At 38.4% G+C, this 72,089-nt stretch overlaps 2 long non-coding RNA genes and 1 pseudogene across 2 annotated transcripts; 1 reads left to right on the top strand and 2 right to left on the bottom strand.

Annotated features, from left to right (window-relative positions):
- Positions 1 to 43,035: 43,035 nt before the first annotated feature.
- On the bottom strand, positions 43,036 to 52,692 carry LOC103875693. Its single transcript, XR_634583.4, has 2 exons — positions 52,588 to 52,692; positions 43,036 to 43,614 (listed from the first exon to the last, which is right to left on the bottom strand). It is a non-coding gene; the product is annotated as an uncharacterized LOC103875693 (long non-coding RNA).
- LOC116268854 lies at positions 49,888 to 52,510 on the bottom strand. Its single transcript, XR_004176031.1, has 2 exons — positions 52,464 to 52,510; positions 49,888 to 50,503 (listed from the first exon to the last, which is right to left on the bottom strand). It is a non-coding gene; the product is annotated as an uncharacterized LOC116268854 (long non-coding RNA).
- Positions 52,693 to 58,597: 5,905 nt separating the features above from the next.
- LOC116268853 lies at positions 58,598 to 59,219 on the top strand (annotated as a pseudogene).
- Positions 59,220 to 72,089: the final 12,870 nt, after the last annotated feature.

Below are 72,089 nucleotides of genomic sequence, written 5' to 3'. Positions count from 1 at the left end.
TGACTCAACCAGCTCTCCAGAATGTTTAATTCACTAATATCAGGCCAATCAATAAGCCATAGAGTTGGATCTTAAGGCTACTGTTAGCCTTTCTCTTTTTTTAATAGTTTCTGTTTTTCCAGAACTAGAGAAGGTGATGATGTTAAGGCTGACTTTCTGCAATTCAACCAAGAAGGATAAGAAAAAAAAAAAAGTCTGTTTTTAAAAAGAAGACAAAAGCTAAATTAGCAAATATGAGACATGTTTATTTCACTTCATTCTCTGCCGGAATGTGCATTCGCTGTGGTTCAGATGAATGGTTCTCAAATTAGAATCTCAGGGCCATTGGTGGTCTCATTATGTCCTAGGTGGTCCTGTAGGCCAATTACAAATGTGTTCTAAAGAGTCAGTCTAAACGTGTGTTTTTAGTTTATTTTAATTTACTTGGTGAATTTAAATCAAAATATAAGAATCAATATTTTAAAATTGAAACCTCAGCAATGAGTATTAATGTAAAAAAGCATTGCTTGAGATTTCGTACATGTGTATGGTGGTAGTGTAGGTGGTCTAGCAGGCCTTTGCACTTACTTTGTGCTAGATATTGTGTTAGGTGCTGGAGAATCATTGGTGGTCTCAAGGGGGATAAATTCTTATGTATCAAATTTATAATACATGAATAAATAAAACTATATTTCTGAATCATAAATGACCAACCTAGGTACTGTCACTTTGTAAAGCCCTTCTTGAAATAGCTTTCCTATCTTTATGGTTTGCATCAGACTGGGTTCTTTTAAAAGCAGAACCAAAAACAAAAGCTTGTGATCAGACACTTAATTTGGGATGTGATTCTAGGAAGCAACAGTAGAAGGCAGGAGTAAAGTAGGTCAGGGAAGAAGAAAAGGTTGGCTACCACTATGGGAAAATTGAGTTCAGTCTTGCAAGATTCTCTGAAGGAGTTTTCCAAAACACATTATCTGTATGGATTGCCCAGAGAAAGAAATGGGAAAGCATTTATCAGCTCATGTCCCAAATTGGTCAAAGATAACTCCATTGGGATTTAATCCCCTGCATTTCTGGAGCCCACAGAAGCAAAAATCTCTTTTGATTAAGCCACTGTAATTGAGTTTCTGCTACATCAAGCCAAATGCAATATTAAGTAATACCTACATGTTCTGTACATTTTTTAAAAAATAGTCTTATTAATACATGGTTTACATATCATAAAATTCACCCATTTTAAATATGCAATTCAATGAAGGTTAGCATTAACTACAGAGCTCACAATTTGTCTTCATTTGAATTTTTTCACTTTATTTTGTGTAGCATTTCATAGATATACATATGGTTCCAATTTATTCTTGTTAAACAATTGTGGTGTTTGTAATAGTCATTAGTGTTATATACTAATTATTTCAACTCTACATCAGGACAAAATTCCTCTGCCCCATGAAGTCAGGTGTGCCCACTTAATGAAATGAAATGTGACCATAAGTGACACATGTTTCTTCTAAGGTGGAGCTTTAAAGACTCTGTGTTTTCAATTCAGCACTTGCTGTCTTTCTCTCTGTCCTAGTAATTGGCAGTGTTCCAGATAGTGGTAACTAAATCAGCCTGGGTCCCAGATGAGCCTGACACAGATCACAGCAGCTATCTCAGTCACAATGAATATGTACCATGAATGAAAAATAAATCTTCGTTTATTTAACCACCTGAGAATTTAAGGTTGTTTTCTTATAGCTGCAGAAACTAACCCATCCTGCCCTCCATATCTTCATTTGTTTAACCAACCCCATATTCATTACCATTTTATTTAACTTGAATTTTTTACATAATAAACAATCCTGAAATAAGCATCCTCATATCTTTGTGCGTATTTGAATAATTTTAGAATAAAAGTAGAAATAGAATTGCAGATCAAAGGATATGCATGTTTCATATTCTACCACATATTACAAAATTGCTTCCAAAGATTTTGAATATTCTCTCAGAAGTAGAGTACCTGTATCCTGGTCATCACACTTACGATAGAAAGTATTATTATTTTTACTTCTGCTGATCCGATAGGCAAAATATTTCATTGTGTTTAAACTTTTTTGATTGGTAGTGAGATAGGGCATTTATTTTCATATGATTGTTGGCTATTTGACTGTCTCTTTGGAGGTTAGTAATTTTGCTATGATGGGCTGACTCTGACGTTGTCTTTTTCCTGTTGGGTTGTTTGTCCTTTCTTCTTGATTTTTCAGAGCTCTTACTGTAGTATGAAATTAATCTTTATGTGGTACGTATATTTCCTCCTACTAATTCTGGCTTCTATATGTCTATTGAGTAGAAAACTCGTTAAAAATTATGTAATCAAATCTATCATTTTCTCATATAACTTCTGGGTTTGTATTGGAGAGAAAAGCCTTTTTCCCATATGATTTAGAAAATTATCTTCCAGTTTCTGTTAATACTTCCACAATTTCATTTTTTACAGTTTATACTTTAATTCATCCGATTTTTAAAATTTTATTTGTAATTTTTAATTTGTATGGTTACATAGTACATGTTTATGGGGAACATGAGATATTATGATACAGGCATACGATGAGTAATAATCACATCAAGGTAAGTGGGGTATCCGTAACCTCAATCATATGTTACAAACATTCCAATTATACTCTTCAGTTATTTTTAAACATAGAATAAACTATTGTTGACTGTAGTCACCCTGTTATGCTATCAAATACTAGATCTTATTCATTTTAACTAACTATATTTTTTACTCATTAACCATCTCCACTCCCCCTACCCCCAATACCCTTCCCAGCCTCTGGTAAACATCCTTCTACTCCCTATCTCTATGAGTTCAACTGTCTTAATTTTCAGATCCCACAAATGAGTGGGAACTTGGGAAGTTTATCTTTCTGTGCCTGGCTTATTTCGCTTAACATAATCACCTCTAGTTCCATCCATGTTGTTGCAAATGACAGGGTCTCATTCGTTTTAGGGATGAATTGCACTCCATTGTATATATGTGCCACATTTCCTTTATCAATTTGTCTGTTGATGGACACCTAGCTTGCTTCCAAATCTTGGCTGTTGTGAATAGTGCTACAATAAACGTGGGCGTGCACGGATATCATCTCCTGTGGATAAATATTCAGTGATGGAATTGCTGGATCCTGTGACAGTTCTAGCTAGTGTTTTGAGGAACCTCCAAACCGTTCTCCATAGTGGGTGTACTAATTTACATTCCCATCAACAATGTACAAGGATTCTCTTTTCTCCACATCCTTGCCAGCATTTGTTAATGACTGTCTTTTGGGTAAAAGTCAATTTTACTGGGATAAGAAGATATCTCATTGTTGTCTTGATTTTCATTTCTCTGATGATCACTGATGTTGGGCACCTTTTCATATACCTGTTTGCCGTTTGTATGTCTTCCTTTTAAGAAATGTTTTTCAGATATTTTGTCCATTTTTAAATCAGGTTATTAGATTTTTTTCCCTATTGAGTTGTTTGAGCTCCTTAAATATTCTGGTTACTAATCCCTTGTCAGATGAATAGTTTGCAAATATTTTCCCCCATTCTGTGGGTTGACTCTTCCCTTTGTTAATTGTTTTCTTTGCTGTTAGAAGCTTTTTAGTTTGATATGATCCTATGTGTCCATTTTTGCTTTAGTTGTCTGTGCTTGTGGAGTATTACTCAAGAAATCTTTGCCCAGTCCAATGTCCTGGAGAGTGTCCTCAATTCTTTCTTTTAATAGTTTCATAGTTTGAGGTCTTAAATTTAAGTCTCTATTGCATTTTGATTTGACTTTTGTGTATGGCAAGAGGTAAGGGTCTGGTTTTTTCTTCTGCATATGGATATCCAGTTTTCCCAGTATCATTTATTGAAGGCTGTTCTTTCCTTATTGTATGTTCTTGAAACGCTTGTTGGAAATGTGTGAATTTATTTCTAGGTTCCCTATCTTGTTCTATTGGTCTGTCTGTTTTATGCCAATATCATGGTGTTTTGGTCACTATAGCTCTGTAGTATAATTTGAAGTCAGGTATTGTGATTCCTCCTGCTTTGTTCTTTTTTTCTCAGGATGGCTTTGGGTATTCTGGATCTTTTGTGGTTTCATGTAAGTTTTAGGATTTTTTTTTTCTTTTCTTATCAAGAATATTATCGGTATTTTAATAGAGATTGTGTTGAATCTGTAGACTAATTTGTGTTGTATGGACATTTTAACAATACTGATTCTACTAATCCATGAACATGAAATGTCTTCTCATTTTTTATGTCTACTTCAATTTCGTGTATTAATATTTTGTAGGTTTCATTTTGGAGAACTTTCACTTTTTGGTTATGTTCATTCCTAGATATCCCATTTTATTTGCAGCTATTGTAAATGGAATTGATTTCTTGATTTCTTTTTCAGATTGCTTACTACTGGCATATGAAAGTGCTACTGATTTTGATATGTTGATTTTTGTTTTCTGAAACTTTACTGAATTTGTCAGTTGTAACAATTTTCTTGTGGAGTCTTCAGATTTTTCCAAATGAATTATATAATCTGCAAACAAGGATAATTTGACTTCTTCTTTTCCAATTTGGATGCCTTTTATTTCTTTCTCTTGTCCGATTGCTCTAGCTAGGACTTCCAGTACTATGTTGAGTAACAGTGGTGAAAGTGGGCATCCTTATCTTGTTACATATCTTAGAGAAAAGGCTTTCATTTTTGTCCCCATTCATTATGATACTAGTTGTGGGTCTGCCATACATGGCTTTTACTGGTTGAGATATGTTACTTCTATACCCAATTTTCTGAAGGTTTTTATCATGAAGTAATATTGAATTTTATCAAATGCTTTTTCAGCATCAACTGAAATAATCACACGTCTTTTGTCCTCCATTCTGATTAATTTTGTCCTCCACATTGATTAATTTGCATATATTGAACCATCCTTGCATCCTTAGAATAAACCCCACGTGGTTACAGTGAATGATCTTTTTAATGTGTTGCTGAATTCCGTTTGCTAGTATTCTGTTTAGGATTTTTGCATTAATGCTCATCAGGGATATTGGTCTATAGTTTTCTTTTTTTGGTGTGTCTTTCTCTGTGTCTTTTGCTATCAGAGTAATACTGGCTTCATAAAATCAATTTGGAAATATTCCCTCTTCCTTTATTTTTCAGAATAATTTGAGTAGGATTGATACTACTTCTTCAAATGTTTGGTAAAATTCAGCAGTGGAGCCATTGTGTCCCAGGCTTTTCTTTGCTGGGAGAGTTTTTATTCTGACTTCAATCTCATTACTTAGTATTGGTTTATTCAGATTTGGGATTTATTCCTGATTCAATCTTTGTAGGTTATGTGTGTCTAGGAAGTTAACCACTTTTTCTAGGTTTTCCAACTTATGTACATAAAGTTGCTCATAGTAGTCTCTAATGATTTTTTGAATTTCTGTGGTATCACATGTAAGGTCTCCTTTATCATCTCTGATTTTATTTATTTGAGTCTTCTTTTTTTCTTAGTCTGGCTAAAAATTTGTTGATTTTGTCTATCTTTTAAAAAAAACAACTTTTTGTTTCTTTGATCCTTTGTACTTTTTATTTCAATTTCATTTATTTCTGCTCTGATCTTTATTATTTCCTTTTTTCTGCTAATTTTGGGTTTAGTTTGCTCTTGCTTTCCTACTTCTTTAAAATGCATTGTTAGGTTATTTATATAACGTTTTTTCTAGTTTTGGATATAGGCCTTTATAGCTATAAACTTCCCTCTTAGTACTGCTTTTGCTGCATTCCATAGGTTTTGGTATGTTGTGTTTTCATTGCCATCTGTTTCAAGAAACTTTGTGATTTCCTTCTTAATTTCTTCTTGACCCACTGGTCATTCAAGACCATATTGTTTAATTTCCATGTGTTTTTATGGTTTCCAAAGTTTCTCTTGTTATTTATTTCTAGTTTTATTTCATTGTGGTCAGAGAAGATACTTGATATTATTTCAATATACTTTTTAAGATTTATTTTGTGGCTTCACATCTGGTCGGTCCTTGAGAATGATCCATTTGTTGAGGAGAAGAATATGTATTCTCCAGACGCTGAATTAAATGGTCTGTAAATATCTATTAGGTCCATCTGGTCCATAGTGCGGATAAAATCCAATGTTTCTTTGTTGATTTTCTGTCTGGATGATCTGTCCAATGCTGAAAGTGGGGTGCTGAAGTCTCCAGCTACTATTGTGTTGGGTTCTAACTCTCTCTTTAACTCTAATAATATATATATAATATATTATATATAATATATATCTATATCTCAGTGATCCAGTGCAGTGTACATATATATTTATAGTTGTTATATCCTTTTGCTGAATTGACCTCCTGAGCATTATATAATGACTTTCTTTGTCTCTTCTTACAGTTTTTGTCTTGAATCTGTTTTATTTGATATAACTACAGCTTTTCCTCATTTTTTGTTTCCATTTGCATGGAGTTAAAATTTTTAATGAATTATGTGAGCTCCATAAAATATCAAAGTAGTTTTCAAATGAGATGCCAATTTTCCCTATGAAATTATTTCCCCTGTTGATTCAAAATGTACCTTTATCATAATCAAATTTATTATGTGTAAAAAGTTGATTACTAAACCTTGTTCTATTTCAATGATCACTGTCTCTATTCCTACACCAGTAACCTTTAGTTTAACTGATTGAGACCCCTACAATTTTTCTACTTTTAAACTATTTTCCTATTATTCTTGCAAGTTTAGATAAATTTGAGAAACTATTAATTAAGTTGCATAAAGTATTTCATTGGAGCTTTGAAATTATGTAACATTTATATATTACTTTGGAGTAATTTGAGTTCTTTACAGTATTGAATAATTACATCCAAGAACATGATACGTGCCCTATTTATTTATCTTACTTTATGTTCTTGATAAAGATTTATAGTTTTCTTCATACAGGTCTTGCATGTATCTTGTTCTATTTTTTTAATGGATTATTTTTGACATTTTGTTTCCCCAGGTTACAAGACAGAAATGAGGTCATTAGACTGAGGCAATTGCTATAGTTCAATCGCTTTGGTTTCACTCTGATATTTAATGTTTTAAAAAGGATACTTATTTCTTCCTCTCTACTCAAGCAAAGCATTGTCTTTCACTGTGACAGTTTGGAAGAACCCATTGCATTTGACCTGCAAATTTCCTTTCATCTGATTCAAATTTATGTTCTGTTGCATGAATGATGACAGGGTAGTTGATCCCAATTGGCTCAAATCTCACGAGCCAAATGGTTCTTGAATTCTTATGTGTTTTAAATAATGGCTCCCTCTGAAAATGTTAGTTATTAAATCACAGCACAATTCTTCTTACACAGCAGGATGTCACATTTATATTAAATCCTTGTGGGCGACAGTATAATACATATTACACACGTGGGCCTGTGGGAGCAATTTAAGGCTTAATGTGTACAGAAAAATGGAAGACAAGACTCCTCTTAGGAGAAGTGGAGACTCTGAAATATTTTTCTAAAACCCAGCAAGTGAATTGGAAATGGTGGAACTGCCATCACCAGAGCCCACTCTCCATCATCCTTGTGATACTTAAACTGTTAGGTTTTCACAAAACAGAAATTCCAAACCTACTTTGAATTTCATATTATGGTATAGCATGCTTTTGAAATGTTTACAAATATTTTTATTGATAAAAGGTTTTTTCTTCTATGTTTTAAATGTGTATTTATTTCTGTGTTTTTGAAGTTCTATAAATCTAACTAGAATGTTAAGCTTTGATTGAACTAATCCAACATCTGTGACTTAAAGAAAGTATTTTAGAAGTCCTTATCTTTCTTTACTTTCCACCCATTTTTTCTCTTTGTCTCTTATTGTATTCCTCTTTCTTCCTTTCATGATGCATCTGCAAGGCAAGGAACACCAAGGATTGCTGCCATCACCAGAAGCTGAGAGACAACATGGAACAGATTCTCCCTCAGAGCCTCCAGAACAGTAGGATAATTAATTTCTGTTGTTTAAAGCCATGCATTTTGTTGCATTTTGTTATGGCATCTCTACGAAACTACTACACTCTGCTTAAGAGTATAAACTTTGGTTCTTCTCTCTAGGGTGCAAATTTGGAACCCAAGTTCTGTTCTTCCCTACTCCTCTGCATCCTTGCCTCCCCCAGAGAGGAGGGACATCCATCATCCATCAGCATGTTCTAGGACTAAACATTCTGGATATGTATTATAATGTACTGCAGTGGAGAGCAGCATATACACTAATAGATAGAATACTCAGTGTTCCTTAAATCTAACTTGGTACATTATATTGGCTTTCATAATCTGAACCTGCTTTATCTTCCAAGCCAGAAGCTACCTCTGGAAAAGAATTCAGTCCTTTATATTTCCTCCAAGCCACATCTTCAGTTCCAGGATGAAGTGCCCTGTTCAATACCTCTGCCCCCATTAACTGGATCATGTAGATATTGTGCTTAGAACCCTGTTACAAGTCTCTCTCTCCTTAGGTACCATAGCATAGACAGAAATCCATTAGGCAGGACTTACACCACCGAGCATTTCACAGAAATCCTTTCCTTTGCTGCATTCAGCCCTGCTTACTGTCATGTTTCCCCTTTCCTACCTGCTGGCCTCCTGACTTATCATCTGCCTCCATGTATGATTTCTATTCAAGCCTATACATACATGCGTGTGTGTGAGATATATATATATGTCAAATATATATATGTCACATGTGATATGTATATCACGCAATATATATAACACAAGCAAGTATATATACATATATATGCTTGTATTTATGTATATATACATATATATAATTTGTTTTAGTTTAACCCTGCACCACACATGCCATGCTCATCCTCTGAGTCTTTTTACTGGCCTCACAATCCTATGATCAAGAGTATCTCTCTCCTGGCTCGCTGTAAGATTGAGACCTTCAAATGTCTTATTATATTCAACAGACATAAGATTTGAGGAGAGAGGATGGAGTGCTGCTATTCCACTTGGGCACACATAGTGTCAGGGAGGATTTTCATCACTGGAGCATTTGAATGTTTCATGTACAAGCTTCTTCTAGAACAATTACTTTATGATATGTATAATCCCGTGGGGCACTGTTTGATCTGAGACACAAATGCAGCATTTTTGGTGAAGCCAGTGAAATCTACATTTGTCCCCTGATGGAAGGAGTTAAATTCAGATAGGGTGAGATAATTTCACCAGATGCCATATATTTCTCATGTAAAAACTGAAATTTTAGAAATAATAAAATTAGCAAAAGGGAAAAATTATGGCATTATCTGACATTCTTCACTAGGAGCCATCCAAGGATAAGCAACAGACTTTCTGTCCATAGAGTATTTGACATAAATAAGGACATTTTGATCATTTTGGAATTATTTAGAGGTTGTTTTATGGAGGTATGTTTCCTGTCTCTAGGAACTCAGACTACCAGACTTTTGGTTTTCTTTACTTTGAATTGTAGAGGATACTTCATGGGACAAAGGAAGAAAACCACCAACAAGAAACAATGATCCTGGGTGGAATTCCAGAACTGATCCTCAGACATAATGTCCCCATGCCCAGTACAGTGTGCATTATTTCACTCACACATGTTAACTGACATGAGTGGACCTCCATGGAAGTGCAGGAAGTGCAGGAAGTGGCTCACAAAGAAGCCCAAAGTAGAGAAACAGAGTCTGTGCCACCTGCCTTAGTCTTCCTTAGGGAATGATGAGGTTGACAAAAGATTGTGCCAAGGTTGAGTCTAAATGACTCATTATGCTTCTTTGATCTGCCTCTCACCTTTCCCAAACCTGCTAACTGCCCTGAGGAACTATCTGTGTGATCATTTTCACAGTGGAAAAAGTGAGGGAAGCATTTCTTCCTGAAAGACCGATTCCGTTGCACCCCCCAACTCCACTCTCAACTGTGAAGTTTGGTGGGGGTACTGCTTTCAGTGTAATTTTTTAACCTGTTGGGTGAAGTAGTCTGCAGAGAACAGGTCAAAGTCAACATGAGCTCCAATTCCTCACCTTACCTAAACTAAAGGTGGAAAATGCTGGACTTTCAGCTTCTAGGTCAAATGCAGCCAATTTAAAATTAACACAAATATGAACAGGGTTATTGTTAAGAATATAGGAGTATAACTGCAGTTTTAGTTTATAAATATGTAATAAAGTTATTATATAAATTTAAGTAAGCATTGCCCTCAGGAAGAGGTCCAAACTCATTAGCTAAGCCATAAAAAGGTCCTGCCTGCTTTCTCAACTCAAAGGTAGCTCCTCTGGACCCTCCCATGCTACCCTCCAGCCTAACTAAACCCCTGGCTGTTGGCCAGAAGTATAGCTTCAGCCTTCCTCTTCCTTTGAATGCCCATCTCAAGGCACACCCAACTCTCCACCCACCCTAAGTACTTCTTACTCTCCTTCAGCTTTAGAGCCCTTCTATTCTAAAATGTTCTCCTTGAGCCTCCAAAACACCGAGGGAGGTTCAATACCTGGCCTAACTCCTAACCAAGGACTTGCTTCTTTGTAATTTTCTGTTAACTTGCTGGTTCCTCTCACGAATCTGAAACCTCCGCGAAGGCAGGGACTGAGTACTCATCACCATGATTTCCCCAACATCCTGGAGAGTATCCAGTAACATTAGGTATCAATTAGTATGTTCCAAATGAAGCATCCCTCCCTGTTTGCCTCAAAGCATTCATGTAACTACATCATCAGGAACACTTTCTCCATATAGTATATCTTCTCAGTTCAAGACTGTTGCAACTGGCTGGTGTCTCTGAGTCACTATGTTTAAGACCAAAACACTTGGACTGGAAGCAACAGAGGTGAAAAGAAGGTCAGTTTAAAACTGTGATTTCATTGTCTGTTAAGTGGAGGAAATACTGTATGTATATAATAATATTTCTTTTCCTCACAGAGTCGTGGTGAGGTTAAATGAGATAACTCACATTCAGCATTTCAGTAGACTACCTGGTACAAAGTAAACAACAAATGTTAGTTTAAGGAATGACAGTATAATAGAGTCTTAGAGATCATTTAACACAGTCTCCTCCCACCCAGTGCAGGAAGGGCCTTGGCTGAGGGTTGGGCACCCAGCCTATGTCAGACCACCCAATGGGCTTGAGGCAGCCCCTCCATATGTGGATGGTCCTGGTGAGAAAGTTCTTCCTCTGAGAGGGATGAAATCTGCCTTTTTCACACTTGAAGCCTACTGTTCTCTATAGAGAAATTCAATTTCATTTTCTTTTTGTTTTACTTGATTTGATCTGTATAAGTTAACATAAAATTATTTCCCTTTCTTAAAAAATTAAAGCAGTAAAGCCAAACCCCCCTTTCTCTACTTTGCTTTTATCCATGGATCCCACTTCTTTGTGTGTGTCAACTGGCTAACAGCCAGTCCTCTGTTTCTCTCCCCTGAATCTGCCCTCTCTATTTCAAATCTTCCTTGGCTAAATTCACATTTCCTTTCTCATGTTATATGGCTTCTTTTAGAATACTTTTTACTATACTAATGGCCTTCCTCTGACTATATCCAAATCATCAATGTTAGCCTTTTGCAATGTGTTTTCATTTCTTAGGGGTTTTGCTGAAGTGCCTACCCCTCACTGAAACTGGAAAAGAGTAAAAAATTACCCTTTAATACAATCTTGCAATATGAATCAAAATTTAAAATGCATAAATTATTTGACCCAGAAATTCCACTCATACAGGTACACTAAAATATACATGTAATACACACACATACACATACACATGTTCACGTATTTGCTTGCTAAGTACTTATTCCAAGTGTATATCCAAATGTTGGAATAATATATATCTGGTAAAAAAAAAAATCATGAAGTTGGTATATTTGAGATAATTTGGAAAATTGGCTGAGAGATATTGTTAAAGGGAAAAAAGCAATTTGCAGAGAAGTATGTATAGATGACTCCCATTTATGTAAAAAATGTTAAAGTAGACAGAAAAATAATTATTTATTGTATTGATGTGGTACATATTTAGAAAACTACGTAGAAAACAGTTTTTAATTGTTATATTTGGGAAGAGAGAATGAGGTATGGCAGGATGATGGGAAGAGAGTTGAACATTTTTTTTTCATTTAATACCTTTTTATAGCACTTGAACTTTTTGCTATAAATATGTATTAATTTTATATTGTTAAGTTATTTAACAAGAACATCACCAACATGGCAGAATAGGAAGCTTCTGACTCTGCCTCCACCCAGAGACACACTAAATTAACATTTATCTATGTATCAATTCCCTTTGAGAGAATGTCAGAAATGAGTTGAGAGACCCCTACTCAAGGAGTAAGTGAGAAAATATATACAGTGTGGGTATGAGAAGCTGAAATATACACATCATATAGGTAAGAGAAGCCGAGGCACACTAGGGCGTGGCCCCACAACAGACAAGTACCGTAATATAGGGAAAGGAATCCCCAACACCCAGTTTTCCCCTGAGTAGAGGAAGGTCTAGATCTCACATACAGGGCCCTGACCCCACGTTTCCTTACAGTTTAACTATTAATTCACCAACTGTTAGGGCAGAAGGGATTAAACACAGCCATGTTGCTTTAGACCCTAGGAAATAAAGCAGCAGTTTTATATGGGCATACAAGCTTTTTAAGGGATTCTGTCCCCTTGCAAGCAGTGCCAAAAAGGAGCCTTAAAAACATAGCCCGCTGTCTCCTTCCAGAAGGGATTTTTAAAACAGCCATCTAGTGGCTAACTGAAGATCTGAACTTCTAACTAATTTAAATTGGGGAGTTGAAGAAACAATCATCAACCCACCACCAGCATGGGAGGAAATTGTACTCATACTGAGAGCACTAGATTTTACCACATCCACCTAAGGTACTGCACCACAAATCCCCTAGCTCTGGGAGCAGAAGGGACTGGCATATATAGGTTTCTTCTTAGTGGCTTGCAAGTACCTCCAGGGACTTTATCCTCCTGGAGTTGTGCAGAAAGGGCCTAAAAAAAAAAAAAGAAAAGAAAAACAAGGAAACGTAACTTCCTGTTTATCCCCAGAAAAGCTTTAGGACACACATCAACAGCTCTTCAACAACAACAACAACAACAAAACAGAAAGTATAAAAAAGTACTAAACAGTAATCATAGATCTAGATAAAGCTGCCTTCTGAAGGATAGACCTAAACCTAGTAGCTCTGAGAACAGAAGGACTTATGCATATGTAAGTCTCCCTTAATCCCAGAACAAATAAGTGGTTTGAAATGGGTGCCCAAACACTTCCAGGGGCTACACTCCCTTGGAGCAGTGCAGAAAAGAGGCAGGAGAATTCAGTTCTCATTTTCTTTCTAGAAGGTGCTTATGACACACAGTCCCAGTGGTTTCTTGATGACATGGTTTCTAATGAATTTACAGTGGGAGCTAACAGGGCATACAAACAATAATTTTTAATAGCCAGAGCCAGAGTTCAGCCCTTCATGAGATCTTCCTCGGGCTCACTCCAGAGATAAATCCAGGCCTGTCCAATCTTTTGGGAGTAAATTTGATCATGCACGGAGCACCACAACTTCCATAGCCCCAGTTTAGGGGACTGTCTCTTTGATGACCTAGCTCTAGAATTCCAGGGGGGGCTTTGCAATCCAGAGTGGTCCAAGACAACAGAAACCACAGGTGGATGTATAATGAGCCCATTTCCAGCAGCTGTCCCTCCAGGATCAGAAGGTGCAGCCTGAAAGTGAATACAGATATTTTCCAAAGATCCTCTCCCTGGCTTAGCCCAGAGAAAGTAGGAAATAAACACCTACACCCAGCCTACCCTCACTGTGAAGATAGAAAACAAAACTGGAACTCACATACAACACCCAAAGTCACAACACTCAACCTTTCCAGTTACATCTAAGGAGCATGATGCCTATGATACCAGTTTCAGGTTACTGACAAAATGTGGCACATCCTAAGCCCCAGAGGCCAAAAAAAAAACAGAGATAGCGGTCTGGACAAACACAAAGATTTGGGATGCAACTTAAAATCTCTAGCAGCATCGATTGGTGAATCTTCTTCTCCACAAGTGCAGTATATCGAGAAGGAAAAAGGTAGGTGTCTTATGTAATGTTCAGAAACCAACACAAAGAATCAAGGAAAATAACCAGGGGAATATACTCCAAGCAAAAGATCAAGATAAATATTCAGAAACTGACCCAAATGAAGCAAAGGTTTGGGATTTACTCTGCAAATAATTCAAAAACAATGGTCATAAAGATGCTCACAGAGGTCAAGACAGCAATGCAGGAATAAGGTGAGAACTTCAACAACAACAACAAAAAATAGAAAGTATAAAAAAGTGTTCAACAGTAATCATAGATCTGAAGAATGCTATAACAAAACTGAAAAATTTATTTGGGCGGTCCAAAATGGACTAGATTAAGCAGAAGAATCAGTGAAACTGAAGACAGATCACTGGAAATCTTCCAATCTGAGGAGAAAAAAAGAATAAAAAGGCATGAAGATAGCTTGAGAGACTTACAGGACAACATCAAGCGGAACAACTTATGCATAATTGGCATGCCAGAAAAAGAAGAAAGAGAGAAAGGGGCATGGAACGTATTTTTTAAATGATGACAGAAACTCCCCAAGTCTTAGGAAGGAATTAAAAAGCCAGATCCAGGAAGCCTACGGGACACCAAGTAAGATGAACCCAGAGAGGTCCACACTGCAACATATAATCAAATTGTCAGAAGTTAAAGAAAAAGAGCAGGGGGAAAAGCAAATTGTCACATGTTGAGGAACCCTCATGAGACTATCAGTGGAATTCTCAGCAGAAATCTTTCAAGCCAAAAGGAAGTCGGACAATATATTCAAAATCAAGAAAGAAAAAGAGTGATAACCAAGAATATTACATCCAGCAATAGCAATGTTCTCTTTCAAAAAATGAAGGGGCAACAAAGACTTTCTCAGACAAAAAGAAAGCTGAGTTTATCACCACAAGACCTGCATTACTAAAAATGCTAAAAGAAGTTCTTTCAGCTGAAAAAAGGGGAACACTAGTAACACAATCATGAAAGTAAAACACTCGGCTGGGCACAGTGGCTCACGCCTGTAATTCCAGCACTTTGGGAGGCCAAGGCAGACGGATCACAAAGTCAAGATATCGAGACCATTCTGGCCAACATGGTGAAACTCCGCCTCTACTAAAAATACAAAAATTAGCCGAGCATGGTGGCACACGCCTGTAGTCCCAGCTACTCAGGAGGCTGAGGCAGGAGAATTGCTTGAACCCGGGAAGGGGAGGTTGCAGTGAGCTGAGATTGCGCCACTGCACTCCAGCCTGGTGACGGAGCAAGACTCCATCTAAAAAAAAAAAAAATAGTACAACACTCACGTGTAAAAGCAAATACATTGTCAAATCCAAAACACTCTAATACTATAATAGCAGTGGGTAAATAAATAATATCTCTAGTATAAAGGTCAGAAAACAAAACTATTAAAAACAACCAAAGCTGCAATCATTTGCTTAAAAAGATAAATATTACAACAAGATACAAATGTGAAATTAATTTTAAAAACTGCAAAGGGAGGGATAATAGTAGTAGAGAGTTTGTGCGTGTGTTCAAAATTAAGCTGTCATCAATTTCAATTAACCTGTTGTAAGTATAAGACATTTTATATAGGGCTCAGTTAATCACAAAGCAAAAACTGTAATAGACACACAAAAGTTTGAAAGAAAAGAATGAAAGTATACCATCAAAGAAAGCCATCGAACTACAAAGGAAGAAAGTAAGAAGGGAAAAAAAGATCCACACAAAACAACCAGAAAATTGACAAAATGGAAGGAGTAAGTCCATACCTATCAATAATAACTTTGAATGTAAATGGATTAAATTATCTAATTAAAAGATATAGAATGACTGAGTGAATCAAACAATAAGACCCAACTCTATGCTGCCCACAAGTAACTCATCTTCTTCCGAATGACCAATGTATCTGAGGCTAGATCTTTGTTTCTCTCCACTGTGCATCCATTGAAACTTGTCCTGAGTATGTTTCTAGTATAACATCTATACCACTGATTTTTCATTAGCACATGATTCTCAAGTATAGTCCTCAGCCCCCCAGAATCACAACAGGCCTCTAGATGTACTGAAATGTAACACCATTCTTCTATTTTTAGGTGCATAGTCTTTACTTTTTCAAATAACTTAAGAATATTATTAATAACAGTAACCATAATAATGGCTATACGTATGATGCCTACCATGCAGCAGGCACATTTCTGTAAGTTTTAATCTTCCTAGCAGCCCAATGGCATAGGAATTATTAACATAAATAACTCGAAAGAGGAGTCAGGATTCAAACTCAGACAGCTGGGCCCAAGGGTCTAGAATCTTAATGATTAAACAAAACTCTCTCTCTGAGATATTAAAATTTAGTACAATTCTTATTATAGTATTCTCTAATTCTTCATTATCACCATTTCTTTTATTTGCTAAAAAGTAGGAAAAGTTAGATAATGAGATTGGCAAGCCTTTTGCCTTTTCTATGTAAGTCAAATCTTTTTGAAAACCACAACAGTAGATGGTGAGACGTTTGTAAACAGAGCATGTCTTAAATCCCTACCTCCAGTGCCTAACAGAGGGCCTGCTGCATAGAAGCTCAGAGAAGGAGCAGAGAGGAGGAAATGAGGACGAGAAGTCTTAGAGAGGAGAGAAGGGGAGGAGAAGGAATAAGGAGGCAATATGAGAAAAAGAAAGAAAATTCGAGATGAAAGGGGAAATAATCCTAGCAATCACCACATATTACAGACCAATATTTGTTGATCGATCCAATATCAGTAACAAAATGACCATAAAGGCAATCTCTGCTCAAGAAAAGTAGGTACTTGACGTTTAGATTCTATTTGGCTGTGACCCCAGGGTCCTCTCATTTAACTTGGATGTCTCAAAACACCTTTTTCATTGCCTTTTTAGATGTATTCTGTTCCAATTCACTAAATGAAGGGAATGGAATAGAAGGTAAGAAGATGTTATCCTGCAAGATGTCAATACCTTGGAGTCAGAGTATTTCGAACAAAGTTGGAAATATAATAATTGATTACTACATAGCAAAACTACAAATATAGAGCCATTCCTAATACTGTGCTTTATCCAATATAGCCAAAGTTTTATTACACAAAATAGCAGAGTAAACCAATTTCCTTCTAGACATACATTTTTAAAGGCAAACAAATCACCGCTCCCTTAAAAAAAATAAAAACAATGCCAGGAATCCAGCATTCATGAGCAGCCATAAAATAACAAACCAGTGTGGACAGATTTGTTTAAGTGTTTTCAAGGAAACTAATTTATTCCCAGAGCTTCCAAGAGTTTAGTATAAAAAACAGTGACTACATGTTTTGTGAAAATAAGAAAACATAGCCTTATGGTGTATATAACTATTTTCAAGAGGAAGTTACATGACCTATTGAACTGTGTCTTGGGTTGAGAGTCAGGAACTTCAATTTTGTTCTTTCTCAACCACTGTCTGACTGTGTGGCTTTGGGTAAATTACTTACCCTCTCTGTGTTTCCTAATTTTTTTAAAAAAATGAGACTATACTGACTGCACAGAAGAAGTATTGTGTTCAGTGCATAGTGACAAGAAGAAAGAATCATTCAAACATGAACAAAGAAGGGCTGTGTCTAACCTGAAACACACATTTTTAAGGTAGTTGGAAACAGTTCCTCCATTAGATAAAGATAATTCAAAGAGTAGATTTTTAATGAATTCTAGTTACTCTAAGAGCCATATTTTAAAATAACCCCAGAAAATTCGTAATTCTCTTTTGATATTGAAACTGCCTATTCTTTCACAGAACTTCCACATGAGGATCACCTATTTTTTATGTTCATAAAATTCATAATTCAATTTTGATATTGTAACTGTGTATTTTTTTGCAGCTTCCACGTGAGAATTGCCTATTTTTTTTTTGTTACATTTTCACCATGAGACAGGATGAGAGAGAGAAATTACTTCAGCATCTGTGTCCTCTCTGTTCTCAACCAACCTAGTTAATGTTTGAATGCTGACTGATTTATTTATGACACAGTAAATAGTCAAAAATGACAAAACCTAAGAAATCGTTCAAAATACCCCATGAAAGCCCAACTAGGACAAGCTCACAGTGTTCTCTACATACTTTCTCATATTATCTGCTTAGATGTCTGTTGCTCTATTGACTACAAAATTATCGATAGCAGAGCGTCTGCCTTACCCTTCTTTGTACACACAACACCAACAATGATGTATGGCATACAGAAGATCTTAAATAAATATCTGTTCAGCAAAACTGAAATTTGAGCAGTTAAGTTGGTTTCTTCAGGAGAACTGAATTAGAAATAAATTTCTCAAATGGACAGTTTTCTAACTAACAGAACCAAGAATCACAGAGAACAGCTTCAGAAGCTTCTTTTATCAAATTGCTGGATAAGGGAATGTAATGAGGCATAGCTAATTTAATAATTTCAGTAACCTCCAATAACTTTCCAATACTCACAGATTGTCTAAACTTAGCATAGCATGCAGGGCCCGTGCAGCTCTATTACCATCATCTTTAGATAATAAATTCTCTCCAGCTTCACCTCAACAATGGGAGCTTTGCTCAATGCACACTTCACTCTGACCACACTGCACTCTGTGGCCAACACATTTGCAATCACATCAGGTCTTTGTGCAGTCTAGCAACTTTCATAAGGATTTGTAAAGGAAAATGTATTTATATATGGTAGTCCTTGAAGCTGAAATGTTTTCTCCCTTTTCTTCCCACATGAACTCCTACTCACCTTCAGGTCTATCCTCTATGAAGTTCTACCAAAACTCTCCCACCCCACTACTTTAGTACGTCTTCTACAGGAACACATATCATTTGTTTATGTAACTGATCAAAGGCAGACACTATGTCCTATTCTTTTCTATGACCCCAATTCTAGCATGTATGGCTTTTATTATGTGGTCATACATTTTTGTAGGATGAATTAATGTTTGTGGGTCCAATTCTTCAAATTAATGTTCTCTTGCTAACCACCATTTTCTGAAATCCATATGTACCTGTGCTTTGGAGGTTTGAGCAAATCACGATGACATGGGAAGTAGATTTGATTTGTACTACAATAAGATATCAGAACATCAAAAGCTAGGTTTCGAGGAAAAGCAAATTAGTCATACAGGTTTGGGTGACAACAAACATGGACATATTGAGGCAAGATAAGTAAGATTAGGAGGCCATACTGCCTTGTCCCCTTGTGTGAAGCCCCGTGGGCTCTTTTGCAGTGGGTTCCTTGTGCATCAGCACCTAACTCTTTTGCAAGATAAATAGTCCTACAGGACACCAGCAGACCGCCAGAGGGTTACAAGTTCCTAATACCCAATATGGCTTGGGGAAGAGACAAAAGCCCCTTATTTATAATGTAGCTTCCTCGGTCTCCAGCCGGTCAGCACCAAAAGCCCAAGAAGCTATAAGCTACAAATTCCTGCCTTGGAGAAAACTAAGGGTGTCTCTGGGGTCCTGCATGTGCAGCTAGGCTTGAGTTCTACCTGTTAGTGACATTTTCCTCATTTTAATAGTGAAAAACACACCTCTAGGTGGATATTTTACATGTTAGTGACAAATGCAATTCATGTTAAAGCATGTAAATACTGAGCACATACTCCAACTGCATGTCTACCTTTGCATTCTTGATGTCACCAGTATTTTATGAATAGGTATGAATAGCTTGCATAAAAAGAATCCCTCTTGAGGCACTAGCTGCTGTCACTAGCTTTGAGCCGCCCACTCTGCTTCTCTGAGTGTGCTTTTGCTTTGCAATACACTTCTTTGCCTACTCTTACTTTGAACTTCCTCTCAGATTCTTTTGTGTGGCAAAGTCAAGAACCTGAACCAGTCCACTGACAATGTGATAAAACTGTTTTATAAAATAGAGTAAGTTTATATTGTTAGTTGTTTAAAACAAGTGACCTCTTTCCAGGATGGGACTGCAAATTATAGGGATTAGTGTTTCTGTAGGAAAGTCTTTCCCAGTATTTTTTGGAAAATTTGTTTTTCCAAATTCCAATCCACAGAAAAATCAGTTGATAAACTGAGAAAATGCAGAAAAGCATCCTATTTTTACTGTGAGAATTAGAGTCACATGAGACATTGTTTGTTTGAAGGAACCCAGTAATGAAAAGTTGAATACAAGAGTGAAAATGGATGTCACATGGTGTAGAGGAATAAGGTCAGCATTTCTAGGAACTGAGACAGGGCTACGGTAAGAGGAAGGGAAGCTAGGTTGGGCCTGAAAGGAATTCATTTGTAATTTAAAAGTGTGCTGCCACTTGTGGAGGAAACACCCTGCTTAGGATCATGACACAGTTCCCCTGAAGGACCTTGATAATTAGGTCATTTGATTATAAATAGACACTATCCTAGTTTGTTAGGGTTTGTGAAATAAAAAATAAAAATGGAACACAAAATTGCCAAAGAGAATGAGAAAAGTTCAGTACACCAGCTTTTGGGGAGAAAAATCTTACCCTTTCCTATTCTATAATAGTTCTAGCAAAGAGTAGTTACACATGGCTTCAAGATATCTTTACTGAAAAGGAACTACATGGCATATTTCCTGTAACTATGTCTTCCCTCAATTCTTTTCTTAGCCCAGGTTAATTCATTAGTTAATGATTTTTTTAGCTCTTAGTGTTATTTATTTCTTAGTGGACTTGTGCTGTAATGAATACTGCTTTTATGGAAATAATCTGAGCTTTTTATCTTTTTAATAATATTTTTTAATATCTTTTTAGTAACAAGTAATAGTGTACATTGATTAGACACCTTCTGTATGTCAGACAATAGATTTAGTTTACATGTAGTTCCTTATTTAACGTTTACCGCAATTCAATGGAGTACATATTCTAATTATTTCAATTTTGCAGAATAGGGCAGTGAGCCCCAAGTACACAGCTAGTAAGCTAAGCATCCGCCACTATTCACACTCAAGTTCACCTAATGTCACAATAGTCTCTTATCCACTATACCATATTGCTTCTTGTCACTGCAACTCATTGTTGGTAATCTTGTTTTTCTACAGTAAAATCAAATACATCATGAGATGCTGCTGAAAATGTTTGAGAAACTAGATGCAACCATATCTCTGTCAAGTTCAGTTCTCATGTACACCAAAAAGTCATGCCAACAAATCCACATTGAAAATTTCTCTGGTTCTCTTATCTGCTTGAAAATGATGAATGAAGGTGTTGGAACTAAAATGGAACTTAAATATTATCCAATACAGCACTTCTAGCTGTATCGATGCAATTTTAGCTACCTCAGTATCACCTTGAGACTTGTTCAAACACAGACTGATGGGCTCTAGTTTCCGAATTTCTGATTTAGTATCTCTGGGTGAATCTTAAAATTTTCATATCTATCAAATTCTAGGTGATTTGCTGCTATCAAATGCTGCTGAGTTGAGGCAATGCTTGATTCGAGGACCAATGATGTAAACTTACTTAATTATCAGGTGAGGAAACCTGAGGGGCCTGAGGAGATGAACAGGGTTTTCCAAAAACACTTGATAACTAAAAGGCAGAGGTAAAACAGAATCCAGTATTCTTTCCCCCTCATTTTGTCGATCCTGAAAATAACTGATAATAAAAATAGCGTTGCCTAGAGGAAGTAAGCTCATACACTGTCAGTGGAAGTATGAATTGGCCCAAGGCTTTTTGAAAGCAATTAGGCACAATATATTGGGCACTTTTAAATAGTTACACTGTTGGACTTCATCAGTCCAGTTTTAGCAGACTAGCCTTGCGAATAGTTAGAGTTCAGTAAATTTTTTTGCAGGAAAATATATATTTATATATATGTGTGTGTGTATATATATAAAATATATAAATATATATAAAATATATATATGATACATATAAAATTTATACATTATATACTTTATTTATATATTTATACAATATGTTTGTTGGGGAGGGTGAAGAAACTTGGCACTAAGATTCAGCATTCTTTTCTTCATATGCTTATAGTAAGAAACATACTGCTCATGGCCAGAGCTGCAGAGCTCACCACTCTCCTGTCTCTGTCTACCCTTGCTTTGGTCAGGGGCAACTGCTACCCCCTCATGCTATTACGTTACTCCCTCATGCTATTACATTCTCTTTCAAGTGCCTACAATGTCCTTGGCCATTGGACCAGGAATCCAATGGGGATTCCAGATAGAGTCTCCAGATGTAGAATGAATAATTGACTGTTAATATGCTGGCCACACTCACCAGGAAGGACAAAGAGGCACTAATTCAACCTCCAACCACACTGGCAATGCAGCCTGTATCTCAATGTCTCATCTCACTTTTCACGGACTATGGTCCCTGACCCTGATCCTCCTCTTCAGCATCTGGATATTTTTTAAATATGTTCTTTAAACATAAACAAACCAACAAAAAATCTCATTCTGCAAATAACACCCGAATATTGTCTTTCACTCAGAAGAGTGCCTGTTGAAATTAATAAAAGAGGATTTGCAGCTTTCATTTTCTGTTTTCCAAGTGAATGGCTTTATGTCTAGTTGTTTGGGATGGTGGATGAAGGATCAGGGAAGGGGGTTGTAGAAGGGGAAATGGGGGAGAGATGGAGGTTACAGTTTAATGAAGGAAGATAAGCACAGAAATGGGGAAGCATTCTAATTAATACTTCAAAATAAATTATAGTGCTAAGCAAGTTATACGTATATAGACTCAAGAGTTTAAACAGCGTTAGTGAGTCAAATTAAAGGACAACAGTTTCTCAGAACTCCCCAGGTTTTTCCCCAAAAGTAAGTTGTTCAACCTCTTCAATCTCTAGCTCATCACCTCCAGAGCCGGATGTAGGTTTTGTGGAGCTTGAAGCGCATTCACTCTATGAGAGTCTTAAAGGAACATAATTCAAATGACAGTTTGTGTGTGTGTGTGCGTGTGTGTGTGCGTGTGTGTGTGTGCATGTGTGTGTGTGTGTGTGTGTGTGTGTGTGTATTTCAAGGCCTTGGAAGGGGCCTGGACAAGTAAGGACTCCTGAAGGTTAAGTTTCATTAGTTTCATGGTTTAGGGTGTCATAAGTTTCATAGTTTCAAGGATTAATTTCAGCATTAATCCTGCTTTGCCATCTCCATCCCTCCACATAACCTCAACCCGGTTTGAAAGGTACAAATTCAGCTTGCCCAAGTTAGTCTCTACCTGCCTTTCTCCCCTATGTCTACTGATATTTTTTAGTTATATTTTTAGTTTTGGGGGGGTGTCTTTCTATCTTTAGATAATTTACTGAAGCCTCTATTTCTACTTCTCAAGAAAGTTCGATATAAAATTTAAAAACAAGAGTCCTTACATGCCTTCCCTTTTTCCTCCCAACTCTACTATCTGAAATTACGTGAGCGATATCAGCACTCTGAAATTACCAAACTTGGTAAAGTATACGCTCTTCTCAGAATCTATGATTGTCTTCCATGATATGTCAATGAAATGATTTTAAAAGCTGAAGACACATAAACAGCATTGATAATATTAAGATCATGTAAACATTAAAGACTGCAGAAATACATAGTGTATAAGATGAAACATGGGGGAAGGAATGTAATCCTGTGACACAAAACCTGTACTTTTTGAGAGAAACTATCTCGAACATTAAATTCAAAAAAAAAATTATCTTACCGTATTCCATTATTTGCTCAAAATTATGCCTTTTTAGTTTGCTTTATACTTACATTATAACTTCCTTTTACAGATTCTTGCATAGCATTTCTAATTTTCTTTCTGTCTTCGTTTCATTCTTTCTTTTTGCAGTTGTCAGGATAATACTATGCATGTAGTATCAGCAAGCACACCAAGCTTTCTAAACATGCTTCTTGATTTTCTAGGTTTAGTCTCTGTGCCTTTTTCTATTTTTAATCATTTACATACATGACTGTATGTAAACATATAGTAATCTCACTTTCTTCTTGAAGACATCCTACTTAGAACCCTCTGGCTGCCTATTCTGATTTTGAGTGATTGCTTTCTAGGCCTGCTGCACAGTAATCAGTCTAAGAATTCTTTTTATAATACTGCTCTATAACAGCAACTGGGTCTTGACACACACATCTTCCTGTTCCTGGATACCTTTTTGGTTTTGCAGTAGTACATTTCCAAGGAAAATTTTACAGAAAGGAGAAAGCAACATTTTCTCAGACCTATTTGAATAGGTCTTTGTTTTGTCTTTTAGTGATTGATAATTTAATTGGGTATAGAATTCTAACTTCAACATAATTTTCTCTCAGAATTATGAAGCCATTGCATCACTAGTTTGAGCATGCAACGTTTCTGAAAATAAATTTATATTACCTGTTTTATTTTTTTCTACTCTGTAGATTTTGTCATTGGTGTTTAAAAACCTCTGTAGACTATGTACAAGTGTGAGTATATTTTTCTTTCATTTCTGTTTGGTATTGTATGCTATCATTCAATAAAATGATTCATGCCTTTCTCCAGCCCAGGAGAAGAAGAAATTTCTTCAAAAATTGTTAAAATTATTTCCTCCCCTCTATTTTCTATGTTTTTAGATTCTGGAACTTCTCATAAATGTTTGATCTCCTGAATTAATCTTCTATGTCTCTGTATGTCTATATTAAATTTTCTTCTCTTTTTTTTTGGTCTACATTCTGAAAAGCGTTCATCCAACCTCCTATTGAAACTTTGAAAATTCTAGTTTTCAATTTGAATAAATCTCTTTTGTTCTTGGATTTCCTAATTTATTAAAAACTTATCTTCAGTTTCCTGAGTTATCTTTACTTTCCTCAGGATTAAATGCTGTGTACCCTCTCTTGACTGTTGACTTTCCTCACCTCTCTTGGTTGCCCATTTATGTTTGGCATAAAGACATTTGGTTGACCGATATTAGTAGCTTGTGCTGATTTGTAGTCTGCTTTCTCAGTGAACCTCCCTACTGAGTGGAGGGCTGTTCTTGAGTTGTTTGTGTGTGTCAGACTTCACAACTGGCTGTACCGGGAAATGGTAGAATGGCCATCATCTGCCAGACTGAAAATAGATTTGCTATGGCACATGCACATTCATAGCCGAGAACTGGTTGTTTCTAGGAAGCTTGATTAACTTCTTCAGAGCATTTCTTTAGTTATGACCTGTGGATATACATTGCCACTGTCAGTTGCCCTGTACATGCAGAATTGGGAGAAGAGAATAGTGGAAGATTAGGCAGATCGGACGTTCCATAGCAGATCTGCAATTAATACGCAATCTACACCAAATTTTATACTCCTGCTTTGTTTACTCTCTAATACTGTAGGAGAGTAGAAAATGGCTTTCGTCTACCCTTTTAGGTTCCTTGGCTGGGCTACAAATTAAATGGACATTAGATACATTAACAGGAGAAAAACTGTGTTAATTATATACATATGCATGGGAATCCCACAAAATATGAGATGCCAAGAAGGGTCTCATATTGAAGCTTATACAGCATCCTGAGCTACAGAAAAGAAGAGAGACTTGGGGATTCTTGGCAGGGGGAGACACAAGTTATGGGAGAGTTGGAGGAGGAATTACAAGGTGAATGAAAATCTTGATATACTGATAAAAAGTCTCTGGGATACTACAGATTGGCTAGAAGCAGTCCTCAGAAGGAGAATTGGTAGTCTTGGCGTAAAGTCAACTGTAGTCTCCTCTCCTGTTATCTGAGTTGGTAAGTTTCTGGGAAGGAGATTCATGACCATTGAGATCCTTTTGGAGGATCTCTTCCTAGGGAGATAAAGGGAGCTCAAAGAAAGCCTCTGCCTGCATCTACTCTTCCCCATAGGACTCAGTTCAAAGTAATCAGCATACTAAAGTGTTATATTTTGAGGTAACATTCCCTGAGATCCTTCAATATGAAACTTACAATTCATTTAGGGTTCAATTAAGGAACCGGATTTTACCTTAGTTGAAGGAAACAGTCTTGTTTCAGTCAACACTTCCCCATCATCTACCTGCTTTCTGTACTCCAGAAATTCTTGTCCTGTCTTCTGATGATTCTAACTTAGTCTCAAATTGTTATGAATTTTCTCTATTTTGTATTTATTTAGTGTTATTTTACACTATTTTGTACTTTTAAAATCTCATTTCAATGATGCTTACAGAAACCAAGAAGTAAAATGTGCCTTCAAAGACTCATTTTGTCTACAGAGGCTTTAAACTTAAGAAATAAAACTTTCCTCTAAAAGAATTTAGGACTGTACACACACACACAGACACACACACACACGCACACACACAGACACACACACACAATCATGGAATAAAATGGTTCTGTGAGGTAAAAGAAAGGACAAAATCAGTAGCTGCTTAATAAACACTTGACTGATTGATTCAAATATCCTGTCCAAAAGAAGGTAATTCTTCTGGGATAGCATATGAAAAGAGTAATGTGGAAAGTTGTTATACTGTTGGGCACCAATTATCTAAAGCCTTTGGTGAAAACCCATATGTAATGCTTTTTTTTTTTTAAGTAGAATTGATCAGTGATTTCAAAGTTTACAGAATATTCTAGCTGATGAGCTAGAACATAGCAATATGCTTCTAATATTTAAAACAGAATAGCTCTAACCACTTTCCAGATTTACCTATCCGCATGGTCATGAAAACTTACACAAGGTTTATTGCAAATATATCTTGTAAGTAAAGTTACATGAGCAATAAAATGTAGTAGTGCTTGCTTTACTGGGCCACTCTGGTCTTTACCAAAACGTACTTTTTTTATACAGCAGCTATTAAGCTGGGAGCTATAACTTTGTGTAATTAAATGGTAAAGACTTTTAACATTTTTTATGGGCTTATGAAATAATATTCCCCTGGTTCTTTGAAATCTGAAAGCAGCAACAGATTGGCAACTTAAAATATTGAAGATTTTTTAAATTAAACACATGGCTTTGAATGAGAACATTAAGAAACATTTAAAACAGCCAAAAATGTTGGCATTGTTTTATTAAGTACTGAAAGCATTGGTTACCTTAGACAAGCAATGATAGAAAAGGTTGGACAATTTCACTTCTGTAACTAATTGTGAAACTTCCAAGGTCTTCTTGACTTTCTAGGTTTAGTTTATGTGCCTTTGTCTATTTTTTAATTATAAAATATAACAGCTGGACAGATCATTTACTTATGTCATTTTCTCCCCATCCCTTGATCTTTCCCTCCCTTGACCTTTCTTTTCTTTCTGAAAATTTAAAAACTACAGAGAAGCACAAGAATGACAGACATTCTTACTCCCACTATTGACAATTAAATCATCTTAATATTTTGTTTATTTGCTCTCAAGTTTTTTTCCCATGAATATATGTTAAAGGAAATCACAGAAGTATATGAATACATCATTTTCTTAAAATAAAAAAATAAAATGTTACAGATGAAATAGAAATTTTCTTTAGCCTGCATCTCTTTATCAATATTCCCCATTTCTGTGATGTAATCACTACTATAAATTAGTGTATAGCCTTCACAATTTTAAAAAATTACTTGTACATATTTGTGTACATATCCACAGAATAACCATGCTATTGCTTTGTGTATATTTTAAAATTATACATAAATCATATCATGTTGTTCATTTGTTATGCAACTTGCTTAATTCATGAACTATTATATTTTTGAGATCTATTCTTATTGCTACACATAGTAATAATTCATTATGTTTAAATCCTGTATAACAGCCAAATATTAAATTTGATGGATATAATATTGCTAACATTAGTTTTTTGGTAGAGGGTTAGTATATCTGCTATATCCTTATCCATCCTTTTACTTTTAGCATCATTTCATCCTAAGTGGGTCTCATAAACAGTATAGAGCTAGATTTGTTTAAAATCTGGGATTTTCCACTTTAAAAGTTTATCCATTTTGCATTTATTATGATTCATAATAAATTTTAACCTATTTCTTTCATTTTTTTTGTTGTTTTTTTACCATGCTTTTTCCTTGTGTCTTCTACTTTGTATCTTCCTCTTTTTCTCTTCCAATGGAATAGTATGTTTTCTTGGACCTATTTTTTCTATTTGCTGGATTTCAATTTAATATTCTATTTCTTATTTTTTAATGATTACACAAACATTTAACATTAATTATAGTTTTTATTTTCTTAGCATAGTCTCAAAATGGGAAGTTTATGGGTAAAGTAAATTTATATTTTACTAGTAAATGCCATCTGTGTTGTATTTGAGGGTTTTTTCTTCTCTGACAAAACTTAAGCTTAAGAAGAAAAGTTTGAAATTACAGGAAATAATTTGCAGATTGATGTCATTTGTGGGGCCTTTGAAAGACCAAGAGAGTATAAGTGGGACCTGTTTCCCTTCTTCCCATTCAATGACTGTTGTTGGCTCACTGGGGAAAATAGTTTCCAAATTTTGCTGACCTGATGTGAGGTAAAGCTTATGAATAAGGACTTTTTGTATAAAGCTGTGCTGTCCAATATGTTAGCTGTTAGCCATATGTGGGCTATTGAGTACTTGAAATACGGCTAGTGAAACTGAAAAATGCTTTGTATTGTTTTAATTTTTAAAAAGTTGAAGAAATGTAAATTTTTTTTATTAAACAAAAATGTTTTTTGGCAGAACTATACTTTTACTTTACACATACATTTCTGTTGTCACAATTTACACAAATTTTTACACAACTTTTATATTGTGTATCTATTAATCAATAATTACAGTAATTTCAATACTTTTGTCTTTTACACTAGAATTAAAACTGATTTACATGTCACCAATACAATATTATTCTATATTTGTTTATATATGTATCTTGGCCAGTAACTTTTATACTTTCATATGCTTTGATGTGGCTGTTTAGTGTCCTTTCATTTTAATTTGAAGAACTCCCTTTAACATTTCTTGTAAGGCAAATCTAGCAGTAATGAACTCCCTCAGCATTTGTCTTTATTTCTCCTTCCTTCTGAAGGATAGCTGTGGTGGGTATAGTATTCTTGGTTGGTAACACTTTTCTCCCCCAGCACTTTGAAAATATAATTCCATCTCCTTCAGTCTGTGAAGTTTCTGCTGAGAAATCCACTGATAGTCTTACAGAGCTACTTTATACCTAATGAGCTGTTTGTTTCTTGCTGCTTGAAAAATTCTCTCATTGTCTTTGACTTTTGACAATTTAATCATGTGTCTTAGTCTATGATTTTTGATAATTTAATTATGTGTCTTGGCATAGACTTGTTTGGATTCCTCATATCTGTGTCTGTTAAGCTTCATGAATCTGGGATGACCATTTCAGCCATTACTTAAATAAGCTTTCTGCTCATTTCTCTCTTCCTTTTCTTTAACTTCCATAAGGTGTTTGGTTTTCTTTCTTTTCTTTTCTTTTTTTGGTCTTCTGGATAATTTTAAATGACTCGTCTTTGATTCTTTGATTTCACTGTTTCTCTCTTCCGTTTGATCGAATATGCTGTTGAAGACCTCTAGTGAATTTTTCAGTTCAGTTATTCTATTCTTTTGCTTCAGAATTTTTGTTTGGTTCTTTGTTGTAGTTTCTCATTGCTGATATTCTGATTTTGTTCATGTATTATTTTTCTGATTTCAAGCAGTTGTCTATATGTATTATAAGATAGTTCACTGAGCTTCTTTAAGACAATTACTTTGAATTTCTCATCAGGTAATTCATATTTCTCCATTTCTTTATGGTTACTAGAGATTTATTTTGTTTCTTTGAGTGGGTCATGTTTTCCCAATTCTTCATGTTCCTGTGACTTTCTGTTAGTATCTGTGCATTTGAAGAAACTGCCCCCTCTCCCAGTCTTTATGGACTGGCATCTACAGGGAAAGAACTTCACCAATCATCCTGGCTAAAGATTCTGGGAGCCCTTCAGATCTTTTCAACGATATGTCTTCTCTGGATTTGCATGTGTAGATGCCTAACTGGGGGAGGGAGGGGAAGGAGTTACTATTTATTTCATTTTTTTTAGAAGCCAATAATGTCTTGTACCCTCTATTGTCTGAGTGTTGTACCATGAGCCAGGACATTGGAGGCACACTCTATTCCTCTTCTTCCCTCCCTTAGGATAAACTTTTATTTGTGTGTCTTCACCAAATCTTGCTGAAATGTGCAGGCTATGGTAAGCTGCTGGTTCCTTTCCTTTGTTCTTAGCCATTTCCAGGTATTCAAAGTTTGCCAGTCCCATTAGCATTCCAGGTGAGGTAAGACAGAAACTGTTCCCTCAAGCAGCACCACAAAAGGCTAGGAACAATGGATTATGCCTCATTCTGATTCTTCCCTCAAGGAGAAGTCATGGACCAAGGAAATCTCTGTCTCAGCACTGAGCTATGTGGCCTTTGGGGATGGACTGACACAAATAAAGTTAATTTGCTCTTCTTAATCATTTTAATGTTGCTTATTCTCAGTTTTATGCTCATCTGGGGCACTGCAACAGCTTAAGTGAATTCTAGAACTCTCACACATGTATTTTCATTTGTATATTGTGGCCAAATTGGTGTTTTTGGTGGAGAAACCAAGGGCTCAGACTTTCTATTCCACCATTTTGCAAATAGCACTCCCTTTGGTAGTACTATATTAAACTTTGTTGAAAATTTAGCATCTGGGTTGACATTTCTAAGACTTAGTATGAAAAGCAAACAATGTAAATTGTTTCAGTAACAATTTTATGTAGTATTTTGCAATGAGAATGTTTTCAGTTAAATAAAATTTATTATTTAAAATAATTTTTTTATTTTTACTTTTTTCCAATGTAGTTATTATAAAATAAAATTATACATGTGGCTAACATTATATTTCTGTTGATAATACTGATATAAAATATCCTAAAAGCATAAGCCGCAAGATCTCTAACAAATGGAAGCCTCTTCTGGGAACAAGAACGTTGTACGGTTCAGACGCTCCTCTCAGCAGCCTCTTTTTGGCCTTATGAGTCTCATGTTTTGCTACACCAGTAACCCTAGTTACTATGGGGGATGGGGGGAAAAAGCACAAGTCCTGTAAAAAAAAGTAAAAGTTTTCTAGGTTTTAGTTATGTTTTATTTTAATTTTTGATCCAGACTTTGGCCTTTAATATATTTTTCAGTTTGTTAAAGCACTGGACTTTCTTTCAAAATGGCAGGAAGAGGGTAAGGGTGGGACCTAAAGAGGGAATAAACAAAACAAAGCAAAACAACCCTTGACCCTACTGAGAACTGAATGAGGGTGTGGCTGAAACTGAACTGGCACCTACTCCTGAAGCCCAGAGACAAGGGATCAGGTGGAGGGAGGACAGCCTGGGGTGGAGCCCTTGATACTTGGTGGAGGGGAGAATGCTAAGCCAGGGGAGTGAATGTTGTTCTTAAGACAGGGGCCAAGAGAGAATATGCCAAATGCAGCTTGTGCCAGGGAATCACAATAGAGCCAGGGAAAAAAAAAAATCACAATGGTGAAAGCACCATAAATGAGCAGCTAGAGAATATACAAGGATGAGAGGGCAAACTAGATGGAATGTGGGATAGACTGGGCCAGGAGTGTCAGCAGAGGTGTCCTCCCAGAGTTCATTCCTGCTGGGTGAGAGCTTCACTGCATATCCCTCATCTGGGACACTCCGGCAGGTCCAGCTGCTGACAAATATGTTTACTTCCCCAGCCCTAGGATTCAAAGCAAAATCAGCTGGGCTCTCTTAGCAGTGATTGGTAATGTTGAGGTTTTTGGCTCCTCTACATACATCACACAGAAATCTAGTTTATTTATTTGTTTTTCTCTCCTACTAGCCTGGAATCATTTTAATCATCTCTGTATTGCCAGTGCCTGGCACAGTTACAAGCTCTAAGCAAGTAGTAGGAGTGGCAGCCGGTGGACATGAATTGGAATTAGGAAGCAACATCACTGAAGGATATACAAATCCTAGTTCCTTTTTTAAAAGTTCCCACAAATTCCTTTTGGAACAATACAAATATTTAAATACTCATATGCATACACATATTGAAATCCAGTATGTAGAACAGTGCCCCCATTTTGGTGTCAATTTAGTCAATAGGGACCCCACTTTTAGGATGGGGTAAGGAGACTGTTTTCAAGAGCGTTCTTTGAAGTTACATTGTTTACTAACTTGATGGAGCTAAAATTCTCCCAAAAAAGTGAACTGTCCTTGCGGAAATAACTGAAAGAAATACACCAAGTTTCTTGGCATCACGCAGCGAGGCAGACTGCAATAGATTAACTCTGCCCTTAACAACAAGTTTCACTGGGCCGATGAGAGATGTTATGGAAATGTATCAAGAGAAAGAGTACTCCAGCTTCAGCTGGCCAACAGACCATAGGGTAATCACTGCAATGAAAATACTGAACCAGCACCAAGACTCACAAAGCAGCTTATTATAAGGATTTAATATACGGTATTATGGAGAATCTGGATAGCTGTTGTAATGGGATATTCAGCCTTGCTCTTCTCAGTCCTTGGTTCAAATCTGGAATAAGTTCATTTTGACTAAAATTAGTTGCCATTTGAGACAATTTGGAGGCCTTGGAAAAACAAGTTGGTCATCTCATCCCAGCTACCAGGATAGCTAACCTCACACGGAGCGCTACTTCCCAAGAGTCAAAAGTCCTAGCTGATACACATTCTCATGTTACAGTTTTCCTTTTACAGCAGTGACAGGAGTCCCACTAGTGTTATTTGGAGGATGCTCCGATCACAAACTCCAGCTCTGTAACCAGAAGAGCCTTCTGTTCTTAAGACTTGAGATTGCAAAGAAACAAACAAACAAACAAACAAAAACACCTCTTCTAAGACATCTAAGAAAGCAGCATGCTGACTTTGATACCTGTAAGCCATCGGGAGCTCAGTTAATTCGTGCAGAGGTTATTTCTCACAGGTCAAGTCTGCCTTGTCTTAGAGTGCTGTTGAGGGTGCCAGGGAGGGCCTCCTGCTTGTGTTATGTCCACTTGCCAAGGACCCTCCTCTACCTTTGCTTATCTAGCCTATCTGAGTGTTCAGAGCAAAAAGAATAAAATTAAGTCACCAAAGTTTTCTACCCTTCTCCATCTATTAGAAAAGTCGTTGTCTGCCAGCTGTCCAGCTGCCTACACCCTTGTTTCTCAGAGGGTTAGGAAATAAGAGGTTATTATAAAAGTGTCTGTGAACATTATGGCACGTGAGGCTGCTGAACTTCCAGGAGGCTTCTGAGAAACACGGGGACCCTCTGAGCATTATTAAGCCTACAGTCCAGAACGTACATATATTATCAACTCAGACTCTTTGCTGCATCGCCTCTGCCAGAAGACTGGAGGAGCGGGTAGAACCAGAGAAATGCATTCCCCCACCCGCCCTCCTGGCTCTCCCTGCATTCACTGCCATAAGTTGGCATCTTGGGACTCTTTCTTGTGGCTTTAGCTCCATAGCGTATCTTTTTGACACTAAATCCTTTCTGAATGTAGTCTTCTAGTTATCCAAAATCTAGGTTGATACATGTTTTTAAGATGGTGCAGCCTGAAAATGACATAGGAGTGGGCAGTCACACCGTCTACATCTCTTCAGGCTTCTGATTTTCTCTTCCATCTGTCATCTTCTCAAGCCAGAGTCATTGAACTAGGAGAAAAGAAGCACCTCTACTTTACCTAACCAAGTAACAAGTTAGCTGGGAGAGCCACAAACATTGTCAGTTGTGGGACATCATTAAAGGCAGAGAGGAGGAAGAGTACAATTCTTTGTCTATTGTTGATGTCTGTTCACTTGCTTTCACAAACCAATCAGGAATGAAATTCATAGATAAAATAATCTACCTTTATTCACAGACTAATAAAAGAAGAGTAATTTCACTTAATCCTCTTGGCTGAGAGAGCTCTAAATGCAGCCTGATAGAAATGTCAGTAATTATGTTTTACTGGCAGTATTGCCATTGTTGACATACTTTTGTAAAACTGTGAACTGTGTTCTTAAGTTTTGATCAAAACAAAATATGGTCTTCCACATTAGATGCATTCTTTGAATATTCAGTATATTCAAAGCTGTGCAAAAGATACTTCATGTAGATCTTTAAAACAGAGTTAGAGGCCAGGCACAGTGGTTCACTCCCGTAATCCCAGTGCTTTGGAAGGCTGAGGTGGGTGGATCGTCTGAGGTCAGGAATTCAAGACCAGCCTGGCCAAAATGGTAAAACCCCATCTCTATTAAAAATACAAAAATTAGCCAGGCATGGTGGCAGGTGCCTATAATCCCAACTACTTGGGAGGCTGAGGCAGGAGAATAACTTGAACCTGGGAGGTGGAGGTTGCAGTGAGCTGAGATTGTGCTAGTGCTCTCCAACCTGGGCAACAGAGCCAGACTCCATCTTTAAAAAAATAATAAATAAATAAATAAATAAATAATAAAGTAGAGTTAGAGTCTAGGCTTGGGCAATTATGAACAGGGTTTTCACCTTTGCGAAAGGACTTCAAAGTCTTGAGGGATGTGGGACAACTCCCTGTATTGCAGAGGTGGGTGGTGCAGTGCAAGACATCCAGCAACTCTGCAGCAAATGTAGAGGCCGGTAGCATCTTTCCAGCCTTCTAACAACCCCAAATGCCCCACCACTCCTCAAAATACCCTCCACAAGATGCACTGAGCCAGAATGTCTGTCCAGGGTTTTAGCTTCTGGTGAAGCTCTGTGGTGTGCCCCTCCATAATTGATTGTAAATGCTTGTTCAGTGTCTGTCATGGCCACTACATTATAAGTTCTCGGGAGCCCGGGCTGCGTCTCCCCTGCTCACCACTTTGTGACCTGACGTGTCCTAGGCACTCAATAAATATTTGCTGGATAAATCAGTGAGGAAATCAATGAACGGATGAGTAGTAACAGTCATCAGACCTGCATTAATTTATAAGCACAGCCTAAGTCTATATCACAATGCTTCAGGAAACTTGCCTTCAAAAAATACATTTTACTTAAGGATTAATATCTACTCCCACTAGGTTTAATTGTAATAACTTCCATGGCATCACACATGGGTGTAAGAAAACTCCTACTTCAATATTTGAACTTTCAGAGCCATTTCTTGGGTAGTGCAATGTGGCTTTGTCCCAAAGCCAATATTTAGAGGAAGCATAGAAGGCTGGCCTCAGAGATCCCAAATCTTCCTCTTTCCTGCCCTGTTCCTTTTCCTTGCCGCTGCATTTGATGCTGTCTGCCTGGAGTCTTGCAGCAGCAGGTCATATCTCAGGGAAGATTACGTGTCATTTGTAATGTTTGGATCTGAATTTTGTTGGACTAGGGGGTCAGGAAGTCTGGGTTTTCATTCCAGTTTTACCATTACCTAACTTAATAAAATTTCACTTCTCTAAGTCTCTGTTTCATTTATGAAATGAAAGGATGAGACTACAATTTCTAACTGTTCTTTCCAGTCCTGATGGGTAGCATTTCAGTGACATTTTAAAATTGGAAACAAACAGAGACAGGTAGACCCAAACTTGTGAAGAATTTAGAACATGGTTTTAAAAAAGATAATGGTTGGAAATTGGGCTTTGTCTAGTCAAGTGACAGAATATCTTTGCAATTTCACAGAGAAGAAAAAGAAAGAGAATGTGTCTTCACAGATGTTGGGGTCCGCGTGTTTCCTAAACAAAGGAATGAACACACAAGACAACACAGGACAAGACAAACATGGCGGCCGCCCCGAGCAGCACGCTCTGCTCTATTTTATACACTCTTGTGGAATTTTACCACGTCACAAGACACGAGTTGTTTTTATGTCATGAGTTGTTTTTCTGACCTTTCCCTAACTTTCTGAGTTCTCAAGATGCTTAAACATTAACCAGTTCCCAGAGTCTGCTGTTTGCGGCTCTTTTGTTCTTCCCGTTTGCAGAGAAGAAACGTCATGCTTTGTTTGCAAGAGCACAACTATCGGGAACATCTCGTTTGCGAGCACGTGGTCCTCTACAACAGATTATAGGGTACCTGTAAAGTGAACTCGACTAATTTACTTCTGTGTCTAAAGAATGGATTATATTTCCTTTGGCAGTAGTTGACATATCTGTTGCATGGTATATTCTTATTTTCCTTTATTTTCAGTGTTTAAAGTAGGCCTTAGAAATAGGTTCTAAATGTCCAAAATTTGCACCACATTATGACGATGGCTGCTAGTTATCAGAAATGAGAATACAGAAATCTCAATGCCTATAATAGCAAACCATTATCTTCCTTGTAGAATCCTCAAAACTTTTAGCTTCAATTTAATGATTATTTACCTGTTCTCTCCATCTTGTTTAGGCCTAAGCACATGGAAGATTAATATTGAGATTTTTAAAGAGGTCTAATTTGGGGATTCTAAGATCATCCTGTAGTTAGCACATGAAATCAGGGAATTGCTTTTTCTGGAGAGAAAGGAATCGAAAGGCACTCTTGTGGCTATGGGATTTTATCTTAGCAGCTTCAGGCTTTTGCTAGCATTGCTTTTAGAAGAGTTATCATTGGGGTGAGTGCTAGGTGGTTTACATGTGTCATTTATTTAGCTCCATTGGGAAACAGAAGCATCCTAATGGCCTCCCTTGGGAACCAGGCTGGGCTCACTCCCCAAAGCATCTTCAGGTGGCTACAGATTAGTTTCCTCCCAGGTGCTACAGAATACCAGGGTTGCATGAGGACTGTGTCCATGAAAGGGAGTGAAGTCTAGCCTGCCTTAGCTAGCTATAATCCATACCACCACACCACACCAAGAACAGCCTTACCTTTTTTAGATTTTCATTTATATTTTATTGTTTTTAAGTCTCATTCTGTCATTCAGGCTAGAGTGCAGTGGTGTGATCTTGGCTCACTGCAACCTCCGCCGCCTCACAGGTTCGAAGTGATTCTCCTGCCTCAGCCTCCTAAGTAGCTGGGATTACAGGCATGTGCCACCATGTCCAGCTAATTTTTTTGTATTTTTGGTAGAGATGGGGTTTCACCATGTTTGCCAGGCTGGTCTCAAATTCCTGGACACCAAGTGATCCACCGGCCTCAGCCTCCCAAAGTGCTGGGATTACAGGCAGCCTTACCTCTTATGCTGAAGGAATCAAAGAACAGAGAATGTTGATTGTTCTGCTTTCTTCATTTACCTGCCATAGGACCTGGAGCTGAGCCAATGGCAGAGAATTCTATTCATAAGCTTTATTATGCTTTGGTGGCTTGAAATTAGGTATGAGAGTGGGAGATACAACAGTGTGTTGTGGCCGGGCAGGGCCCAGGGTTTTGGATGGCACCACTCAGTTCCCAAAGTCCAACAGCATTACCCAAAACTGTGAACATTTTAATACAGAGCAACCTAGAAAACCCCTGGAGGCAATTTAAAAGCCCCAGGCCAGAATCTTCTTCCCACTGAAAGCAGAGTTCATGCATTTGCTAGAGCCCACAGAATGTAGACAGTTGGGCCATTCCATTCTAGATTACCAGTGGCCAGAGAAGAAAGACTTAGCAGGAATCATGGAATGAGCATTGAATAGGCTTTTGCTCCAAGTCCTCATAAAAAAATGGACACAACCAAGGTCACTGAAGAGCTAAAGCAATAGCCTCATCCCTTTCCATTAAAGTTTTTAAAAACTTAACATAGTTTTCATTTTTCAGCCAATACCAGCCATTAAGTACATCAATTTCTAGCTCAAAGGCAGTGCTGAAGAACAAGCAGTGGCAATATTTTCAAGAAAAAACTCAAGGTCTTAATGGTGTCCTTTTCAATTTCTTCAGGACAAGGTCCTCAAAGTGGCCACCTGATTGCAACAAGCCAGTGGTTCTATGCAAGTTCCACAGAGTGACCTTGACAGAGGATGTCTGTTGGAAGGACTACAAGTTGAGCTGACAGCATGCTCGGGGTGGCATGCATGCCTGAAGACTCCAGAGGTTCATCAAGAGCTTAAAATTTTGTGTTAAAATTGAATTTTGTATTTTTGGGAAAATAATTCTGCATATTACAAGAAACTCTGATACTCTCCTACAGTTACTCAATCCCCAGAAGCATGTTTATGCCGGCCTGTTTTAAAACTGGTTAAGCATCTCCTCTAAGATCACAGGACTTGGGGTTGTGAGATCCCACAGACAACATGTTCATCTCCCTGCCTCCACATAAAGCTGTGCTCAAAAGATTTCAGATTGATGGATATCAGAATTTTCTTCTTGCTACAAGAAAGAGTTCCAAGATGGAGACTAAACAACATGCCCTGGTATCTCATTCCAAGGGTTGGGGAAGTTCTGTGCCAGCAAACCACTTTGTGGTTGCATTAGATGCTCTCTGCCGCCTGTGGTTAGCTGGAAGTCAGTTTACCACAGGACTTTTATCACCCAGCAGCTGCATTTAGCTTTCTGGGTGACCCTGGCTCATACTCCAAATGAGACGAAGGCCCTGAGGGGATTTTTAAGGATCATCCAGAAACCCTCAGAGATGCAGGGAGGCTATGCCACATCTACAGAAACAAGGAAGATTAAAAAATAAAAAAAATTAAAAATTAAAAAGTGCCATAATCACTTTGGCGTCCTCTAGAGGCAACTTACTTCCATCTTGTAGATTGTGAAACAGCACATTCAGGGGAATTTCATGTCAGTATAGAGAAAAACATCTTGTGAGTGATTTCCTCATATGACTTTACCAGTACCCTTTCCTACATTCTTTTTGTTGATTACTTTACATGACCACAGGATCCCTTTTCTCATGGAAACGTCATCATAAAATCCTGTACCAAGGAAAAAGAAACCAACAACAACAAAATTAAAGCCAGAGCTTCGATTGTGTCTATCAATTCTGTTTATTTTGATGCAAGCCTTGAAGGTAGCCCTTCAGTCATCCTTTCTAAATGCTTCCCATTCACAAACATGTGATTTGAGTTGGTTTTATTCCCTTTTAACAAATGAGGGAAACTCTGATAGGATGTATTATATTTAAGAACATGGCATTTAGAGTCTGACAGCCTATAATTCTCAACACCACCACTTCCTGTCTTTGAGTAAGTTACTTAACGTTTCTGTGCCTCAGTCATCTCAAGTGTCAAATGGGTAAAATAAGAGCACCTTCCTCATCACAGTGCTGTGAGGATTAAATGAAATAATGCTCATAAAGCACATCAGCATCCTTCATGTTTATTGAGTGTTTAAAGGGACTCACCACAGTAGAGAAGAAAAGATTCAGGAGTCATGTAACGGAAGTACCCACCTCATAGGGTTGTTGAAAGCGTTAAATTAGTCAGTGAAGACAAAACACTAAGATAAGGCTTGGCACGGGACTTCATAAACACTATAAACTACTTGCTGTTGCTGTTGTGTTTATCTTTAGTTTACAGTTGAACAAACTAAAACACACAGAGGTTAAGTAACTTGCTTGGTAACCAGGGAACTTGTAAGCAGTAGCATCAGGAATTAAAAGCAGGCACCGATTCCATGACCCATGCGCTCTACCACTATTCCTTCTCTATGTATAATAACGATTATGTCGGTATCATTTTGACAGCAGAGATAAGCTTCAAGTAGCCTCACTCGCTATCACCTTAATGAAGAGTAGTTTCTAATTCACCAGCCTGCTAAGTACATACTCTCTTGCAGGAGCTTACTAGATTAAGACAGTAACAATTTAACCACCCATTAACCATTCTTCTGGGAGTACAGGATAGAAATCCTTATCTGTTTTATAGTAAGATGCTATTTTCCTGCTGCTATACTCTTTGAGTTGATCAGGGAGAGAAGAAAAAGTGTTCTCGAGGAGTCTTCCGATGGAGGTGAACCAAGTCAAATGTCTAGGTTATCTCTGACCTTCCTTTATCAAAGACTCTAGACCTCTCCACTTTCTGATGGAATGATCAGCAATGTCTAGCATAGGGAATGCTTTCTGCTCCTCCCAGAGGTGTCCTGAGAATTTTCCCAATTTCTTTTGAACTTAGATAGAGCCATTCTATGCTTACAATTATTAGAGGGCAACAACTGTAATCCCTAATTGCAATTATAATTATAATATCCCTTTATAATAAATCCTGTTATAATAAATGTGCTCCCTAATCTCATTATAATAAATGTGCTCCCTGATGTATGGCTTACTTCCATGACCTTTGTTAGCATGCTACCAGCTCTGCTATCGAAGCTGCTAAACCTCAGAGCCTTCCCAGGTTAAGGATTTCCCATCGATTTTAGTTTCTGAAAACAAATTTCCAGTGGGGCAATGAGGCACTTACCACCAGATCATTTCCATTGGTGAAAAGTCGTTTCTATTCAGCTTCCTATCTACAACTGCTAAGGCTATGGAAACTCAAACCCCTTTGGTCATCTTATTTTCTCTGAGGGCAGAAAGCGAAAAGAAGATAGTTCTTTGTTCTGGAGAAGACACTGTCTCCTTAGACATTTTCTTGCTATTGAAATGTATTTTAAAAATACTGAGTTTTTATGTTTTGAGATGCACAAAAATATGTTTTTAAAAGTGAGACTTTCTTTGGATGTGGTGCCCAGATGTATGCCTTCCTTTGAGCTCAATTTGGCTATGAGTACATTTTCCTATCCCTTGGTTAGACCAAGTGATAAAATACTTCATCAGTTAGCTTACTCTTCTATTCACATGCTATACAGAGGAGAGAGGCCATTGGTACTGAAGTAAAATCATCTGAAAAAAAGCTTTTCTTGGAAGTACTATCTAGACTAGAGAAAGAAATTTTAAGTTTGAATATTCATTTTGAAGACTCAAGTCATCATTCTTAGCTCATCTCTATTAACATTAAAAGCAGTGAGACAACAATGATAATGCCACTTGACCTTTACCGTGAAAAGCTCAAAGTTCTGTATGTCAGGTCTTAGATGGTCTCTCAGGTGTGTTATTGTTTCCAATAACAGATAGAGAAACTGGATTTGCAAAGATATAAAGGGCCCTGAACAAATCCTTTAGTGGAGACTGAAGAAACCAAATTGCTCTCACTATTCAATACTGTGCCTTTTAATATACAGAGTAATTCCCAGTATAAGGTTGGTAAGTGCGACAGCAAACAATAATGTAATTACCCCTTAGGGAGCATGGATACATAATATAAGCATATTCATTGATTTATGAATGTCACTGAGTACTCAGTGCAAGCCAGGTGTTGCTCTAGGCTGAAGGGAGTGAAGTCCCTAATCCCCCAAGGAGTTTACACTCTGGCGGGGGAAGACAGAAGACAAACCAAAATGTCCTCCTGCCACGCAATCACACATTCACCTAGACCTTATTATGAAGTTTGGTGTAAGTGAATAACTGGGGGTGAGCTGGAGAAGCTAGAATATTTATATTGAGAAGAGAATGGGAATTGAGGTTGGGAGTTGAAAAATGAGTGAAAACTTCAGAAGATATAGTAGTAGTGGATATAAAAAGTGATGAAGTTAGGAGGAATGAATTTGTATAACGTTTTGCTGCTTTTCTATGACATGAAAATGAACTCTCTCTTCCACAGTCCCACTTTGAACTGTTTCCAGAGGGACTGAGTAAAAATATGAATTAATTCAAATTGATTTTTTGGTTACCTATTGGAGTGTGTTTTCAGTGAGATGGGATCATGACACCTACTGACCCCAGCCTGTCTGGTACAACCTTGTTCTGTCTGTGAAATAATCTCATGCATTACGGTGTTTTCACGTGGAAACATTCTCACTGGAAGCGGAGGAGAAAAGAAAATAGGAACATTTCTCAAGTCTGGGGGGTTGGAGGAATGTCCTGCCAAGGGGTATTCACCAGTGAAGGAGGGGAACCCACTCATTCAGCAGTTACTGGCAAGGACAAGAGAGACTCTGGAGACCCTTTTTCTCCTCCCACCCGCTTCACTCATTTTCTAGCCTCTGCTCTAATTTGGATCCTTACACTTGGCCCTGCCTGCACAAACCCTGCACCTCAGTCCCTATCTCCTGCCTTTCTTCACATGCTCCAGGACGAGAATTAACCTTTCTCTTCCAAAACACCATCTCTTCTTTTCGTTCCCAAAGGAAACTCCATGCCCTCATGACATCTGAACTACCCCAGAGGGGATCAAACATCTCTAGACTTTTCACTTGGCCAAGAAGGTGATGACACCATAACTAACAGAGGTCCTTTAGGATGAGGAACATGTAAAGGTTTGGGGAATGAATTTTTTATATGTGTGTTGTCTCAGTTTTGCATGGCTATAAAAGAATACTTGAGGCTGGGCAATTTATAAAGAAAAGAGGTTTATTTGGCCCATGGTTCTGCAGGCTCTACAAGAAGCATGGTGCTGGCATCTGGTTCTGGTGAGGGCTTTAGGAAGCTTCCAATCATGGCAGAAGGCAAAGGAGGAGCAGATGTGCCACATGACAAGAGAGGGAGAAAAAGAGAGATGGGAAGGGTGTCACAGTCTTTTAAACAACTAGTTCTTGCATGAACTGACTCATTACAGTGAAGACTACACCAAGAACCTCATGAAGGATCCACTCCCATGACCCACACACCTACACACCTTCCACCAGGCCCCATCTCTCACACTGGGAATCGTTTTTTTTTTTTTTTTTTTTTTTTTTTTTGAGATAGGGTCTCACTCTGTTGCCCATGCTGGAGTACAGTGGTGCGATCTTAGTGCGCTGCCTCCTCCACCTCTTAAGCTCAGTCAGGCTCAAGCGACCTTGTGCCTCAGCCTCCACAGTAACTGGGACTACAGGCATGAGCCACCATGCCCCACTAATTTTTGTATTTTTAGTAGAGATGGGGTTTCATCACATTGCCCAGTCTGGTCTCTAACTCCTGAGCTCAAGAGATCTGCCCACCTGGGCCTCCCAAAGTGCTAGGATTATAGGTGTGAGCCATCATCCTGGCCAGGGATCAAATTTTAACATGAGATTTGGAAGGGACAAATATCCAAACCGTATCAGTAATTTATAGTCCCTCTAGTACATTCAAGAAGAATTATTCAGTAGGCATTTTCCTTTTTCTCTCATCACACCCTTTGACTGAGGGATGAATTTAAGACAGAACAGTCTGGTCTTAGATACCAGACAAGAATCTAATGGATGAGGAAGACAGCAGCTTCAGCTGACACCCCTTGCCCCTGGCCAAAAGGAGGGAGAGGGTGTAGTTGGGGGAGATAAAAGAATGTGTGACCCCAGCTTCTCTGCTTTACAAAAGAGGTGCTCGCACACAAACATTATCTTCTTGCTGCTTGAAAGTTTATCAATTCAAGATTTATTTATTCAAATATTCCAGAAATGATTAAGGAGAGAGACTGTCATTCTTTCATTCCTCCCTGCAAACTGTTTAATGAATACTTGTTTCCTTCTTTGTTTCATCAGGGTTTTGGAGATGGGGGAACAGAACCACAGAATCATAGATTGGGTTGGGGTCTCCAGGTTTTCAGGTCCAGCAGAAAGGGGGTTGGGCTGAACACTGATTGAAAAGGAAAGGATGGTGACCACTTTGGTTCTGGTCTCAACTCAGATTTACGATGCCAACATCAGACCAGGCCAGTGATGGGAGATTTGCATCTGAGGCCATCATCTCCAGGTTTTCCAAAGTTTCAGACTCAGTGTTCTCTTGTGCTAAACTCCTTGGTCATCAGCTCTCAGTTAGTCCTGAATGTTGATGAAAAACAATACAAATACCCATGTCGGCTCTTGTTTATCCCAGGAGATGTTTTCAAATTTTGGCTGGTTTATCACGGCACCAAGAAGCATCACGTTCTTTCTCCCATCTTCAGGGTCAAGAATTTGATTCCCAGTTGCTGAGAAAGGTCAGACTTCCCCTAGGAAGAAATATCTCTGTTAAAGAAGTCTGTGTCAGATTATTTCATCTGTTAGCAGCAGAACCAGAAGATAATGAGGCCTACTCGACAGAGATTAGCATTGACAAATGGTACACATTTTTGAACTCATTTCAAAGTACAAACTCCCATTTCATTTAATTTTCTAAGGCTCTGAATCACTTATAGACAATTTAATTGGCTGTATTTGGGATAGAGAATTCCTAAAATGCTGAGTATAATATTTGGATTTAAAGAAAAAGACACCATAATAGAGGCCATTGTTCAAGTAAGTAGAGACAGGTTCATGTATTTCAAACCTTGGATAAAATATAAAGAAGATCATTGAGCTCTAATTTGAAAGAATTCCACCAAAAGACTCAGAAAACAATCCACTGTGAGAATATGAGACAGAATTAAAATATTTATTGGATAATTGTTTGCAAAGAAGCATTTATTTTATATCACATTTTAACAAGACTGAATTGTCAAACTGTTTAAAATTCCACTGGAAAAATCTGGATTATCACAAAAGTGTTTACCCTTTTATCCTTCCTTGTATATTGGATTACTCATGGAGGACAACGGAAAGAATCTGAGAAATGATGGTTTTAGCAGCAAATCAGACTGCATTTCAGAAACGTTATAGGCTATGTAAACACATGTCACCTTTGGACATGTATTATCATAGCTGCAATATTACTGGTGCAATGTAAGGCACAAAGAAATAAAAAAATTCCAGCACTATCAGCAGACATGATCCTTTAGAAGAAGACAGTACAAGAAAAACATTCTTTCAATATAATGACCATGCTTGCTTAAGAAGAAAAGAATCATCTTTATTTTGTTTTGCTAAATACTACCATTAACTGCAGAAGCTGTGATTCATCGCTCATGCAGTAATATATGCCCTTTTAAAGTCATTCTGGAACTATGGCATTATCACCTATGAAGATTTTGCAATCATGTACGCCCTAGATCACTTGCTGAATGTACATTCATGTAAAAGTACGTTTAGAACAAGACTGAATTTTTTTGATATTAAAATCACTTTTGATTATTCGTTCTGATACTAAATGGGCATTTCCATCATTTTTCTTATAATATCTGAGTTCTAGAGGCACAGACAATTTACAATGAAGCAACAGTTCTTGGCTGCCTGAGGATCACTCCGAGGGATTATAACAACAGATTTCTGGGCTCCAGCCCCAGAGTTTCTGATTCGGTGCTACTAGGGTGGAGCGGAGAGTTCCAGGTGATGGAGACGCTGATTTCCTGGGGAACACACTTTGAGAAACACTGCAATAAAGAAACAGGCAGGGAGAATACTAAAAGGCCACTTTTGGGGGGAAAAAAAAATCTCTGTGTGTTGTCAGGCTAGGCTTGTGCAGAGTGAAAAGACGGCTAAGCTTTTCCCCAGAAGGCCGGCTTCTGTATGGCCTGCCCATCTATACGCAGAAACTTCTGCCTCCTATTTTCTGTTCTCCCTTTCCTACAACCAGGTCTCAAAAGAGCTCACAGATCTTGCTATCTGAATTTACCCTAAGGTGTAAGTTAATCACAGCAACTATTTCTTGCAGAGACTTTTAACACAGATCAAAACTTTATTCCCAAGAAACGAAATTCAAACAAGGAGAATGCATTTATTTTAAATGGGAAACTTTTTGTTATATTTCCACTCTGTCGACTCATTACACTACGGTGATCTGAACAGCACATCTCTTCATGCTACTTCTTGCTCAAATTCTTCAATGACCTTCTGTATCCTACAGGTACATTTTAAATTTTTAGCGAGGCTCCCAGGCCTTTCGATATATGCCACTGCCTACATGTCCAACCTCATCTACCACTTCTCCCTCTTTCCACTTTAAATACAACAATACCGAGCTATTTCAAGTCATCTGAAAATGTTCTGTTCTCAGGATCAGCTGCGTAATTTTTGGGGACAAATGGAATACGAAAAGCCAAGGCGCGTTGTTCAAAACGTTCTAAAGAACTTTAAGACAGCAAGAGCAGAGCATTTGCCCAAGTGCAGAGGCTTCTCTGCATGGGCCCCTGAGTGATGGCAGGCTACAGGCCCATGAAGTGACCCTGTTCTAGAGACAATAACACATAAATCCCCTGGCACTTGTTTTCAGGTGTCACAAAGAAACTGCTCAAATATTTTAATTTCCTTTTTCTCTGAATTACTATCTTTAGATCTGTTGAATTTTAAGTATAGGAATGCACTTGAATTTTGCCACAATGCATTTGTTCTTTTTCCAGGAAAACACTTGCATGACTAGAGCATGCAACATACTACCTTGACCCTGGTGCCACTCCTCAAGCCACTGTCCTACTCTCTCCCACTTTGGTACCTTTACAACATACTATTCCCTCCTTCTGAAATGCCATTCACCTGTCTGTCATCTGATAAACTCCCACTCACCATCAGCTGCTCAGCTCAGGCTCTGCCTTTGCTGTGAGGCCTTTCCCAATACCCCGGGGCAGATTTGGGCACAGGGTGTACATCTGTACTTTGTGATTCATTTATTGGATCTTAATCTTGTTTGCATGAACAAGAGACTCTAGGTTATTCAAAGGCATCAATAGATCTTTGTATCTTCCATGTCTGGCATGGTGGCCTGGAGGAAGAATTCAAAAGTACTTGTTAAAATAAAAGGACGAGTGGTCAGCTTTAACATTTTTTACTTATTTCAAAAGTAGTTTCTTGGAAGAAAAATGTTTCTAAAGCCAAAGGGTAGCTTAAATGTGATTCTATCTTTTGGAATGACTAGGTGGAGTTGCTAATTTACTTCTAGTTTCCACAAAGGGAGGACACTCGGGAGAAAGAACTGAACTTCGTGGTCTTTCAAATCCAATCTATGTGGGTTTGACCCCCAGAGACGTGTTCAGTCCTGCTCAGTAGAGGGTTGTGGCATATGGGACAATTTGAAAATGTCACCAAGAATGCCTCCCTAGACTGGTTGCATATGGGAAATTTTATTCTTATTTCAAATATCAGCAACTATTTGAGGTCTACAGTCAATTTCTTAGAGCTGACGATCTAGTCTGTGGTTACTGTAGGTTCTTTGTGCCTCCTCCTCCTTCGTGACTTCTGACTATCCTGACTGTTGCCCTACCGTGGGTGAGTGCAGAAATACCTTACGTGCTGAAATTCAAACCAATAAAGTCTGCTTTTTGAAAATGTATGGTTTGTCTATGAATTTCATGTACCAAGTCATCCCTGGCTGACACATAAAATTAGAGCATTGGCAGAATATCATATTTACTTAGGTTTTTTTTTTCTCTAAATTGCACATATTGTTCTGAGCACAGTATAAGAGAAAATCTAGGAAATTGTTTAAAATTTTAACCTTTTAACATGTGCTTTAGCAGTTGGTGTGTACCCTGTCCTTGCACACAGTCTAAGGAGTTGTGGCAGCATTTGCTTGTTTCTTTCTGACCAGGCCGTGGAGAGAAGAGGGCTCACTGTTACCAGCTTTCTGCCTACGTTGTTGTTCTCAGTCTTTCTTGCTTTACTTTTGTTTCCTTTTCTCTTGAAGCTGGTGGACTTTCATACCCTCAAGACACCTCCAGCCTGGTGGATATCACTAACGAACTGGGAGAAAGGATGGCTAGGCCCGGGCTTGAATCTCAAAATGCAAGAAAATCCTCAACAGGTTAGATGCATCGTCAGCAGGTGCTGAAACTTTAATCTCCGCTGGGACAGGTAAGTTTATCCACCTGCTCTGAAAGCAAATCCTAGACTGTTTAAACCAAGTGACCCATTAGGAGGAGCGGGAAACACATGAGAAAGCTTGGATTGAATCAGAAAGTTGACTAGCAAGGCAGCTTTATCCTTCTCTTCGATGTTAATGGTTCCGTTTTAATGTTAACCTGTTTGGGTGGATTTCCTATTGACTCATTCATTCTGAGTTTTGTTAAATGTGCGTTCCCAAATGCAAGTTCAATTTGCCTGGATACTTCATTCATTGGGGAGCCTTAAACTTGCTTTCCTAGGCTGGACTCTCAGGGTTGGGAGGGAGTTCGATGGGTTATGCAGTCTGTTGTCATCTGACACCTGAATCTGTCCTACCACTCTCATGCCTGGGTCTGTGTCCTCTTTGCCTACACATTCCCAGGGGTGGAAAATTAACTGCTGTCCAAGGCTGCCTACTTAATCCTTGAGCAGCTCTATTAGAAATATCTTCTTTTCACAAGCCGCACATCAGCGGAGGTCAGCTTGCCCTTTCAGGATTCAAATGGAATTGTTTTGCATTCTCATTCCTTATGTGGTGAGCCATTTAACAACTCTCTCGAACTCTCTGCTAATCTTTGACATGTGGGCAGGTTGTTTATAATGTTCCTGGCCACCTCTGGCTGAGGCCTAATCATGCCATGTATGGGCTTCCTGTCTTTTCTGTGCCTGCTCCCGCTTCTGTGTACCCTGTCACTTCACACTCCACACCGAACATTCCCCGTCTTCCTGTTTGGACGTTCTACTGGAGCCTGTCTCAAACACAAGGCTGTGTGATGTGTGGGATGGATTTTAACAGGAGAATTGAGGCAACTGTTGGAGTTCACAGGACAACAACCAAACAACCTATGATTACACATTAGACACTTCTATTATTTAAAGCCTTTCAGGCCGGGTGCGGTGGCTCAAGCCTGTAATCCCAGCACTTTGGGAGGCCGAGACGGGCGGATCACGAGGTCACAAGATCAAGACCATCCTGGCTAACACGGTGAAACCCCATCTCTACTAAAAAAAAAATACAAAAAAGTAGCCGGGCGAGGTGGCGGGTGCCTGTAGTCCCAGCTACTCGGGAGGCTGAGGCAGGAGAATGGCGTGAACCCAGGAGGTAGAGCTTGCAGTGAGCTGAGATCCGGCCACTGCACTTCAGCCTGGGCGACAGAGTGAGACTCCGTCTCAAAAAAAAAAAGCCTTTCAGCCACCCCATCACCAGGAACCTCTCTCCTTGGCCACTTTTTCTGTAGCTTTGGCCTCTCAGCATGGCACTTGGCCCTGTCTCTTCTAACTCCTCTCCTCTTCTGTCTAGTTTCATGCTTCTATATCAACTTCTAGTTAGCTTCTTCTACATAGAAATTTGATTTTGCCTCTTTATTCTTCTAAACTTTGACCTTTGGCACTCATGCCCCACAGCCTGGGCAGCTTGTCAACACATCTTTTCAAAGATGGCCCATTTCCTGGAAGTCTTGTGCCAGCTGTTACTCTGCCTGCATGTGGTTATCTGAAGCCCAAGTCTGACTCTCTGTAGCTTCTATCTAGTTCATTAAACCTGCCCTCTCTTGGCTGGCCTCTTGCTCTGGAGTCATTGCTATGGTCAGAAAGAACACAGGCTTTGGGATTAGACCTGAATTTGAATCTCAGACCTACTACTCAAAACTGTGTGATACCTATCATGCTACCTTTTGAAGCCATGTTTTTCAGCCATGAAATGGTGATAATTATACCCCCTAAAAGCTTTGTGTGATAATTGGATTAGGTAATGCAGTGTCTGGTATATGGTACACACTCAAAAATGTTTATTTCCTTTTCTCCTTATCCAGCTTCAAACTGCAGCATTGGTGTAGGTGAATCTTCCTCAGACTGACTGGATCCATTTATTTTGACCTCTGCCCCTTACCTACTTGATATCTTGGCTCTCAGGGATTTTTCATCCAGTCTCTGCTTTCATCCCCGTCTTTGGATTTCCATACTCAGCTACTTCCACTCCACGCTCCAGATGCACGGAACTACTCAGTGATCCCAAACTTTCTCATCTCTGGAAGCTTGCCATGATATTTTCCACTTTTTTGCATGGACAACCTCTACTCAGGTCTCACTTAAACACCACCTTCCCATCCAGAAAACCTTCCCTGATTCTCCCAAGACCAAGTTGGGCCTCACTACTGTCTGTTCCCCTAGCACCCTGTGGCTATCCCCATGGCAGCACCCAGCACACTGTTCTGAAATCCCTTGTTATTTGGCTATCCCACAGATTATAAGCTTCCAGAGGCAGAGGTAGACCCTTCCTCAAGTTTTCATCCCTAGGCTGTGGCATACAGTAGCTGGTCAAGAATGTTGAGAGGTGAAGAAATACACCTGCATTGCTTCCACGTCATGTGGCTTCATAGTCCTGACTCGACAGACAATAAGCATCGCCTCGAATCACTTAAAAGCCATTTTCCTCCCCCGGTCCCATCTGGTCCCCTGGTCACATATACAATATTGTAGGAATATATTTCACAAGTAATAAAGAATTATGGAAGAAAGAGAAAATTCAAGATCTACATTTCACTTAACTTTGATAAAAAGTTACATAATGTAGGTGAGATACTGGAGTTTAGTAAACAGAGATAAAGAATAATAAACTGCAAAAAAAAGTCTAGCAAATGAGAACCCCAATGTTGTAGGTAAACAGCATTTGACAATTGATAGATAACTGTGGAAGGAGTCGGGGAATGTGTAAGAAGCATATTGTGGAAAAGACAAAGATAATACATAAAGTACTGAACACAGTGGGGATGCAGGGGCATTTACATTCATACATGATCCCTTAACTTCATTGTATTCTATTGTTAACATAACATATACATTACAGGGAAAGAAATTTATCTTTCTGACTCTCCCTCTGTTTGTCCGTATGGTGCTGACTAACTTGGAAATAGCTTCAGAGAAAATGGGCCTTAAGTCATGGCTCACAGATATCTGTGAACTGTCCTGCCTGAGTCGTGCTTAATCCAAGTCCAGAATTTTCCAAGTGGCATTAGGAGTGCTGAGATCACCGTGAAGTGGCAGCCCTCTTACTTTGTGTGAAGATGTAGGGGAACTTGTCAGGGATGACTGAGGGAAATTCTGGTTGCCCTATCTCTTTTTTGCCATCTCACAAGTAGCCCTTCAGTATCCCTGAAAAAAAAAGTAAATCAGAGATGCCTTCATGGCTCTCACAACCCAAATCTCACTAACATGCAATATTTAAAAACGTTAAGTCAACAAACAAAGTAACTTGGAGCATATTCTTTATTTTGGTGCCAAAACCTTTGTTTTAAATATATAACATTCCGAACATGAGCCCTTAAATACTAGTAATGTTGATACTGGGTAAATGTGATAATTTTTATGATTTATTTATTGACCCACCACATCGATTATTTTAATCTCCACAGGAACCCAGCCTGTGACGTGGGTAGAGTCCCAGGTTGGAGATTAACAAAGAATGCACCCCGGACTTTTGCTCACACATACGAAAACCCAGCCAGGCACATGTTCCAGAAGGCACCCTTTGTTCAGAGCTGGGCATTCCTTTGGTGTGGGGAAAGGACTGTATGATTTCACTGGCATTTCCATATCAGAGAGGAATTCTATAAGAAAGCATCATATTTGAGCTATATGAGGGGACCACTCCAGAAGCAATTTTAGACCAGTTGTCTTTTTTGAGGTTTAGATGTTGATTTGCACAAAGGGTACAAAATGAATACCAGGAACAATTAGGAAACAAGTGTGGCTATTATAACAAAAGTCAAAATAATTGTGGCTTAAAAGAAGCAGGCGTTTATTTCTCTCTCGTGCTAGTCTGAACATAATCAGTCTAGAGCTGAGAGGACAGCTCCACAGTCTGGGGACCAGACTCCTCCTGGCCTATTCTGCATCTTCAACACTCAGTTTTCATCTCATGGCTACACTGTCTTTTCTCAACTCTTGCCTCATGTTCACCTTCCAGCCAGAGGGAAAGGAGAAGGGGAGGGAGAGGGCACAATCCTTCCTTATGGGCATAAACCTCAAGTTGTTTACACCTTTTCTGTTCACATCCAATGAGCTAGCACCTAGTTACATGGCCACATCAATCTGTAAGACAAGCTGGAAGCTGTAATCTTTAGCTGGGATACCATGGACCCAGTTAAAACTCAGCACTTATTTAATTAACAAAGCAAGGAAGAAGGCATATTCAAGAATGGCCAACAATTACCCTTAAACTTCCCTGTGACCTTCTGCTAAAATAGTACAGGCAGAATGTCTGACATAAAGTCAATGTTAGATGCTAATTGTTAACGTTGTTTTAATAAGCAAAAATTTAAGTCAGTCAGTTTGGTTTCCTTCTTGATAAAGAGACAAAAGAAAAATATACCTTCACACAGAGACTTACAATAAGAGTCAGATTATGAATAAGTGATGTTAGGAGATAAAGTGAATTGGCCTCCTGGACCTGCTCAGTTCTGGGTACTGAAGACTTTATCCATTGGCCCAGCCTTGCCCAGTGCCTCAACTAATCCTAATCAGGATTTCTCTGGCAGGGAGTCTTACAGCTCTATGTTCAGAATCTGACCTATCTTGGGTGAGTCCAAACTGCAGCTCCCTTAACACTCTATTCATTTTTCCAACTCATGCATCCGAGCCTCTGTCCCACTTGTTCCCCTCCTCCACTTGTCCAAATGGACCTTATGATCAAGTCCACCCAAACATTGCACAAGGGAGGTGACACACAACTCTTGCATATGTGACAATTCTGTTATTCTTTATAGCCACCTGTCTTTCATGCTCTGATCTCCTATCAGGTTCAAAGGAAAGAAAGAAAAGAGACAATCAGAAGCTGAGGTGGATGGACACTGTGCCAGAGAGAGATGTGCCAGGATAGAAGCCAAGAAAGTCAGAACACATTTATGGCAGTATGATTTTACCATAGTGAGTGGTCACATAACAGTCCTCTGTAAACTTCAGGTCACAATATATGAAAAGTCCTACCACATTGAGGGGGAGGACGAAGGGGAGCGGGAGGCAGGAGGTGGTTGATTACTACATCATTGCATTCTCAAATGATTCTGACACTCAGTAGGACATCCAAGAAGGATGTACAGTAGTAACCCCTTACCTGTCATCTCACTCCTGTGGTTTCAGTTACCTGTGGTCAACCATGGTCTGAAAATATTAAGTGGAAAATTCCAACATAAACAATTCATAAGTATTAAACTGTGTGCCCTCCCTCCCCATCTTACCCAGGATGTGAATCCTCTGTCCAGCGTCTCCATGCTGTCTACCCTCCCTGTCTGTGATTTACTTAGTAGATTTCTTTGTTAACAGATCTGTTGTCATGGTATCAGAGTGCTTGTGTTCAAGGCACCCTTACGTTACTTCATAATGGCCCCAACCACAAGAATAGTGATTCTGGCAACTTGGATGTGCCAAAGAGAAGCCATAAATAGTCTTTACATGAAAAGGAGGAGGCTCTCAACTTAATAAGAAAAAAAGAATTGTATGCTGAGGTTGCTAAAAGATACAGCAGAAACAAACCTATCTGTTAAATTGTGAAGAGGAAAAAAAATGTGTGCTAGTTTTGCTGTTGCCCTTTAAACTACAAAACTATGGGCACAGTGCATGACGAGTGCTTAGTTAGGTTGGAAAAGGTATTAAATTTGTAGGTGGATGTGAACAGAACTGTGTTTGATTGGGTTCCTACAATCCGTGCTTTCAGGAACCCACTGGCGGTCTTGGACCATATCCTTCTTGGATAAGGGGGGACTATTGTACCCTCAAAGCAGAGTTTAACATTACTGCTGGGCAAAGTTACTTTCTGACTAAGATATTTCACTGACAACTAGAAAATTTTCAAATTAACCTGTGGGCTGGTCCCACTGTAAGTGGGTAAACAAATAACATTTTACAATAGGTGTTTTCTGGGCTTTCTCTGTCAAAAATGCAGTAGGCAAACCAGGTAGAACAAGAACCAATTATAGGAGAAAGCTCCCAGGGACACTAACAGATGAAACAGGAATATGACTCATACAATATGAGAGTGTCAAGGGATCTCAGTGGTCACCCAAACACCGTTGAGAAAGATATGGCCCTGTTTAGGCCATCAGGTTAGATAGTGATAGAGCCAAAACTGAAGCCTAAGCACCCAGGGCTTCTGGTCCAGTAGGCCTGGTAGGTACTTTCTCACATCAGAGGAATTTATTATTATGAAAAGGAAATACTTCCTGTGATAAATCGTTAATATACTTCTAAAATTGTTTTTTATCAAAAAGGATGAGCTTTGAAATGATGAAACAAATTCTAAGCATATAAATGATCACATCCAACTGTTTGTTGTATAACCACATTCCTAAGGAATTTGCAGAGTGACAAATGACTTCACACAAACATTTGTTTCTGGCTGTACCCTTTCTTAGTGGCTTTAGAGAAAATGTTGATTCAAGAATGCAAAAGAGACTGATGATCTGAAGTGGCTGGGAATGAGAAAGATCTTATATAAATGACTGGATCAGAGAATAAGGTAAATGTTTACGTAACACCCTTTCCAATCTGAGTGAAACAATATGGGCCGCCTAGTCCAGGCAATGCTCCCTTGGAGTGGAGGGCTGCTCTGTTTGACTCTGGACATACTTGCAAGGAAGGGAGAGCAGCAGTCAGGCCTTCCTGATCAGCAATTAAAATGGGCATGAAATTAGCAAATTAATGTACCCAGCATCTCACATAGTTGGCAGGTGAGAGCTCTGGAAGCAGATCGAGGTGACAAGTGCACTGCACAAGGCATCAGAGGACCTGGGTTCCAGTCCTAGCTCTGTCACCATTGTTCAATTGTGTCACTATGGGCAAGTTACTTAACCTTTCTGGTTGGGCTTCAGTTTCCTTCTCTGTAAACGGAGAGCATTGGACTACATCTTCTACAGCTCTTGTTTTCCAAGGATCCCTATTCAAATGCCTACAGCAATCATTCTCAGCATAAAGGAATTTTGTGGCCCCCATCCAAAGGATATTTGGCAATGTCACACTGATTGTCACAACAGAGGGGAAGGTGCTACTGGCATCTGGTGAGTATAGACTAGGGATGCTGTTAGACATCCCAAAATATACACGACAGCCTCTCCACAACAAAGAATTATTCAGTCCAAAATGTCAACAGTATGGAAGTTTGAAAACACTAACTGAAGGGACAATATAATGATGAGCCCATTTCAACCAGTCATTATCATGTTGCCAAACTTTCAGCTTTTTAAGAGAACTTGAATTTTTGAATTTTTATGTAAATATCTCAAATTTAAAGTATAGCAACATGTCAATTTTTTAAATAAAACACGCTAGGGGCCAAATAAAACAGGGCTTCAGGACAAATCCTGTCTGCAGGCTGTCAGTTTGTGGAATCTTATTTAGCCACATACTGTCCAAGTAACTAATGTAGTTTTGCTGAAAGCATGGATTCCTCCATCTGCATCTGGTTATCTGAGCTAGAGCTAAGCGGGTCAAGGTTAATCCACATTGTGCTCACGCACATGTGTGCGATGTAGTGGAAAAAACACTAAATGAAACATCCAGAGATGTTACTGCTTACCATCTGTGTAATCTTGGAGTAGAAGTCATTAAATTCTCTGTGTAACAGGGTCTTCATTTTTAAGGAGGATATCACTATAGTCACTGTCTACTTCTCCAGTTTGTCACAGCATAATAGTATCTTGGAGCAGGAAGGGGCTTTAGAAATCACCCAGTATGCAATTATACCCAGAGAAGTGGTGTGACTTTGCCCACAAGCCCATGGTCAGTTAATAGAAGACCTGGGCTTGAAAGCCAGGTGTCTTGACTCCATGTCCCAAGTTTCCTGAAGAGGGAAGAAGGGGGGTGATGGGGGAGAGTGCCAGATGTGTCTCTCAACACAGGCTATTCCAGATGTGGTCCACCCGCACATGGCCTTCCAGTTGTGCCTGAATAACACCAGATGTGATCCGAGGATTAAATGTGAAGGGATGGGAAAGTGCTCTGGAGCCTGTAAACTGTTAGCCTGTCTCCCAAATGTAAGGATGGTGTTAGTATTAATTTGTCTCTGCTGTATGGCCATAGGCAGCTCTTGGCCAACAGCAGTGTGAGTGCCTGGTACTGGTCATAAGAAGGCCTGAGTCACAGCGTGTGGCTGGCTCAGAACACAGTTTACTCACAGAAAACCAGGCAAAAGCAGATCAGTAACATCACTATGGCTGCTGAAAGGCAGTGTTGTCACAATGCCATGAAGACGGAAAGTTAAGTTGCTGTTATTAATTAACATGAGATAATGGCATTAAAAGATACATCTTCAAGGTCAACCAAGGTTTATAGACGTCAAAATCTCTGCACTCCTGCCCTGTCTTCTCCAAGCATCTCTTATGCTTTCCTGCCTGAGACTTTTGTTCTCCCTCCATGTGCTGGGGGTCTTACCCCCTTCCTTCTGCTTACCTAAAAGCCTCCGTCTCTCAGGGCAGGACAGGACAGAAGATCTCTCACTGAGCCTTCACCTGAATGAAGTGTGTGCTTGTGCCCACAATTCTACCACACAGGTGACTTTCCTGTCTTATGCCAGGTCAGGGACCAGCCAGCACATTTTGTCCTGATGCAGGTGCAGCCAACTCCTCTTGTTGGCTTTAAGTTCTCAGAGTTAGTTCCATCTTTGTTTAGCATGTTCATTGTAATTACAGAGGGGGGGACCTCAGTTTTTGTATCAACTTTCAGCATTTTGTTTCTTCCTTAAATATCACAGTTATTTCATGTCAAAACTTCTCCCAAGTCTGTGTGAACATCACTAGTAGTTGTGCTGTCTGTGGCAGAGAGTGAGACGGAACATGCTGATGTTGCAGCTGCTGCCATGTACTCGGCTGCTCCAGAAGGTTTTACATTTTTTAATGTAATGATAGAGTTTTCAGTTACTTACAGGATGTAATTATAAATACATATTTGCAATAGAACCAGCTCGATGTGCTTACTTTTCCATTAATAGAACACTCTGCACTTTTTGGAATGCATGTACCAACCTTTCCTTAAAGCTCAGCTGAAACTTTAACTCCCTGTTAGGCTTTCCAACCAATATCTTTCTCCTCTAATTTTCCTTAGTTGCTGTCTGCTCCACTCATTAAGGCCTGTAGACCCTCTCTTACTGTTTCTAACCGTTTATGTGTGCTTATATGCTCCTTGAAGGAAAGAAGATTCATCTACCCTTTCTTCTTCTACCTACTACAAACTACTCACCTCGCAAAACAATCAATAGTTCTTATTTGTATCTACATTGTGTAGCTTAGTGTTCATTGTTGCCGGAGTTTGTGAGGGCTGGGCGCCTAATACACAGTATCTCACCTCCCAGTTAAAGTGATGAACATTTAGAAAAATAAGACAAGGAGGTGAAGAGATAAGAGATGAGCTACTAAAGATGAAGTTGGAAGACACAACTCAGAACGAGGCGGTTGGGTGTCCTCATTGTCCACTGAACTCAGTGGTGGTAGGTGGTACTCGGTGAGAGCTGCCTCCCGCAGATGGGGAGAAGGTTGACCCCACAGAGTGGTGGAGTAAGGATTTTCATGTAGACAGCTCACTCCCAAAGGAAGAGGGATAGAGGTATTAAACTTAATCATATTCATTTCAAATCGACCAATCCGAAAATTAGTCTAGCTGCTTTGAGGCAGAATGGGTGAAGGGACAGAGAGGTCAGGAGCCTTATACTGATAAGTTCCGTCTGCATGGAAGGTCACATGAGAAGTGGGGAAGAACTGCTCCTCCTCAACAATTATTTTTAAATATTTAAAAATCTATCAAGTTTTGAACACACCTCATTCAAACTGAGGTAAATCCCAACACAATCTTCTGGAGTCATCCATCACTCATGAAACAACAAAAAGAAGAGTGATTTTATAACATCATAAAATGCTCATGTTACTAAGGATTTGATATGGTTTGGCTGTGTCCCCACCCAAATCTCATCTTGAATTGTAGCCCCCATAATCCCCACATCATGGGAGGGACCTGGTGGGGGGTAATTGAATCATGGGAGTGGATTTTTCCCATGCTGTTCTCGTGATAGTGAATAAGTCTCAGGAGAGCTGATGGTTTTACAAAAGGGAGTTCCCCTGCACACGCCCTCTTACCTTCTGCCATGTGAGAAGTCCCTTTGCTCTTCCTTCATTTTCCACCATGATCGTGAGGCCTCCCCAGCCGTGTAGAACTGTGAGTCCATTAAATTTCTTTCCTTTATAAATTAACCAGTCTTGGGTATGTCTTTATTAGCAGCGTGAGAACGGACTAATACAGGATCAATACACCAATACTTTGTAATCTGTTCACTGGGCTCAATCCTTTCTTTCCTTATGGCTGCATAAATATGACCTACCTATAATTCACCCCCACCTCTCCAGAGACTGGAGGAACTGCCTAAGTATGAATGAGGCCTGTTCATCTCACAGAGACTGGCAAGAAGGATGATATCTGTCTAAGAGGTTAATTAGGCCAATTCAGGGAACAAATTCAAACCCATGTCCAGGATTTTTTAGGATAAGGGAGCCACTTAAGTTTATAAGGTAGTAGGCTAATGTTTATAACTTAGTACTTGATACTTTCTTCTTCTTCTTCTTCTTTTTTTTTTTTTTGAGACTGTGTTTTGCTATGTTGGCCAGGCTGGAGTGCATTCGTGCCATCATAGCTCACTGCAGCCTCAAACTCCTGGGCTCAAGTGATCCTCCCGCCTCAGCCTCCTAGGTAACTGGAATCACAGGCATGCACCACTACACCCAGATAGTTTTTTATTTTTTGTAGAGACAAGGTCTCCTATATTGCCCAGGATGGTCTCAAACTCCTGAGCTCAAGAGATCCTCCTTCTTCAGCCTCCCAAGGTGCCACCACACTGGCCTCTTATTCCTAATAGTTCCAAGAGTAAGCTTAGAGTTTCGAAAATAATGCTAACAGGATGTGTCCTGTGGTGATAACCTTTGTGGATGAACAGTGAAATTTCCCAATAAGTAGGTGTTGATTTCAAAGAGTGGAGGAATAAAAAAGGGCATTATATCTTGGAAAGAAAAGTAGAACTGGGGGCAAGAAACAAGGTTAGGAACTGGGGTAGACAGGACTCTGCTTATGAAGCCTTAACTTTAGGGATTTTTTGATTATGGAAATATTAAGTGGATGGTCAACTTTTCTTCCCACAATATATCAGAATTCTCTTTGGTTTCGCCTCGTACTTAAGGATAGTCAGCTATGGGAGCCGTGGCTTATGGTGCAGACATGGCCAAGTCCAAGAACCACACCACACACAACCAGTTCCGAAAATGGCACAGAAATGGCATCAAGAAACCCCAATCACAAAGAAACCCCAATCACTAATCTCTAAAGGGAGTGGACCCCAAGTTCCTGAGGAGCATGCACTTTGCCAAGAAGCACAACAAGAAAGGCCTAAAGAAGATGCAGGCTAACAATACCAAGGCCGTGAGTGTACGTGCTGAGGCCATCAAGGCCCTTGTAAAGCCCAAGGAGGTTAAGCCCAAGATCCCAAAGGGTATCTGCCACAAGCTCGATCGACTTGCCTACACTGCCCACCCCAAGCTTAGGAAGCGTGCTCGTGCCCGCATTGCCAAGGAGCTCAGGCTGTGCCCGCCAAAGGCCAAGGATCAAACCAAGGCCCAGCCTGCAGCTCCAGCTTCAGTTCCAGCTCAGGCTCCTAAAGGTGCCCACGGCCCTACAAAGGCTTCAGAATAGAGATCTCCATCTGCCAACGTGAGGACAGAAGGACTGCTGCGACCCCCCTGGGCTGCCGTCTGCATAGGGCTGGTGTCTTCCTGTGCTATTTGTACAAATAAACCTGAAGCAGGAAAAAGAGAAAGAAAACAAGAATAGTCAGCTACATGTGTATAACTTTGTGAGGTGGCAGGAAAGAGGGTAATGGCAGAACCGTCGGTGATAGTGAGGCTTATCCCGTGCTCAGTCACCACCTCCTTGACCATCTCCTGCTCCACAGAAGCCTTTGAAGATGTGGCAGTGCCACACCAAGGAAGAGAGGGGGAATCTATGTATCTCAGATGAGTGGTAATTAGTGATGCCTCAGAAACAAATATGAACTAAATTGCATAGGGAAGTGATTCTTAATGGGGAGAGAAATGTGGCCTTTAAGTTATTTATGGAAAAGGCACAACTGTCGTAATAATACAATCATCTATTTCCTTGCACACCATAGAAGGAGCCATTTCATTACATTTGCATATGTTTTATAAACAAACGTGGATACTAACCATCAGCCAAGTAAGGGATGCTCAGCGATTCTTTCATCAAAACATATTGTGGAGTTGCTTCCTTTTCCTAATTTGTTTCTATGAATAATCTGTAGAGTTGTGCAACATGCACATGACACATGGAAATCAGAGTTATGACTTTTATGTAGACCACATTGTTTTTTTGCCTGTAAATTGCCTCCAAATGGCTTGAAAGAAATATTGCTTTGTAGTTTAATTCAACCAAGAAGGGCTACCTGAAAGCATTTACACCTAATATTCAGTAGAGCCTATTTCAGTGATCCTCCATCACGCCATGGAGACAGGCTCTATCAGTTAGGGTTTCTGCCTAAGGAACACTCCCACTCGGGTATAAGAGAGTTTAGAAGTCTTGTGCTGAAAAGGTACAGGAAGAAAATACAAAAGCCAACTGATTGGAAGAAATCTGCAGCATCCTAAAAGTCACTGTAATTAAAACACAGAAGTTTGTAATTATTCTGCAGGAAAACAACATACTAAGAAAGGCACAAAAATATGAATGTGGTTTCCCAAGGCCTTACTACATTAATTCAAATTGACTTGGGCAGATATGAAATCCTCAGATGGGCTGAAAACTAGTTGGAAGGCTTAAAACAAAAGAAAATACAATATAATTAGGTGGAAAGAGCAACCGATTTGGAGTCACTGGAATATGGTCAGTTCTGCCATTGACTAACTGACTGACCTTTGGCAATTCATGGAACTTCTCTGTGACTCAAATTTTAAACTGGAAAACAGGATATTATTACTTAACCTTGGGTTAAAAGAATGTGTGCAAAGGTTATTTTGTTTTCAAAGGCTATTCCCTTCCACACCTCTTTCCTACCTCTGCACAGTGACAGACAACCCCCACCTCACTTCTACACCAGGCACCTGCTTCATTTTCCTTTTTATATTCGAATTATTACTTATAAGCTTCCTGGTTTACAAATGTTGTTTTTTATGTTTCCTAAAGTCAGCATTCAATATGGTATTTTATTTATTTTTAAACTATAAATAGGCATTTTAAAGATTTAGATGACCTTTTCTATAAAATCATATTTTTCTCATCTTTAGTTTTAAATAGTTTTAAATTTTTTAGTTTTTGATTTTTTGACTTTTTTACATATATTTTTAAGTTTTGTATTTTTAATTATTATGGGTATAGAATAGATGTGTGTATTTATGGGGTGCATGTGATGTTTTCATATAGACACACTAAGTGTAATAATCACATCAGAGTAATTGGGGTATCCATCACCTCAAGCATTTATCGTTGGTGGTAGGAACATTGTAATTCTACTCTTTTAGTTATTTTAAAATATACAATAAATTATTATTATTGACTGTAGTCACCCTGTTTTTAATCTTTTTTTAATTGATAAGTAATAACTATATAAGGGGTTCAATTCTATATTTTCACACATGCTTACATTGTGGAATGACTAAGTCAAGCTAATTACTGAATCCGTCATTTCACATGCTTATTATTTTTTGCAACGAAAACATTTAAATCCTACTCCTTTAGTAATTTTGAAATATACAGTGCCTATTATTTATCACAGTCACTATTCTGTGCAATAGATCACTAAAGCCTATGCCTCCTCTCTAACTGAAATTTTATACCCTTTGGTCAACATCTTCCCCATCCACTCCTCTTCCCAGCCTCTGGTAACCACCATTCTACTCTCTACTTCTTCAACATTATATTTTAAAATTAATCCGCTAGTATATTTACATTGAGTGTCTCTTCAAATTACACTTCAAATTAAGAAAAAAGTTTTCTTATTACCCTTTTCTCTTCAGTTACCATTGCACCTTCTCGGCTCTTATCATTAGCTAAAGTCAATTCACTGTTCAGATTCTTGACATACATGAAGTGGTCAAACTCAAAGGGACTTGTTGAAGTACACTTTTGATGAAGTCAGTCACCTCTGTGATGACTTAGAGATATTTCTTCAATTGTTTGGGAATAATGTTTATGTGTATTAGAATCATCTGGAAAAATAAAATAAAAATTTCTGAAACTTCTTTAGGAGATTCTGATTTGAAAAGTTTAGGCAGAGAACCAGGAATCTGCATGATTAATAATCACCCAAGTAAGTAATTCTGATGCAGGTAACTCATAGTCCACACTTCTAGAAACTCTGTTAGAGGTTATTTAGCAATTCCAAAGGGAATCTGGAGTTTTGAAATGTTGTGATTTAAAAAAGAAGTACTTTAGAGAGGGGAATATTAGCAAAATGATTTTTTTTTTTTTTTTTTTGACAGAGTTTTGCTCTTGTTGCCCCAGCTGAAGTGCAATGGTGCAGTCTTGGCTCACTGTAACCTTCACCTCCCTCTTGGGTTCAAGTGATTCTCCTGCCTCAACCTCCTGAATAGCTGGGATTACAGGCACGTGCCACCACACCCAGGTAATATTTTATATTTTTATTAGAAATGCGGTTTCACCATGTTAGCCAGGCTGGTTTCAAACTCCTGACCTCAGGTGATCCGCCCGCCTCGGCCTCCCAAAGTGCTGGGATTACAGGCGTGAGTCACTGTGCCTGGCCAAATGACTTTTTTATATTAAAAATTGTGATGGAAGCACGGACTTGAGCTGGGATGGTAGTTTGTTCACTTGATATCTGTGTGCCTCAGGGAAGTTAATTAGTCTTACTCTCCTAATACATACCATAATAACACCATTAGCCACTGATGGAGGTGTGTAGGGATGAATGAGATAATATAGGTTAAAAACAAACAAAACTTTTAGCATGAAACATAGAATAGAAATATTAATAATGACCCTTTTATTACTGACAATTTTAAAAACTGGATTATCAAACTAAATGAAGAAAAGCTAAGCCCAGATGTCACACATGCCTTTTCCATAAATTAGTATTTTCACTTATCTGAAGTATGAAGGACAGGCTTGTCAACACTCAGTGACATACCCAGGCCAGAGGCAAGTTAAGGTGCTAAGGTGTGGTTGAAAAGCAGTTATTTGGCTTTAACAGTAATTCAGTAAAACATGCATTTGATTTAGCATAAAACACTGCTACTAAGTGTAAATATAATGTAATAGCAAAACTGTTTTTTATTGCACCAATTTCTTTTAAACAACTGTGGGGGGGAAAAAAAGAAAAAGAAAAAAATACCAGTTACAAACTGGCTGGAAATGAGTTATATGATTTTCCTATTATCTGGAAACAATTTTTTATTCTGTGCAAGATGTTGTAGGTAGGTTACAACTACACTGATTATAAATTTATTATGTCTGGATTTTGGAATTTATTGAAAGACAAACTGAGGCACGTGGCACCTTGTATCTTTCTCTCTCCCCTACCCCTTCAAATGTATATACTCACGCATGTTTGTAACATTCATACAGACTGAATGTATAACACCATATAACATACACTCTTAATGTATGTGCGTGTATACATGTGCACACCATTTTCAAATTAAGAAATTTTTTAAAAAGGGAAAAAGTTTTCAGTAAAATTTCCCAACAGAAAATGACTCAACGTAACCTTGGAAAATGCTTTTATATTAACCTGAAGGCAAAGGGTTGTATTCTCATCATCTTTGCAGCTCAGGTGATCTTGTGTAGTGCATATAAACATTAGATTGAACAAATAATCGTTGCTGAGGTTGATGTGATCTTTGGAACAACAACATTTAGGTAGGTCTCTTGAGATTCTGAAGGAATGGTAATGTAAAGAGGCCAGATGTTCTCCTGAGGTTTGCTTTATCTTTTCTAGTTATAAGATAGATTAGGTTATGCTATAATAATAGAAAACTCCCAGTTCTCAGTGACTTAACCCAAAAAGTGTTGATTTTTCAATTATAACCATTTGTGGATATAGGAGACCCTCTAAAGTAACTGTACTTCATGTGGTAACTCAGTGATGCTGTTTTGACCTTGTGTCTCCACAATCTCAACAAAAGGCCTCTTCCACTGTCACCCAAAGGGAGAAGACAGCTCTGGGCTGGAGGGTCTGGCAGCAGTAAATAAACGCTTGGCTTGGCATGATACACATGACTCTGCCTGCAGCCCAGCAGTGCTCGTAGCATTGCTCCACCTACCTGCTATGGAGTAGGGAAATAGGATCAATCTTTCCTTTTGTCCCAGAAGCAGAGATCTCATAGGGTTATGAAATTCATAACAGTATCATAAGCCTTAAAGATGGAGAAATCATAAAAAATGAATTGATGAAGAAACTCCTTAGTAATAATAAATGTAACATCAGATCTTAGATGTTGATTATAGAGGGGAATTCTGAATTTGAAAACATTTTATTTAACTTAACCAAAGCTTACTTTAAAATCAATGGGAACTTACTTTTAAACAACTTTTAAATGCCATGTATCTAATATTTTAATGCAATCTATCTTTCCTTTGTCAATTATAGCTGAATAAAGAATTCTAAATAATTATAGAAACTGTGATCATGGCATGTTCAATGGAAAGCTGATTAGAATGTATTGTTCTGAGCTAAATATTCATTTTATTGCTAAATATATCGTATTCAACAAACGGGAGTTTGATAAAAGCAAATTTTCCTTCCTTGGACCACTTACACTTTTTTCTTGGAATTCTTAGAAAAATATTATAATGTAATGTAATTATAATGTAAACTCATGTAGGCAAAAGCTTTGGTTTCTGGTCATTGCAAAATATCTATAAAAGAGTGATATGGTTTGGTTGTGTCCCCACCCAAATCTCATTTTGAATTGTAGCTCCCATAATTCCCACATGTTGAGGGAGGGACCCTGTGGGAAGTCTTTCCTGTGCTATTCTTGTGATAGTGAATAAGTCTCTTGAGATCTGATGGGTTTATACAGGGGAGTTCCCCGGCACACACTTTCCTGCCCGCTGCCATGTGAGAAGTTCCGCTGCTCTTCCTTTGTCCCCAGCCATATGGAACTGTGAGTCTACTAAACCTTTTTCTTAATAAGTCACTCAGTCTTCGGGTATGAAGGGTTACCAGAATTGAGTTGATTCCCTGAAACTTCTTTAGAACAGCTTTTTTTTTTTTTTCCTGGGACTTTTCAACACCAGATTCCAGATAGATTAAAAAACTGATCAATCCCAAACTTGGTATATAAAGTTGACACAAATAATTTAGAACTAAATTGTTAACATTTATTTACCATATTTAGTTTCCTCTGCAGTCAGAAAAGTATGATTAAACTTATTGCTTCAGCCATTGGAATTGGCTAGAGATCCTTGAAGAAGAAAAAATTTTATGAATTTAAAAGAAATAGAAGCCAAGCTTAATTTTAACCTTTCTTCACAGTCTTTAATCATATAATCAATCTTCTTGTTTGGATGTCATTTAGGATAGGGTGAAATACCATCTGCTATGGAAAAGCTCAAATGCAGTATTTTCTGGATGTGCTGGACTAGGTAAAGTCTTCAATTCCCCTCCAGACCTAGGATTTGATGTGTAGACAGAACGTGCAATTTTGCAATCTGCTGAGCCAGAAGAGGATTTAATATTACATCCAGAACTGTACTCAAATTGTCAAAAAATGTTCAATAAAATAACTGCAAATCATACTCAGTTAAACTAGCTGGCAAAGGTAGCATGACAAAATTGAGAAATAATGCATATGGGACATAGTGATATTTACATGTTTTCAGGGCTTACGCCTTGGGTGGCTATTTACAAGACAGCAGTTTCTACCCTTCCCTTCCACTTCAGGTTTGATACGAGGCCAAGTACTCAATCTGACTTCATATGACTGTGGTCTAGTGCAGATTAGTATTTGTCACCACTCTTCATAGCAGACAGGAATTCAGCAGACTGGGGAAGAAGGAAAAGGAGGACGGGGAAGAAACTAAGGGACTAAGTCTGTTGAAGGTAAACATGTCTGTGATCTGCTGCCTGAGATAATCACAACAGTGAAACATGAAGGCTGCATGCCAGCCAGATGCTCACAGTTTAACAATTTTTAGATAACCACTGAAGGAAAGAGCATCTTAGGATTCTCAACATACTTGCTGCCACCAAAAAAAAAAAAAAAGGTCATGCAATAAAGCATTATTTTTATGCACCCTCTCTGAAAATGTTTTGCAGAATTCTAAGCGTCTTACTTAGAAGCTAACAGAGCATCTCGCTGGAAGGTGATAGATCATAAACACTCTTTAAATAAAGCATATGGTTTAACAGAAAACTATCAATCAGAGCAAATGAATCAGTATAACATCTATATATTTGTATAATATATATAACAGTATAACAAATATAGATACATATATATATTGAGATGGAGACTGGCTCTGTAGCCAGGCTGGAGTGCAATGGCGCGATCTCAGCTCACTGCACCCTCCGCCTCCTGGGTTCAAGTGATTCTCCTACCTCGGCCTCCTGAGTAGTTGGGATTACAGGCGGACCACCACGTCCAGCTAAGTTTTGTATTTTTAGTAGAGATGGGGTTTCACCATGTTGGCCAGGATGGTCTCGATCTCTTGACCTTGTGGTCCACCTGCCTCAGCCTCCCAAAGTGCTGGGATTACAGGTGTGAGCCACTGTGCTCAGCCTAAATATATTTTTAAAAGCCAAAAAATAATATATCATCGATCCTAAAAATATTAACAAAAATAATGACAAATTTAAAAGTAAGGATGATATAAAAAGCAACTATTTCTTTATGAATACAGAACATAAACTCTTAACTACGGGCCAGACACGGTTTTAATTGCTTTTTATGTATTAACACTCAATCTTATGAAGTACCTTCTATCGTCTTCTTTCTAAAACTGAGGAAACTGAGGCACTGGGGAGCTTATACATTAAGCTGGTAGATGATAGCCTTGAGACTTGAACCAGGGAGGCTGGCTCCATGCTTACTATGGTAAGTTATGAAAGGGAGGAACACAAATCTCTTAGTTTTGCAATGGGAACAGTACTCATTTATGTATTTCCAAATAATATGTGATGTGGTTTCTCATGTTGATATCATGGATGGGCTGTAGCAGTTTCAATGAACAGGTAAAATTCGACGAAAGAAGCTGGTAGTTTTTGGTTTTGTGTTATGTTCTTTGAATAAAATTTAGGACAGAATGAAATTACTTATTCACTCTTCCAATTATCTTGTTTGAAACTGTTAAGATTATAATGCTCATTATGCCACTGACTTACTGATTTGGACTGATGATTTTAAGAATCGATTAGAGCTTTGGGGAAGATTAATCTTCTGGAAGAATCTTTATTGTTACATTATATTAGCTAATTACAGTTGATTCCTTGATTTTATATTTCAGCCAGGCCTTTTTTTACATTACGCTAATGTAACTCCAGGTTAAGTCCCTGTATTGAAGTAGGATTGATTTTCTTGAGCTGTGGAACATAAGTCTTTTCCCACTAGGTAAACAGTAGCAATTAAATGAAATTTGGCATAGAAGGGAAAGGATTTTCCCGCGGTTTTGTCCTACCAGCATACAAAAGTTCTGACACTCCACAAGCCACAGGGCTTAGTGCAACTTTGGTGATATACCATTCAGCATAATCTGGTTGCCAAAAAGCTGTGCCTGGAGCTTGTACTAAGAAAGATCATTAGCATCCTTTGGTGGGAGATATATTACAAAATGAATCCAAACAGAATGGGTGGCTAAATTTTAAAAAGTAGGTGAATGTTACTCGCAAAAGGCAATACCTGCCCTTGTGAAAAGTGTGGATATCAGTCAGACCTGGTATGGAACTGGCAGTGATCATTGGTAAGTTAATTAGCCTCTGTAAGCATTGCTTTCCTCTTCTTTAACAGGAGGCATCTACCTCATAGAACTGTTCAAGGCACTCACTAGTTGTAATATGCCTAGCACAATACATGGCATAATACAAGCTCAGTAATTTTTTTTAAATGAAAAGCTACTTCTCAACAAATTCAATCACTGGCAAGGGAATCTCTATATTTGCATTTTCCAAGAGTAGCCACTAGTCACATGTAACTATATAAATTGAAATAAAATAAAATTAGTTGGTGTCCTCTGTCACACTAGCCACATTTCAAGTGTTCAGTAACTACATGTAGCTAGGAGCTAGCAAACTGGGCTGTGCATATGTAGAGTTCCTATCATCTCAGAAAGTTTTATCAGGTAACATTGCCAAATGATTGACAACGAAGATATCCAATTACAGTATAATTTTTCTTTCTTATGAAGTGTACTAAGATATAGGCACTCTTTATTCTATAAAAAGTATGTAAAAATACCTCTAGCACAAAATGTAAAACTAAAGACTATCTCAGACCTTTATTCCCATCCCTTCCCCTTGTATTGGCTTACTTAAATTATTTCATGGAAATGGAATGGTTCCAGCCTTGTGATCCCATGTTCTGCTGGTGAGCCTATCAAATTCACCTATGTCATAAAGAAGCATGGCATGGCCCCCTGACAGCTTGTTGAAGCAGGATTGCCTGAGGTTACCTGACACAGTCCACCTCTCAAGTACTCCTATTACTCAGCTGAACATATAATAATTAGAATAGCTATTCAAAATAGGACATGCTGGAACTGTTACCTAAGCTAAGTGGTTTTAGGCAATAAAATGGCCCTTTCCTTTCCCACTGCTCCTATTTAAGATTTCTTGGATTTTGCAATTTTCCCTCCCTCATGACCCCATTGCCACAAAAGCTTCCTATCTGCTATTTCTTGGTCAGTGTTTGCCATGAAGACAGAACTGGGAACACCATACAGCAAGGAGAAGAGACAAGAATAAACTTTTCATGGCCAGTGAGGCTAATTACATGTTGGGCCTTCATGCCCTGCTGGGCTTTTCCTTAACTACCCTGTACCAAGGTCCTATTTGCTTGACACTCCAACTCAGTCAGAGAATGTCAAGAATAGCCTGAAGCTGCATATTCTTTTGCAGTATATACAATTCTGTATGAAAAGATTCACCAAAAGGTAATGGGACCACAGAGGAAAAGACAACAGGAAGGGGTCCTTTTTTACTCCCAGATTTCTCACCATCACAAACGGAACTCTTAATCAAAACTGAAAGAGAGTGTGGATACTTATAACACTGAATTCTGTTTAAAAGTAAACTTTCAAGGAGAGACACTTCCGTTTGAGAGTAACTAACAGTAGAGGAGAAAGAAGCAGGCAGGTCAAACTTTAAGTCATACAGAAGAAAAGGGGAAGAAAAAGAAGCCAGCTGACTCTCAAGAGGTTACATACATATCAATGGAGGTTTGCATGTCTCTTAACTATTTATTCATTTACTTTCTCCCTTTCTTCAACTCATTTGAACTTTTACCATTTGCAGACTTGATTCTGTTAGCATCCCTGCCCTAGTGACACACATCACAACAAATGTCTTACATCTATTCCTACAATATAGTATGTTCCTGGAATCAGAATGAATTGAATGGAGACAATGAATACATTTTCCCACAAAGATATTGCATTTATGATTCAATAAATTTAGGTTTTAGGAGATCATTGGTTATAATACAGAATACTTGGGGGCAAGAATGGAAGCAAGTACTCTTTTAAGAGGCTATTTCAAAAGTCTAGGCTAGAGATCATAAAGACTGGTTTGGAAGGTGGTGGTCAGAATGAATGGAAAAAGACAGATGGATTCAGGATATATTTTGGAGTAGAGCTGACAGGACTGAGTTTGGTGTAGGGAATGCGGAGGGGAAGCAGGGAGGGATGATGCTGACATTCATTGAGATGAAGAATATTAGAAAAGACACACATCAGAAAAGAATGTGGGTGGCAGAGGTGGAGTGAGGATGAAGAATACTGTTTTTGATATGTTAAGTACCACATCTAAGTGGCCATATTAAGTAGGCAGCTGAATCTTGGACTCTGGACTTAAGAAGAAAGAAATGGGCTGGAGCTACAAATGTGGTGGTCTTTAGCATATGGAGATTATTTAAAGCCATGGAATCAGTTGAGATCACATAGAAAAAGGGAATAAAAAAATAATGAGGGTACCATCCTTGTTACCTTTGAGGTTAGTGTCTAAATAACACTGCATTATGAATTTTATAGAAGTTTAGGTTTCTTTGTGGACTACTTAATACGTATAATTGAGAATATGCATCTAAAATTCTAAGGAATAGGCATAAAACACATATTTCTGAACACAAGTATTCTTCCTGTGGGGAAATGCCAGTATATCAAAGGATTTATATTAAGTAGAATCACTGTTGCACTTTGAATTCATTCATATAGAAGTGAATACATCCTACTCTTCAACGACCGTAGCTGGTTATCTGGATTGCTTGGGACCATATAGACCAGAGTTTTCTAAAAATCTTATTTGATATTTCTACCTAGTTTACCTCATTTTCTACAACTACAACCAACTGACATGGAGTATTGAAGATTTTTCCTGCTTTATGAGAAAAAAAGAGAAAACTGTAAGAAAAACAGAATGTATTGTTGCTTATTTTTATCTATAAAAATCCCAGAATCATAAAAACATATTAGTTTGCCTATAAAATTACAACATATAATGAATTTTAAAGAATAGCTCACTGAGACAATAAGCATAAACTTACTAATTGAATCACTAAGTGTTAAACATTTTTGTAGAGTTGAATTAAACATTTACATTTGGCAGTTAATCAAGCAAAAGACCAAAAAATATTACAGGAAAAATGTTTCAAAAAATGTAGTGCTGTTTAGTGGTTGTAACAATTTCAGAAAAAAGTACCTCAATAAAAGGGACAAAACTCAAAATTCATTACATACATATCATGCCACAAGAAATCTTCCATTATCTGTTTCAGTATCTGAGCTGTGTTGAAGTCAGCAATTTGTACACTCTGTGGCTTCATTTTTTTTTTTTTTTTCTTTTTAAATCAGCTACCAGACTTCTGAGAACCGAATGTTTGCCAGGACTGAGTCAAATTTTCCTACCTTTTAAATAAGTTTGTGTCTTGATTTCTGTGTATTTCTCAAAACAAGGCCAATTTGTATCACAATCCAGAGTCAGAGATGAATTGAAAAGGACTGTCAGATATTCTTGGCATCGTTATCACCAGGACTCACACACACTGCTCTGGACATTCCCTCATCTGACCCAATCTTAAGCACCTCTCCTCTCCTTACACATAACTTCTACTGGGCCCTCTGAATCTTCTACTCTTGCATGCACTCAGTCTGTCCTCTAAACGTTGTTGCTCCCTATGTGCTGCAACTCGAAACTGATGGACCGGTAGGTTTAACACTATTCTAGAGTTCTCTCAAGCAGAGGCTGTTTACTCTTGTAGCTGGGCCCTTCTCAGCACCATATGAAATGATTTCACATATAATTTCCCGTATGTTCTTCCCTACTTAGATTTAGAGGATCTTCTAAATTTGGGTAGCACATTTCAATCAATGTGATTTAGTCATTTGAGTAGCACTGGAAATGCAGAGTACATTTTAGAGTTTTCAGAAATTTTATTGATTTATATAGAGGGTAGGTTTTACTGTTTTATGAGGGTTAATTTTCTTACAGGATCTCATTCAGAAACACAGCAACTTTAGCTAAATCTTTTAAGGCAGTAGTCAGAATCTATTAGCTGGGAATTAGTTGGTTAATTACATTCCAGGTGCAATAATTGTTTTGTTGATTGATTCAATTATTTATTAACTCAATTACTACAGGATAGGCACTATGAAATGCATTGATGTAACAAAAAAAAAAAAAAAAAAAAAAAAAAAAAAAAAAGGGGGGGGGGGGGGGGGGCAAACCTGTAAACCCCGCACTTTGGGAGGCCGAGACGGGTGGATCACGAGGTCAGGAGATCGAGACCATCCTGGCTAACACGGTGAAACCCCGTCTCTACTAAAAAATACAAAAAACTAGCCGGGCGAAGTGGCGGGCGCCTGTGGTCCCAGCTACTCGGGAGGCTGAGGCAGGAGAATGGCGTAAACCCGGGAGGCGGAGCTTGCAGTGAGCTGAGATCCGGCCACCGCACTCCAGCCTGGGCGACAGAGCCAGACTCAGTCTCAAAAAAAAAAAAAAAAAAAAAAAAACCGATGTGGTCTCTCTGCTTAGGAGGAGGAAGACATAAATAAAAACATAAATTATTAATTATAAATAACAATTAAAACATTATTTCATTATATAAGTACCCCACAGGAAAAGTTCAATATATAGTGACTCTGGGAACGGGGACAATTTAAGGGGAAGCAACTTGTTGAGAATGAGTGCTTGGGAAGGTGGGGATAAGAAAACAAAACCAGATCAAAGAAAATTCTACCTGCTCTTTCCCTTCTACTTACATATACCAATGATTGGTGAGCAAGTAGCTCGTGCATTGTGGGGGACTGGGTGTGTTAAAAATGTGTTTATCAGTGAAATTCAGAGAACAGTTTTAGTTTTCCCTGGCTTAAAAAAAAACCCCTGGCAGTCACAACTGTGGGCTCTCATAAATAGTGGTAACTTCCACTTACTATGATGCTGATGGTGATGCCTCCAAGTAAGGAGCCTGTGGATTCAGAACACATTGGCTTTCTGCCTCTTGTTAGTGGAGTCTTTGGAGATACAGCAGAGTTGTTT

This window comes from Papio anubis, chromosome 9 (genome assembly GCF_008728515.1).
Source record: "Papio anubis isolate 15944 chromosome 9, Panubis1.0, whole genome shotgun sequence".
In the NCBI taxonomy this organism is placed as follows: Eukaryota; Metazoa; Chordata; class Mammalia; order Primates; family Cercopithecidae; genus Papio; species Papio anubis.
The sequence above is the reverse complement of the archived record's forward strand: the minus strand, read 5'-3'. Positions and strand labels throughout refer to the sequence as shown.